Source organism: Eretmochelys imbricata, chromosome 8, assembly GCF_965152235.1.
Source record: "Eretmochelys imbricata isolate rEreImb1 chromosome 8, rEreImb1.hap1, whole genome shotgun sequence".
Lineage (NCBI taxonomy): Eukaryota > Metazoa > Chordata > Testudines > Cheloniidae > Eretmochelys > Eretmochelys imbricata.
Genome location: NC_135579.1, coordinates 75,736,033 through 75,808,121, shown reverse-complemented (window position 1 = coordinate 75,808,121; position 72,089 = coordinate 75,736,033). Strand labels below are relative to the sequence as shown.

Sequence of the window (72,089 nt, the reverse complement as noted above, 5' to 3'; positions counted from 1 at the left end):
AAGCGCTTTACAATAGTTAGTGAACGGTACAAACAATATTTAGAAAGATCATTAAGTGGTCCGCTGAGACCCTCAGCGATTTTCCAGTGGTCTGTGGAAAAATAAGTTCGACTACAAAAACAATCAAGGTACCTCACTTTATTTTCATTTACTTGCTATTACTTATAGGAGGAGGATGAAGAAAAAAAGAATGAAAAAACGGGGGGTGGGGGGATGTTCTTTTTCTTGGCTGCGTCTCAAGGAGGGGCCCCAAAAATGAAGCTGAGCACAGGGCCCCATTAACTCTAAATCCACCACTGGGTACAGCATAAAGTTCACAGTACAAGTTGGCTATCAGTGTTGTAGATGGGGTTTTCTGCATTCATTTGTAATAAAAAAGTAAGGCAATGAGCTAGAGAAACTCAGGAAATAAATGTCAAGCCATAAATGCAGTGTTCAGGTACTTTTATAGCACTTATTTATGCTTCTCCCAATCTGTGCACCTCCTCTGGAAGCTTTGCTCCTCAGTTTGAGCCTTACGATACCATTTTAAAACAAAGAAGAAAAAGAGGCATGACAATAACTGAAATAAAGTTGTGTGACCTGTCATCACAACTGTGGCCATGATATGCAACAGTGGTCATCAGTTCAGGGAGGTGGAGATTGCCCAGAAAAAGAACAGAAACATCACAAGGAAGATAGGAACTATCAGCATAGCTGCATAGGCTGTCAGGAAGCACAATCCAGAAATGATCATGCCAGACAACTCTGCCCTTCCTGAAACTGTGACAGCACATAGGCCAATACCCATGGAGGATCCTGATTCCAAGACTCATATTGGGTCAGAGGTGTTACATACGTCAAAAGTAGAAAAATATACCATTCCCCATACTGGCTCACTACTGTGAAGTTGGGAAGTGATTAGTACATTTGGTTACATGTTCTAAAAAGGTTTATGGGGAAGCCACAATCATCTTTGATAGAGCATTATATTAGCAGTAATTTACAAAGCAGGTTTTTTTTTTGTTTACTTCCTTGGAGGTTGAAGGATTAGCAAACATTGTGGCATCTGACTCTTCCTGACTTACAAAGAGATCATGAGACATGCCCCTGGCAACAAATACAGACACAAAAGCATAGCAGACTATATAGGGGAGACATAGAAATGTAAATATTTTTTCTGCATGTACAGATTTAGAAAGTTGTTCAAAATGAATTTGCAGTGGTTGTTTCTAGGAACAAGGAAATGGCAACACAGCTACAGAAACCAGATGGAAGCATGACATTAATTTAATGCAAATATGTAGCCACCTCCTTTTCCATTAAATAAATAGTCACTGAGATAAACAGCTTGTACAGAATGTCATTGAAATGCAAAGAACTTCAAAGACCCTAGCTAATTTCTTGATGATTGGTTCCTCACTTCTCTGATAATGTAGTGTTGTTTTATAGTTAACTTTCTATGTATGTATGCAGTTTGAAAAGGCATTATAGCTAATAGTTGTATTGCTGTTTTGCCAACAGGCCCAGAGACATCAGGATCCATGGTAGAAGAACTACCAAAGGACCAAGATTAAAAATAAAAGGAGCCTAACAGTGGTAGAGGAACAGAAACATGCCCCCCCAGTGCAGGTTTTTATTGTGGGCCTCTACCCACAGCAGCACCACTTGTAACAGCACCCTCCCACATAGCACTGCAACCCTAATCCTGGCACGGTGCACAGAGGAAGCTGGTGTAGGAGTTGGGCCTGCGGCTGGGATGGCCCTAGTGTCCCATGGAGCTGAGGTCCGGACAGCCCAACCCTTCATCATGATGAAGGTCAGGCAGGCCAAATCTGAGCAGTGCTGTGATGCAGTGCTCCAGGTTGCAAAACCACGTGCTGAAGTTTGTTTGCGTCATGATGAAGGGTCAGGTGAGCCAAACCTGAGGGTGCTGTGACCATGTGTGCCAGGTTGGCATGTCCAGTGCAGGGCACCAGGCTCAGCCCCACAGGCCATAGCAGCTGCTAGAGCCCCTGCTGCAGGGTGAGTCACAAACACAGAAAAAAAGTCATAAGAACATAAGAACGGCCATACTGGGTCAGACCAAAGGCCCATCTTGCCCAGTATCCTGTCTTCTGACAGTGACCAATGCCATGTGCCCCAGAGGGAATGAACAAAACAGGTAATCATCAAGTGGTCCATCCCTTGTTACCAATTCCCAGCTTCTGGCAAACAATGGCTAATAGTCACAGACAAATGGGGAAATCATACAACCTGTAACTATTTTTCATGATGTGACAAATCTGTAGCCTTAATAATGATACATGCTTTCAAGCCACCCAGAGCCCTCTAAGTTGTGTGGGCCCCTGTGCATCTGCACCAGCTTCACTGGCTATTCTTCCACAAATGGAATCTAAAGTTTAGTTCCAAAGTCCATATTTAGGCACCTCTCAGATTTTCAGAAGTGCTGAGAACCCAACACAGTCCTCATGTACCTCATTGTGAACAGTTGAGCATTTAGCATTTTTGAAAATCAGACAGGGGACTAACTATTGCCATAGGAATCCATCTTAGGATCCTATTTTTGCACATCTTGGGCCAGCTGCCAATGAGGATAGAAATTTGAGTTTCACTTTTGATGACATCTTGCATTAATTTAATGATACTGTCATCTTCCCTCACTCTGAAAAAGACATTATAAATGATGGAGAGGGAAAATGAAAGACAGAACATGGTCCATCCTCCATCCCAATATAAAAAGACTTTTATTGTTTGGGGATTGGGGCAAAGCAGAAGCTGGTGACACACCAGAACTACCATCAGCATACTACATTGAATCATTAGTACTTCTGAAACTGGAGAAAACTGGGTATTGCATAAAACTAAAATTGACTGTTAGAGAGAGAAAGTTTAAATTTACTTCCAATTATAGCTTGTCAGAAAACAGAATTTCCATCCCATGGGAAAGTAAGACATTTCAAAATTAGTTTTTTGAAATAGGAAAGTTGAAATTTCTAAATTACTTGCAGAACAGAAGTTTAAAAAATTGTACTGGAAATATCGAAACATAAAATAATATAAGATACATGCAAATGTTAAATATAACATTTAATATTATATCATTAAGTCAAAATAAAATTAAACAAAACAAGAAAGTCTAAATGAAACATTTTTATCTTATCGAAAGGAAACATTTTGACATCAAAACAAAATGAGGATGTCAAAACAATTCATTTCAAGACTTTTTTGTCAAAGATATCATTGAAATCAACACTTTCCCATGAAATGTTTCGAGTATGAAAAACTCCATTTTCCGACAGAAAACTCTTCATCAAAATTTTTTCAACTAGCTTTCCTTCCAGCTCAACAGACTCTTGGAGAGAACAGGGCAGTGAAACAAGACATCTCAAGGGCTGCAATTCCTTTTGTAATTTCAGTTGTGTCTTTGCATTACCTACATTTTTTTTAAGTTTTATTTTTATTAATTGATTTTTTGTCAATATTATTTGTTGCTGCTATAAAAATGAGCAATCGTTTCCATGATGATTTAGGTATATAGATAGTATGTAGCATATATTCGTAGAACCATATATAGCTAAAATTTGCATTAGGTTGTATTTGCACACTATACTGTTAAAATTGTGTCAGGACTCATTATCCATATTTTTGGAAGGCATCACGAGAGCACTGTCCAAGTAAATTTATGAACCTTTATTGAAATTGGAGGGTATTTTTGTTCAAATCAGATCTGTATCAGGTATTCATCACATCCCTAGTTATAGCTATTTTAAACAACAAAAACCAAAACCATACAAAAAAGAACAAATATCAACATAACAAATGAGAACTAGGCTAGCAGAAAATAGGTACTACATAGGAAGAGAGAAAAAATAAAGTAATATATAATATTACATTCAGCCAGATATTTAATTTAATAATCTACCATCTTTTAACAAAAAGGATGAAACCGTCCGTCCGTGTGTGTGTGTGTAAAACACAGAATCCAGGAGCTTTCTGTGATTCTGCAGCCACAATCATTAGAACTTCTGAAACTGGAAAAAACTGGGTATTGTATAAAATAGCTTCAGGGAGCGGCTTCTGAACACTAAAATATAGTCTACAGGCAATTTTCTAAAAGAAATCCCCTTTCTATGGTGCTGTCCTCTTTTTTAATATTTTAAGCCAGATGCCTTAAGTGATATATGTATTACTTTCCTTTCAGTACAAAGTTCTCTCTTTGATGGACTGCTTTTGTTTCAGGGCCCCAACACTGCTGTCTGCTGGGGGCACCATAACCGCTTCACTCTTCCTGCTGGGACTTCAGCAGACCTCAGTCAGGCCTGTTGGAGTTGGGGGTAAGACACAGTTTTCTTTGTATATATTTCTTTGTTCTTTTGTATAGGGGTATGAAACAGTTTTCTTATGAACTGTAATTCTTTGTTCTTTTGTTAGTAGCTCTTTCGAAGTAAAAGTGTGGCACACAAATGGAAAACAGACATTATGTCTTTGTTGCTCTTTGCTGTATCTGTTTAATAATCAGTGAACAGAGGGCCTGATTCTGCTTTCAGTTACACTGGTATAAATCAGGAGTAACTCCACTGAAGTCAATGCAGTTAAACCAATGTAAAATTCATGTAAATGAGAGGTGACTCAAACCCCGTGTTTCTACAGAAGATTTAAGTGGATCATAGTTTCTCCTGTGTGATAGTGGGGAAGAACAGATTGTAACCACCCCGGCCATTATAATGAGTTTTAATGTTTTACAGAATGTACTGTAAGTTAAGGAATATTTATTATTATAGTAGTCTATTTATAAAATGGTCTGTGGGTTATTTTTCATCTTGGTCCTGTGTGCCAAATGCAAGGGAAAAACAGCTAGATGTTTAAATCATATATGCTAACTTCCTCTGGACTTAAAGGTAAAAAGCTTTTCACTTATAATATGCTATGACAGTAACGGGTGTACAGCTTTGCTTATGTGTAGAACCTGCTATACAAGAATGCAGATTTTTAAAAATTATTTAATCACTGTAATGACCAATTTTAAAGAAAATAATGTAGAACCAAAAGTTTAGGAAATACTATAAGAGACAGCTTTCAAGCAAAGTCAAGTTTGCTGCTTACTGATATTACAGGCCTGATTCTCCACCCCATTACGCCTTTTTATATCACTGAAGTCAAAATATGGAAAAATAGAAACATTATGTTGAAAACAAACACATGCATTTTAAAATGAGCAGTTAAGGGAAGGTAGTAAATATGGAAATACAGTCATAGTTCACACAATCTCTTGCACAAATATATTTGTAAAATATCACACTGTCCAAATAACATTGTGCAAAATATCACATTCAATAACAACTTTAACTTGGAGAATAACTTTAACTTGGAGCATGGAATGTATTTAACTGAGCAATGTTGTAGAAGTGGAAATAGGTAAATATGCAGACACAGAAGATTATATATAGAGAGAGAAAAAGAGAGAGAAGATTCAAGGTCAAGGAGGATATAACAGTAACAAATAGTGGAATTACAATTGCCTAGAAATGGTACAACAGAATCTGTATGTATGTGTCAGGTCACGTTGACAGTGATGTTATGTCAAATTGACAAGGTCAGTGAGGTTGCATGGATGTAAATTAAGGCAGAATTTGGTCCATACTATATAATGTATTATATATGTCCTTCCGATTATCAACATAGTTCCATGTCTCTGCTTAGCTTAGATCTATCATATATGCCTCCATTGTCCATAGCCTTGACTTCATCCTTGACCCTGAACTTTCCTTCTCTCCGATATTTCCTGTGATTAGAAATCTACCTATTGGTACCTCAGCTTTGCCCACATATGCCACAGCCTTGATTCCATGCAGCATAAGTAATGTGATATTTTACACATGGACATTTGTTTAAGAGATGTCTGAACTGTGATTGTATTTGTACTTATTTATTTACCTTCCTTCAACTCCACACTTTCATATTTTAAAATGCCTAGAGATTTTCTGACAATGTTCCTTGATACAAATATGCAACAGCAAACTTTAAGTTAACTAATACTTTTGTTTAATCTGCAGTATACATATAAAAAGTGGCCATATCAACGTCATCTTTAAATAGCCCTACTAGCTCTCTATTTATTTCAGGACCCAGTTCTAAAAGGTCTTCCTTGCTTTTAAAAACCTCCATGGATTTTCTCAATCAATCATTCCTTATAGTCCCGGAGTCTGATTTTCCATTGCCCTGCACCTTTTGTAGTCATCTACAACAGTGAAGAATGGGTTTAAAATGCCACCTTATGAGAGTGTGTTTTACACTCTGCACTGGTGTAAATGACTGCACAAGGTTCAAGATAGTGGAGAAGTAGGCCCCTTGGTTGCTCTGGGGCAAAGCAGCCGTCAGGAAGGCATAAGCCCCACACCCCACGAAATATCCTTGAGCCAGTGGCCCAATGAGCATTTTGGAGTGGGCCAATGGGAAGCAGGGGGCATGTCAGCGTTGACAGGGAACGGCTGAAGCATTCTTCTGTCCTGGCGCTCCTGCAGTACTCCATAGAGACCCTTGCATTAGGGTCATAATTTAAGGTAGCCCAGGCAGCTTCCCTGACTTGTTTCAGCAACTCCAGCATTAGGGAGGTGCAAGCTGTCTCCCTTATGTCTTTATCCTGGTGCTGAATCTGGCCCTTTGTCTCTCTCTGCTCCTTTGTCTAGCACCCCCCCACCCACCCAACACAGTTTCACCACTGTCGGGGGGGGGGGGGTCCCAGAGTACATTCACCACTAGGATGCCTCTTTGTGGCTACATCTGGGGATTAGCTCCACTCTAGTCTGACATCCCTTTCCCTGCCCAGTGGTCTCTCTTTCTCTGGGACTTGGGGTGTGTTAGGGGCTTTCCCTTCACCCTCTCCCCTGGTTCTTGTCACCTAGACAGAAAGCAGAAGACCGGAAGTCTGAACTGCAGGCAATGCAATGTTTATTGGGGTTAGTTTCAAGCAAGCATATCCACAGCTCTGACGCCACAGAGCCTGTTTCACAGTGTTCCTATTTCCAGCTCTGATGCCGCAGAGCATTTACCCGTGTCCCCCTTCCCTATTCCCACCTCCTCCTTCTTAGCAGGCCCAAATATACCTGTAGTGCACATCTCTAGTCCCACTCCTTACAACTTATTGTCATGTTTCGTTTTGGAGAGGTTGTGAGTCTGAGGTCTTGGTACCACCTCTTTTGTATCCCATGGGAGGGATAAGGAGTAAGGTTGTGTACTGATCAGGTGCAGGCATTTCTTTGGCTTTTAGTGTTTCTTATGCCTCCCCCCATCCCCATTGCCCCTACCCTCTGGCCAGGTCACTATTGTCCTCTCCTTCCAGGGTACCAAAGGCTCACTGGACAACTGTCTACATGCTACCGCCTGCTCTGTGCCACTTCCCCAGTGCCTGGTAAAGGAACCCAGGTCTGCCCACTACTCTGGGTTCCAGTCCATGGACCTATATCTGGCAACTGTGATCTGCTTTCCCTGAGACTCTGTTTCTCTTTCCCTGGACTCCTTCCTACAGCTTCTGGTTCCCCTCTCTCTCAGCTCAAACTCCTTCTTCCCAGGGAATAACCGCAGACTACTTCCTCTGTAGTTCCTTTTCTATTGCCAACTTCCTGGCTTTATACCAGCCCCTTCTGTCCCTTCTCAGCTGTGCCCCATCATCCATCAACATTTCAATCTGCTCTTTGTGTGGGTGAACACTCCATCACAGGGTAAGAACCTTCTCATATGCTGCTCCTGCCATCTGAAATTCCCTTCCTATACAGTAACTCCTCACTTAAAGTCGTCCCGGTTAAAGTTTTTTCATTGTTACATTGCTGATCAATTAGGGAACATGCTCGTTTAAAGTTGTGCAATGCTCCCTTATAATGTTGTTTGGCAGCCGCCTGCTTTGTCCACTGCTTGCAGGAAGTGCAGCCCGTTGCAGCTAGCTGGTGGGGGCTTGGAACCAGGGTGGACCAGCAGCCCCCCTATCAGCTCCTCACTCCCCTAAGTTCCCTGTGCAGCAGCTGCCCAGCAGGCTACCAATTGCCAGCAGTTCAGCCGTCCTTCCCCCCCACCCCCCACCAAGTGCTGCTCCTGCCTTCTGCCTTGGAGCTGCTCCCCGGAGCCTCCTGCTTGCTGTGCAGGGGAGGGGGGAAGAGGGGGACTAATGTCAGGATGTCCCCCTCCCCCCTACTCCTGCCCCCCGCTTACCCCTTTTCCATATACAGCAGGGAGGAGACACAAGAGGGCTCAGGGGAGAGAGCTGGCCGCAGCTGCTGTCTCAACTTCCTGATCTTTTTAAAGGCAATGTACTTAGAATCTGGTGTCAGTATACTTAAAGGGGCAATGCACATCTCTCTCTCTCTCTCCCACACACAGGGTGTGTGTCTCTGTCTGCCATGCTGTCTCCCCTCCCTCCATTGGTGCTGCCTTGTAGAGTGTGAGGCTACATTAACAACAATGTGTTAACCCTTGAGGGCTCAGCCGAATGCTAGTTCATCATTTAGCAGTAAAGCATTCCCTGGGAAATATCCCACCCTCTAACTTCACCACCTCATCCAAGCTTCACAATCATCATTTCTGTGTACAGCATTAAATTGTTTAAAACTTATACTGTGTATACATATATATATATATATATATATATAGTTTTTTGTCTGGTGAAAAATATTTCTCTGGAACCTAACCCCCCCTTTACATTAATTCTTATGGGGAAACTGGATTCGCTTAACATCATTTCGCTTAAAGTTGCATTGTTCAGGAACATAACTACAACGTTAAGCGAGAAGTTACTGTATCTTCTCATCCCATCTGTTCTCTATCAGCTTTCAAATCTCATGAGAAAATATCTTTTTCTCCCATGCCCGATCCCTCTTACTGTCTCTTACAAAATACAGTAAACACAGAGGGAGAGGGAGGGATGGTTGTAATAGGTCACCATGTAATAAAGGCAGGGGTGAAAGTAAGTCTAGGGACTTACCGGCACGAGGCTGGGCTGGGGCCGGCTCTGGCCCCCGGAAGGGGCGGGTCCTTGGGCGGGGCTGGGGGGGGTCACAGCAAGTGCCTCCTTCCCCTCCCCAGGGTAACAGCAGCAGCTGGGGGCTCTGGCAGTGGTTTAAAGGGCCCTGGGCGGTAGCAGCAGCCAGAGCCCTGGGCCCTTTAAATCGTCCCCGGAGCCCCGCCGCCGCTTTCCCAGGACTCCGGCAGCAGGGCTCCAGGGACGGGGCTCCAGCCGCCACTAGTGCCCCAGGCCCTTTAAATCATCCCCGGAGCCTGCTGGAGCCCTGGGGAAGCGGCGGCGGGGCTCTGGGGACGATTTAAAGGGCCCAGGGCTGGACCGCCGCTACCGCCCAGGGCCCTTTAAATCGCCGCCCCAGCCCCGCCGCCGCTAACCCAGGGCTCCGGCAGCGGGGCTCTGGCAGCAATTTAAAGGGCTGGGGGCTCCAGCCGCTGCTGGGAGCCGCAAGCCCTTTAAATTGCGCCTGGGGACGCCGATCCACCCCGGTACGGTGCACCGGCTCTTGCCGGTACGCTGTACTGGGGCATACCGGCTTACTTTCACCTCTGAATAAAGGTGCCATGGACTAATACTGCCCCTATATGTGTATCAGTTTCACAGCCAAAATAACTAGTAAACATATCAGCATCTCTGGTTAAGAAAATATATCTACTTGCCACTAGATGGCATGCTACCCTCATGAACTAAATACAAATAAAGCCCCAGAGCCAGATTTATTCAGCTCTCAGTTACATTGGTTTAATCCATTTCCAATCAGGCAGAACAATAACAGTCCCATCCCCATATAATTTATGCAGTATATTAATTTTCTTTATAATTGTCTTTTTAAAATGAGATGTCTTGGAAATATATTGGACAGAAACATTTACATTTTCACAGATAATTGCCTGACATTTGTTGCTTTCTTGAACACCTACGGTATTCCTGACCCCAACCTCTATCATGTCAGTTTACTTACCATGTTTATATTTTATCTATATAATTATAAACAGTTGCAGAACAGTTCACACATTTATATCGTTTGAGCCATATGTTCCTGTGGTTTGCATACCACGGAGTGAAGAAAGCATCCGAATTTATACAAATCAAGCCTGTACAAGCCAAACTTTCTACTTGGAATGCTGCCATACCAAATCAGAGCACTAAAATGGTTTCCCACAGAGAATATGAAAGAGATCCACAAACTTCAAAAATGGGGTTGTGGTCTGAGTAAATGTGGGAGGAATCAGGCAAAAGCCAATGTACTACATGCTATCCTGGAAAAAAACCAACAATATAAATTACTACAGAAAATAGATAGCAAGTTCCTGTGGCTCAGAGCAGAAATTGGCATCTCAGTGTGGCATATATAATCTTCTAAGTAGATTTCTATTCATAGAGGGACATTAAGAAATTATGGGGATTGAGGGCTCAATATTCACTTCACATTTATAAATGCCCTTCCCATCTACTCTAGATGCTCCTCATGCACCTGAGTAAGCGGGCAGATGTTCCTGTTTGCCAGTGCAGGTAGCAAGGAGCTAAAGCTAGCAGCATTGGGAAGGCAGCATGGAACCAAGAGATGCAGTGTCTCTACTCATGCTCTCCCCTCCTTGCAAAATCATGGCAGCCCCTTTGCAGGGATACTTTGTGGTTGACCTCTGTGGGTTGGCAAGGCAGGTAATGAGAGAAAAAGGATGGTCTGGGGAGGAACCAACTGTCCACACTAGATAGTTGGGGTCAGCGTTTGCAGCCTGATTTCTGGTCTCTCTGCAACAGACTGAGGTTGGAAACCTAACCCCCTTCAGGGCAGATTGGGAAGGAACAAAACTATGCCAGGCAAACATGGAGCTTCTTGCAATCTTTCTCCCATCCTGTGGGTTTCCCATGGGAGCAGTGATTGAGCTCAGGGAATCTGAAGTTTGGGGCTCTTTTAATGTTTGTTTTAAGCCATAGACACTGCCTATTACTGCAGTTTTTTACTCCTGACGGGATGGTATGCCATGTATAATTAATGATTTATATAGTGCCTTAAATATAACTTGTGCATCCAATTTTTGTAGTAGATTTCTTCAGATTGTGGCCCTTACTCACATTTTGACTATAAAGGGAAGCATGGCCCTAATTTTATTTATAATGTCACACAGGTCTAAAGACAGAACGTGCCTTATCACAGAAGGAAAGAAGTTACAAAGAAATGCCTTTCGCCTAGCATTGCATTCCTTGTGAATTGTCCACCACACCCTCCAAAGCACAGAGACTGCTTCTCCTAGTGCCACTGTGGCCAGGACATAACAGGAAAGAGCCAGGAGCATGCCCCTGCATTAGGGTTGCCAACTTTCTAATTGCACAAAACAGAACACCCTTACCCCACCCCCTACCCTGCCCCTTGTCTGAGACCATGCCCCTGCTCACTCCATCCCCCTCCCTCTCTAGCTCACTCTCCCCTACTCTTACTCACTTTCACCGGTCTGGGGCAGGGAATTGGGGTGCGGGAGGAGGTAAGGGTTCTGGTTAGGGATGTGGGCTCTGGGGTGGGACTGGGAATGAGGGGTTTGGGGTGCAGGAGTGGGCTCTGGGCTGGGGCAGGGGGTTGAAGTGTGAGAGGGGGTGTGGGGTGCGGGCTCCAGGAGTGCGTTTGGGTGCAGGAGGGGGTTCCAGCCTGGGGCAGGGGGTTGGGGTGCAGGAGGGGTTCGAAGTGTGGGCTCCTTGTCGGCTGTGCAACAGGGCTAAGGCAGGCTCCCTGCCTGCCCTGGCTCTGCATGGCTCCCGGACATGGCTGGCATGTCCAACTCCTAGGCGCACGGGTCAGGGGACTATATGCGCTGCCTGCGCTCACAGGCTCCACCCGCACAGCTCCCACTGGCTGTGGTTTCCAGCCAATGGGAGCTGTGGAGCTGGTACTCAGGATGGGGCCAGCGCACCTAGGAGTTGGAAATGCCAGCCACTTCCGGGAGCTGCGCAGAGCAAGAGCAGGCAGGGAGCCTGCCTCAGCCCTATTGCACCGCTGACCAGACTTTTAACGGAGTCGCCAGGGTCCCTTTTCAACCAGGCGTTCCGGTCGAAAACCAGACGCCTGGCAAACCTACCCTGCATCCCTCTGCACCAGCACAAGCCCTGCAGAGCTCCAGGAAGGATTGTGTGTCCTGAGATACAATCATTCCCAGAACTCCCTCAAAGGTGATATGGTTCTACAGTCATAACTAGGACAATCTGGTATGATCTGGCATATAAAAGCTTAAAGTATTGTCCTATACCAATTCAAAATGAGATGCTATCTTTTCTAACCTTAGGTAATAAGGAAATTCCTTTCACTATCGTTTCATATTATCACCAACATATCACAGCAGTGAATCCATTTTTCATTTTAATACCTGCAAAAAAGATGAGGGTAGAGAAACAGAATCAAACAATTCTCCCTCCCAAACACCTCCTAAATGAAAATGCACCACAACTACAAACGGGGGAAAGTTGTCCTCTGAGTGTAATATCAAATGTGCACTCCACTTCATTAATAAACACTTTAGATAGCACTTTTCCAGTGTACATTATCCACTGATTTTCATAAATGCAAAAATGTAAATAAACATGTCCAAGTTTAAGAATTGGCTTAACTGAGATACCATAAAAAAGACCTGATTTCAAAAGTGCCTTTATAATTCCTACTCTCTGGAAAAGACGACAAAGTGCTTCAGCGCATAACTCCATTTTTAGGGCCAATGGATAGCTAGTGCTTCCCTGAGAAAAAGCCCTACTGGTGATAGAAGAGTGAACAACATTTTCAACTTTGGCTGCCTAATTAGGCATGAAAACCCATGCTTAGGTACCCAAATTAGCAGCCTGATTTTCTGTTGTGCTCAGTACCTCTGAATATGAAGCAACTTATTTAGGTTCTACATTTTTATATAGGTCTCTAATTTAGACATCAGAGTTTGCAAATTTTGGCCAGAGTGTTTTAGAGAATGAGCAGGGGTACCCATGAGATTAAATATGAAGAAAATGTGCTCACTTATGATTCTGAGGAACAGAAGTACTTCTTTACCTATAAACCATATCACCAGTGTCTCTTTTACCCAAACAAGGCACCATAATTGTCCTAAGAGTTAAAATTTTAATGCATTTGCCAATAGAAATGTCATACCATAATAAATATTCTATAGAATTTAAGATTGCCAATCTGTAGTATGATGCTGTCAGAAGGCATCCTAAAGGTTACTAAGGTTATGGTTGCTCCATTTTGTGTTTTGATCACAGTTTACAAATAGGCCATATAATAGTTACTTACTCTCAGGGTAATGGTAGCAGCATTCTACTTTCGTCAAAGGATTTCAGCTAATAGTCCTCAGATATAAGTTTTGAGAGTCTTTCCAGAAACAAGTTTGCATCACCAAACTTTATTTGTTTTAAAGTTTATTTAATTAAATTTTAGAAGTGAAAGTTAGACCAGTAAAATAAGGCTGGTTCTCCAGAAAAGAGTGTGGTGAGTAGACCTATTTTAAAATTAGCATTTAAATTCAAAACAAGAAGTTATACAAGAAAACACAAGAGTCATTGTTTTTGAAGGACTTCATAATTCTAAACATCTGATAATGAACTCTGCATTACCGTACACATATGCAGGACTAAATTCTACTCTGACCAGCATTACTGGTTTGTGTTATTTATAGCACATTTGTGTAGCTAACACTTCCCAGAACATACTCTGCAACAGCAATTCTACCAGCCAGTACAGTATTCCTCAAAATGGGTTCAGGGATATCACTATAGAGTGCCTTTTGCTGCTCCTCTAAGCAAATGTAGCATGTTCCCCAGCTAGTACTTGCTGCTAACACCAGCACACAATGTCTACTTCAATGTCTTCAGCAAGGCTACTCATTTATTTAAAAAGAAAAGGAGTACTTGTGGCACCTTAGAGACTAACCAATTTATTTGAGCGTAATGCATGCGATGAAGTGAGCTGTAGCTCACGAAAGCTTATGCTCAGATAAATTGGTTAGTCTCTAAAGTGCCACAAGTACTCCTTTTCTTTTGCGAATACAGACTAACACGGCTGCTACTCTGAAACCTGTCATTTATTTAAAGTTAAGCATGTGCTTCCGTGCTTTGCTGGGTTAGGGCCAGAGTGTTGAGCACCTTGTAGGATCAAGCCTGTATTCATTTAAAAAATCAGAATTTGGTATAAAAACAATCATTTATACAAATCATAATATTTGTATCCTAGACCTGCATTTCTTATTCTATACAGACTGTGAAGTGTGGAGAGGTTAAATACAATTATTTCATCACATACTGTTGTGAATGACGTTTAAATGGTATCTTATTTTTCACGAGCAGTTTGTATAACTTTGTTAATTTTTATAGTCTATTTTCCAAAAGTACCTCTACCAAGGAGAAAGGCATAAAGAAAAGAGTATTTCATCTAGATGATTCACTATTTCCATTACAATCACAGGACATCTAATTATGTACTCCATAAATCTTCATATTTGTTATGAAGCTCAAAACAACAAAAGTCTGATTTATAGTTTCTCTCCCTGGCTACTACCAATTGAGTGGAAAAATACGTATTTATGAAGCTTTATTAATAAATTGTGAATATTTCAAACAATTTCTGCAGTGGAGAAACAGCAGTAGAATATAGTCTTATTTGCATATAAATGAAATGATGCTTTAGTGTCAGAGTGGAGAATTAAATAATATGAATTTTTACAGTGCAATCTTGACAGTATCATAAATGTTAAGGTAATAAGTTGCAGTTTCCTAAAATCTCATTTTAGCTTTTATTACAAAAGTACGACTGAGGAGCCAAATCCTGCTCCCTGCACATGTGCGAGTATTCCCATTGACAATGAAATTACTCAAGTGAATAAGGTTACCAGATTCAGCCCTATGTCAGATATTGAAGCAAGAGCTAGGTGCTATCCACAAATCTACTAGGGGAACAAAAACAGAAAGTTTGGCAATGAGAAACGTGATAGACGTGTTGGGAAAATCTGTAAAACAAATAACAAAGGAAATTGCAATTCTGTGGTTCAAACAGATGTCTCGAGAAGAGATAAAATACAGTTAGGGAAAAACGGAGAAACACTTAGAGAATGTGCACAAGTGGCCAATTTTTGCCTTTAATTACATGAATATAACCCTATTTGGCTCAAGCACAGTACACTCAGTAAACTTTCTAAGAGTGCTGGAAAATGTTGCAGCAATATTTAAAAGAAGTGTTCAAATTACTGAAGATAGATTGGTGCCTGCTGGGAAAGCTTTAATTGTGCCTCCTCCAGAGTCTCTCAACAGTTTCCTCCCTCCCCCACACCAGCTGTGTGACTTCACATCAAGTCTTGTCACAGCTTTAGTCTCGTAGCATTGACATCCATAATCATATCACAAAAGATTGCAAGAGTGGAGTCAGAAATAAACCCTGGTTGGTTTTAGCTGGGGGGAGGGGAGAGTTCTGGTCAGTGGCAGCTGACAAGGGGAATGGTTGATACTGGGTGGGGCATGCTGGCTATAGCCTGGGTGATGGCTGGGAAAGTTGTTGCAGTACTGTCTAGGGATGGTGAGGTGGTGGCAGACGCTAGTTCCGTTACATCTCTCCCCTCACCATTTTGCAATAGTCTCTCTTCCAGGGAAGCTCTATGAGGTGTTGAGCAGCTGGCTGAGCAATGTGAACAGTTCAGCTATGGAATCAGGACAGCTGATTTCTCACCAAGTGGCACTTCCCTGTAACAGAGTGCAGTGCAAGTGAAGTGGAGAGGTGTGAAATGGAAAGTACAGGCAAGGCATGAGAAACTGAACCTGGGTCGGCTGCAGGAGAATTAATAGAATTTAAGGCTGGAATGGGCCATCTGATCATCTAGTCTGTCCTCCTGTATATCACAAGCCATTAAATTTCAACCAGTTACCCCTGCATTAAGCCCAATAACTTGTGTGGGACTAAAGTTTTACTTATACCTGGTTAAAGTATATCTTCCAGAAAGGCATTCACTCTTGATTTGAAGACATCAAGAAAGGGAAACTCCACCAGTTCCTTTGGTACCTTTGTCCAATGATTAATTGCTCTCACGTTTAAAAATTTGTAACTAATTTATCATTTGAATTTGTCTTGTTTCAGCTTTCAGCCATTGTTATGCCTTTCTTTCCTAGATTAAAGAGCTCTTTAGTACCCAGTATCTTCTTCTCATGAAGGTACTTATACACTATAACCCAGTCATCTCTCAATCTTCTTTTTTGATAAACTGAACAGATTGAGTGCTAAAAGTCTCTCACTGTAGGGCATTTTCTCCAGTCCTTTAACCATTTGCCGCTCCCTGTCCAATTTTTCAACATCTTTTTTTAAAATGTGGACACCCGAACTGTACACAGCATTCCAATATTGACCTGACCATTGCTGTATATAGAGGCAAAATCGGTTACTCTGCTGTTTATACATGCAAGGATTGCATTAGCCCTTTTTGCCACAGCATTGCACTGGGCGCTCATTATGCACTATGACCCATAAATCTTTTTTCGAGTCACTGCTGTCCAGCATACGGTCCCCCATTCTATAGGTACAGCATGCATCCTTGTTCCCAGCTGTATAACTTTGCATTTGGCTATATTAAAACACATTTTATTTGAATGGGCCCAGCGTACCAAGTGATCCAAACTATTCCACAAGACTGCCTTACAGCTTCTCCTTGTCTACCTTCAACTCACTCTGCCTGGGTCCTAGTTACTGCTAGGTTTTGGAAATTTTGCTGAGCTAGGATGACTAACCTTCACCATCCACCTGGGGATAGCAACCCCTAGACTGGAAAATGCTGGCCTGCATAGTCATCACCACATCTGGCTATGTGTTATACGAGGGCTGATATAGTATTGCCAGATTTGGTGATTTTATCATGAGTCTTGTGACATTTGGTGTTTTTCTTAAAGATCCCACTCTTACATCTAAGTGATTACTTAAAATCTCAGTTTTCATTTAAATAAAAAAGTAATTTTCTAGCCTTCATGGTTACAGGGAAAAGCATGAAAATGTAATCTAAGTGTAACTTAACGGTGCAAAATCTGAATGCAAATAAAAAGCTCAAAACTTTAATTATTTTGTAAAAGTCTCATGCTTTTTAAGGAAATCTCATGATTTTGGGGGTGGGTCTGACTCATGAGTTTTGAATGCTTTGGGTTGACAATACTGTTGATGAGTGAGGAAACTTGAAGAGATCTCAACATAATCTTAAAGAGGGGCAACACTTACCACAGAACAATATTTCAAAACCAAAAAGGGGAATTAAGGCCAAGTGGTATCTTACTTGTTACATTTGAGTTTCAGGCTGATAAAGACTGAACAATGTTTCTTACTGGACTGGAAGTGCTGTGCATTTTCATAGACATGAAACTTTAATTTTGCACAGACTGCCAGGGCAAGGACAACCTACACAAGAACAATTTTAACTTATGGGCAGGAGTTCTTGGCAATACAGAGGGATGACAGACTCTTGTACCTGTAAGTGTCAGATAAATGTGTCAATTATCTTTCAAGGAAAATCTATTCAGAAGATTTTAGGTTTGAGTAGAGTAAGGAGGCTTCACCAGTTAAACTAGCAGATTATTAGTCCCCAGGCATGGTCCATTGTCAGTGCTGATTCTTTTAGACCTGTCAGCAGCCACAAGACATTGTTAACCCACCTGCAGACTCTGCAGTGGTGGACACAATCACTTTTCAGTAGCTTCATTCTTTCCTCTTGGAGAGATCCCAGAGGTTGTTTTCAGGAATTGCTCACCTGCCTCAAGGGTTCTTTTAAGCAAGGTTCCATATGGTTCCGGCTTGTCACCTTTCATGTTCATCATGTACATGAAGCCACCCTGAATGGTTGCAATTTATTTTTTTCCTAGTCCCCAGCTAAGATAGACAGATAGAATTGAGGGAGCTGGCTGAAGCTCAGTGGTTAAAGTGGATTGAAACAGAAGATGGAGCTCTTACTGTACCAGATAAAGAGAAGGGGAGCTCTGGGGGCCTGTTAGGATATTTCTACACAGCAACTAGACACCCGGGGCTGGCCCATGCCAGTTGACTTGGACTCACGGGGCTTGGGCTAGCAGGGCTGTTTCATTGCTGTGTGTAGCTGTCTGGGCTCGGGCTGGAGCCCAGGATATGTGACCATGAGAGATGTGACGGTCCCAGAGCTCAGGCTGCAGCCTGAGCCCAGAAGTCTACACAGCAATTAAATAGCCCTGCAGTCTGAGCCCCGTGAGCCTGAGACAGCTGGCACAGGCCAGCCATGAGTTTTTCTTTGCTGTGTGGACATACCCTTTCCTATCCCACCCTGCATGGGGACGGAGCTTCCCTCTAGTTTTAGCATAGGAGAGAGAGCTGCGCTTCTCTCTGCTTCCCCTCTCTAACTCCTGGGTTCCATCCAGATAAGTCAGAGGTAAAGCTGGAGTTTGGGCAGGCATTGAGAAGATGGGGTGGGAGTGGTCTAGAGTATCTATATCTATCTAACTATATGGAAGATAAAGAAATAAATGAATACAACTGAGTCACTTATTATAAGTATTGCAAAAGAGGTGAGTTTTCAGGAAGTATTCAAAATGACTAGAGGTGCTGGTTAAGTAGAGGGAGTTCCATACATAGGAGACAGCAAGCAAAAAGGTACCAAAATATTTGCTAGAGAAAGAGATGAAGGGGACATCAAGTCTCACAGTGTTGGGAGAGCAAAAGAAGTTGGTGGTAACACCATAAGAGACAATGTCAGATACATAGAGAGATGGGTCTTGGAGGTGGGTACAAGAAGTTTATATTTGATGTAATGGAGAGATTTTAAGAGGGAGAGTGACAAGGGTGAGATCAGTGAGCAAGGGAGATAGTTTCAGCAGCTGAATTCAGGAGGCACCCAGAGGAGATGATGTGAGTGTCAGGGATGATAGAGTGGAATGTGTTAGAGTAATCAAATTGGAAGATGATCAGTGCATGAAGTAGAGTTTTAGGTGTTTGGACAGAGTGGAATGGTAAGATCTTTAAGATAGGGTGGAAAAAGAAACAGTAACATTTGGATGCAGCCTTAGAGGGGAAGGTAGAGTGAGGGAGGAATTCAAGATGACTCTCAGGTTATGAGAATGAGTGGCAAGGAAAAAGATAACCTTAATGTCAATGACAGAAAAAAATGGAGAGTAGAGAGGATTTATGAGAGAAAATAAGGATCTTAATTTTGGCCATGGTAATTTAAATTGTTGGCAAGCCATCCAGGAAGGGATATCACAGATAAAGGCTGAGAGTCTGGATTGGACAGAAGGAGACAGGTCTGGAGTAGAGTGGTAGATTTGCAAATTATCAGATAGTGACGATAAGGAAGTATTTTTTGACAAATATTACTTTTAAAAAATAAACTATTGTGTGATACTAGACCCCTCAGAAACAAATGTAGGTGGATTCTTTTAATAAGCAACATGATCCTAAATTAAAGCACATAAACATTGGGACAAAACCTAGTTTCACTCAGACCTGTTCAACACCACTAACTTCTATGGGTTACATGGGTTAACAAGAACAGAATCTGGCCTGTGAATTTTCCTCATGTCATTCCTCATTTTATTAATTTGTCCTATAATCTGCTCTTGAATACTTTCATCCTTAGTTCAGACTGCGATTTAATGCTTCTTACTCTACTTTTTACATTGATCTCTGGCTGCTGTAATGGCCCTTTGGGGCTGCTGGCAGCTTGTGCAGGTTAAAGCAGTGGGTCCAAAACTAGGGAGTTCAAAAGTGGTTTAAAGCCACCTTTACATCCTCTCACCCCTCAACCTGCATAGGGACTATCTATGGAGAAAAATACTATTCAACCATAATAAAGATGGTAAAATTTGGCCCTGAGTTAGCATCTTCCTTCTTAATTTCAGTGTAAACTTAATATAATAGCCATGCTACAGGGTTCCCTTCAGAACGCTGAAAGCTTTAATCTTTGCATAAATTTAACAATGGATAAAGTTAACATTCTCAATATGGAATGTTTAATAAACAGAATCTTATATTTCACTTTTGGGGAATAGGAGATTTAGGTACACAACTTCTGGAGAGCTAGTTCTCAGCAAGACCAATGTTTTTGATTCCAAGTATGGGGGGAAAAAGACTATGGTGGAAACATGTATGAATAAAAAACATCTAAGGGACATGTTCTTCTCATTTAGGGCTTGTCTACATGGGGAATTCACAGGGAAGTTAGTTTGAAATAGCTAGGATGTGAATTTAAAGCACAATAGCTATGCCCCATGTGGACACTCTTATTCTGTACAGAGAGGTAGCTGTGTTAGTCTGTATCCAGAAAAACAATGAGGTGTCTGGTGGCACCTTAAAGACTAACAGATTTATTTGGGCATAAGCTTTCATGAGTAAAAAAACCACTTCTTCAGATGCATGGAGTGAAAATTACAGATACAGGCATAAATATATATTGGCACATGAAGAGAAGGGAGTTACCTTAAAAATGGAGAACCAATGTCGAAGGTCATTTCAGTCAGGGTGGATGTGGTCCACTCCCAATAATTGATGAGGAAGTGTCAATACCAAGAGAGGAAAAATTGCTTTTGTAGTGAACCAGCCACTCCCAGTCCCTATTCAAACCCAAACTGATGGCGTTAAGTTTGCAAATGAATTATAGTTCTGCAGTTTCTCTTTGAAGTCTGTTTTTGAAGGTTTTTTTGTTGAAGAATGGCTACTTTAAAATCTGTTATTGAATGTCCAGGGAGATTGAAGTGTTCTCCTACTGGCTTTTGTATGTTACCGTTCCTGATGTCTGATTTGTGTCCATTTATCCTTTTACGCAGAGACTGTCCGGTTTGGCCAATGGACATGGCAGAGGGGCATTGCTGGCACATGATGGCATATATCACATTAGTAGATGTGCAGGTGAATGAGCCTGTGTGGTGTGGCTGTTGTGGCTGGTTCCTATGATGGTGTTGCTAGAGTAGATATGGTGACAGAAAAGGCAACAGGATTTGTTACAGGGATTGGTTCCTGGGTTAGTGTTTCTGTGGTGTGGTGTGTAGTTGCTCATGAGTATTTGCTTCAGGTTGGGGGTCTGCCTGTAAGCGAGGATTGGCCTGTGAGAATGGGGGGATCATTTTTCAGGATAGGTTGTAGATCTTATTCTGCACCAAGAGCCCTTTTATGGTTTACATTAATCCACTTCCAAAGGGTGCGGAATAAAAGTATCCACACAGGGAGTTAGTGCGGAATAGCTATTCAGTAACACTAATCAGCTATTCCACACTGAGCTTCTTCCTTGAGCCCTTACAAGAATGCAATCAGTTGACTTCAGGGGATTACAGAAAGTGTAAATGAATGCAGAAGTTGACCCAAAGAGAACAGTTAAAAAAGTTGAGGAACATTTTCACTTCAGCATGTAGTATTTAGGTAATCAATAATGTCCAGTTTATTTAGTAACCCAATCAGTGGAGAAACAGTTTAACACCATATCGTACGTTGTAACTCCACAGTAAAAACTGTGCTCGGTATTATTGTATCATGCGCTGCTGATAGTAGTTTCTACCAAGAAAGCTGAGGGTACCTCATCTCCTTTCTAAGGTACAACAGCATTCCTATAGGGGCTCTGCTTCTGAAATGATAACCTAAGCCAGGACATACAGTCCCAAGCGAGTCGAGTCACACACATCCTTGCAACAAAGCCCGTTGCCAATTGTGCCCACATATCTATTCAGGGGACACCATCACAGGGCCTAATAACATCAGCCACACTATCAGAGGCTCGTTCACCTGCACATCCACCAATGTGATTTATGCCATCATGTGCCAGCAATGCCCCTCTGCCATGTACATTGGTCAAACTGGACAGTCTCTACGTAAAAGAATAAATGGACACAAATCAGATGTCAAGAATTATAACATTCATAAACCAGTCGGAGAACACTTCAATCTCTCTGGTCACGCAATCACAGACATGAAGGTCGCTATCTTAAAACAAAAAAACTTCAAATCCAGACTCCAGCGAGAAACTGCTGAATTGGAATTCATTTGCAAATTGGATACTATTAATTTAGGCTTAAATAGAGACTGGGAGTGGCTAAGTCATTATGCAAGGTAGCCTATTTCCTCTTGTTTTTTCCTACCGTCCCCCCCCCCCCAGATGTTCTGGTTTAACTTGGATTTAAACTTGGAGAGTGGTCAGTTTGGACGAGCTATTACCAGCAGGAGAGTGACTCTGTGTGTGTATGGGGGTGGGTTTTTGGAGGGGGGTGAGGGAGTGAGAGAACCTGGATTTGTGCAGGAAATGGCCTAACTTCATTATCATGCACATTGTGTAAAGAGTTGTCACTTTGGATGGGCTATCACCAGCAGGAGAGTGAATTTGTGTGGGGGGATGGAGGGTGAGAAAACCTGGATTTGTGCTGGAAATGGCCTAACCTGACGATTACTTTAGATAAGCTATTACCAGCAGGACAGTGGGGTGGGAGGAGGTACTGTTTCATATTTTAAAGTCTGCTGCAGTTTCCACGGTATGCATCTGATGAAGTGAGCTGTAGCTCACGAAAGCTCATGCTCAAATAAATTGGTTAGTCTCTAAGGTGCCACAAGTACTCCTTTTCTTTTTACACAAGCTGTGGTTTCCAGAGCCACTCACAACACCTCCCTCCCCGGCACAACGTGGGGCGCATCTGCCACCCGCTTAATAGCTAGAAGAGAACTCCCAGTCCCCAAAGGTCTGGAGCTCAGAGCTGGCCACACCCCTCCTCCCCTCACCCTGCTCGTTGGCCAATAGAAGCACTGTTTTCTTGGAAGGGTTGCTATTGGTGAATTCTCCTACCGCTTCTAACAAACGCTAGGATTGGCCGCCGTGGGGGTTGTCCGCAAAAGGCGGCATCAGGCAAAAACCCCACTCTTGGCGCCCTGGGACCCGCTGCCGCCGCTGCTCTGCCTGTGAGTGGAAGAGATTCCACCCCCCCCCCCGACACACATCCACTCCGGGGCGGCCCCCACGTACCCCGGTCGGCTTCCCGCGACGGGCTGTCGCTGAATGGCCTGCCCCATCGCCGGGGCTGAGCGCGGTTTGGGGCCGGGGGACGCCTCCTCCCTCAGGGCAGCTTTCCCGCCCAGCGCCCGGCGCGGCCTGCCCCGACTGGCCCGGGCTGGCTCGCCGGCCCGTGGCGGGAGGGGGAGCGTCTGTTCGGGGCTGCCCGTGCGTTTCTAGCCCCTGTCGGCCGGTGTCGGGAGGCGGGCCGGCCTGCTGTGTGGCTCCTGGGCTTTGGCCCTAAGGGGCCCACCCAGGCGCTGGAGACGGGCGCTCTCAGTCCGTTCTTGGCCCGTGGGGCTAGCCCTGAGCTCGGTTTTAAAGTACTGACCTGCTTGGCTCCCGCCTCCCCGTGCCAAGGGCCCGGCCCTGCTCGTTGAGGAGCTGGAGCTCCGACCCTTGGGCAGTTCCCGTGCCCACCTCTGCACGGGAGTTTGGGGGGGACCGCCGGAAGGAGGGAGGGCAGCGTGCGGACTGTCACCTGCTTTGCGCAGGGCGTCGGGGATGGAGGCTGAATTTCGGGGGAGCCATCGCTGCTGTAATTTGCAATCCGCGCCTCCTGCATACACACAGCACAGACTCTCTGCCCTGCCTTGTTCTCTCAAGAGTCTCTTCGCTCTTTCTTGGGCCCAAACTCACTAATTTCAGAGTGGTGGTAGCTGTGTTAGTCTGTATCAGCAGACAGAGCTAGGAGTACGTGTGGCACCTTAGAGACTAACAGATTTATTTGGGCATAAATGAATTTGTTAGTCTCTAAGGTGCCACAAAAACTCACAAATGTGTAACTTGTACCCTTCTTCCACATAACCATGAACTTGGGTTCTCCTCTGCTTTGGCCCCATGACCTACAGTAAGAAGCATTTTGATGGTCATTTTCTTTGGGCAATATCTGTTTAGTAGCAGAAGCCTTTTGAATACCAGTTTTGGCAAACTAACCTTACTTGATTATGTTTAGAACAACAAAGAAATATTAAGAAATGTCAGTCTAAACAGCCTCTTCCCCTTTTATTAATATATTCAACAAATCTTAGAAAACATGACAATATGTTTTATTTCTTCAGAAAAAAGAACACTAAATTATCTGTATATCCGTTGGACAGCATTTCTGCTCACTCGTCTGAGAAATAGTTTGCACATCATGTACAAACTAAATGACAAAGTTTAAAGTAGCTTATGCTCAGTTTTTAATATTTATGCATTCAGGCTGCAGTTTAAATGCAGTGGAAAGCATGTATTTGACCAGGAGTCTTGCTACAAGAGAGCTACCTTGTAACGTTAACCTTCTTTGACAACTTTCAGATGTTTTTCTTCTGTCTAGAAGTACAGACACACTGTTCCTCAAATGCTGAGTATGAAGATATGATTTCTATGCTTTGTACTGTAAGAGAAGGCTTATTTGCTTAGCAGTAGAAAATGTGGAATTATATCAACTTAAAGCATTAGCAGAATTGTGCAAAAACTCCCAGAATTGTACCTGCAGATCTTGTTTGTGATATGCCAAGCACTAAAAAGATGATATCCTATTTATTGTAGTTTGGTGTAGGGCAAAGCAGTATCAAGGGAATTTTGTGGCATGTCAGTGCTGGTGTTTGCAGTGATTATTCCTCAGCTCTGTGTCAGAGATGAGTTGACCCTTCCAAAGTGGTTACTGATTCTCTAAGGATTCTCTCTGTTCCCACATATTTTCTTAGAATGTGATCATGTAATTAAAGAACTATATCATAATACATATGCACAACAGCACACAATTAAGGTAGCACCCACGATCTTAATTTAGGTATTTCCTAACTTTTGAGTGCTTGATTTGCAACCTCTGTAATGTTCTTTAAATGTAAATATGTGTAATTTCCTAGGGTGTTAAATAAGGAAATTACCTCTAGAGCTAATGTAGTAACTGATAGGCGTGGTGGTAGGTTGCCCTCTATATAGAGCAGTGCTAGACGAGGATGGAAAAAACTTTGCCATTTCATTTCACAGATATTTGTTGACGGCAAAGGAATGATGGCACTCAGGAATCCTGGATTCCATTCCAGGCTCTGGAGGGCAGTGTACTCTAGTGAGCACTGGGCCCAGACTCTTCTGCACATTTCCTCCAAACATGATCCCTTCTGCCCCATCTCCTTCAGCCTCTGCCTGTCCCAGACTTGTCTGTGCCCCATCCATAACTCCTCATATCAGTCCCATTCTCCTTACTTAGTTATAGTCTCCAATCCTCAGACTTCTCATTCCAGTCTCCTTACCCAAAAAAGTTGCAGTCTCATCCCCCACCCCACCAACTCTTTCTCCTTGTGTGTCTCTTTCCAGTCCCGTCCCCCCCAACAGCTCCTTGTCCCCAATTTTCTTGCCCCACCAGTTTCAGTTCCTCCTACTCCTGACACCTCATCTGATCTGCCCCCTCCCCTCTAATGTTCCCCAGCCCTACTGGCTCTCGGTCCCAAGACTCATCCAGTCTCAGCTTCTCCCCCGACTTTGTTGCATCCCCCCACACCTTGTCCCAGTTCTTCTGTCTCCTCATCATATCTGTCACCCCTCCTCCTGTCCTACATGTTCCCAGTCCCCTTAAACCTGCCCCAACTTCCCCTCCTCCCCTGCTCTGTCCCAATCTACTCCCCACACCCCGGTCTAGCTGTTATTTCATTTGCATTCAAATCATGTATCTTCCTCATCCAGTGGGGAGGGATGTCATCCAGAGCTGAGGGTGGGGATCCTCTTCCTTCTCTCAGTTCAAGTGCTCCAAGGCATGGCCTGCAGCAGCCAAGAGCTGCAATTGCAGAGAAAGTCATGCTCAGCACTGGGCTGGAACTTGTCTGGTGCAGATGAATGCTTCAGGGAAGTTAGGTGCTAAAATCTAAGATGTCTTTACTGACCATGTGCAACTGTAATTTTTTAAAAATGCTTATACCATGGCCAAATTTGGGCAGACTTTCACTGAGACCGCAAAAGGCACATCCCTGATACAAAGGCCACTCCCTGCCAGATTTCAAGTCCTGCTCTAAAGCATGGGGACACTAGAAATTTTTAAAGAAAAAAAAATCACCAAAAATTTTTAACATTGAGAAAATAATGTATTTTTTCCCCTAGCGTTGCTCTTAGAGATGGCTGAACTGCATTGGCTGGTATTTTCCAGAAAACTTCAGTCTTAGGCAAACACCTGGCATGGAAAATTTCAGCCTAAACAGCTAAAATTTGGCAAAGATATAAACAACTGAAAACAGGGTCTTGTAACAGGAAGCATCTGGCAACTTTAATAATAAGTGGGTCTGGTAGCACTGTTTGGAATATTAGTAACAATGTTTGTTTTCCTGTATCCAAGAGTCTGTGTTTGTCTTGTTTTGCTTCAGCAAGTAGGCCTACCAATTTCTCAGGGTCTGTCTATGATGCCCACGATGCAGCACTGTGATGTGGGCAGTGTAGTCACTCTATCTCCCGGGGAGAGCTCTCCCAACAATAAAAAATAACTACCCCAAATGGGGGGCAACAGCTTTATCGGCTCCTGGCAATAAAGCTCTATACTGGTGCTTTTCAGTGCTAAAACTTTTGTCACTCAAGGGTGTGTTTTTTCCACACCCCTGAACGACTAAAGTTTTAGTGCTGAAAGTGGCAGTATAGACACCGCCTCAGTTGTGTATCCTAATATGCCACAGAGTTTCACAGTCTCCCCAAAATCTAGAAGGAGGTATATTAAAACAGTTTGTTTCATTTTTGGGGATGGAGAATTTTGATTTTTATATCACTCATTTTCTTTTGTATTTTTGCTGTTACATTCTGTAACAGGATTTTTGTTGATGAATGTGTTACTTGCTCCCCCTCTGTTTGCCAGAAGCTGGGAACGAGCAACAGGGAATGGATAACTTGTTGATTACCTGTTCTGTTCATTCCCTCTGGGGCACCTGACATTGGTCACTGTCAGAAGATAGGATACTGGGCTAGATGGACCTTTGGTCTGACCCATTATGGCTGTTCTTACTGTAGATCCTGGAGTACATATGGATTATGGTGTGTTAGTGTTTTTCTTCCCTCTAAGGAAGGATTTGGGAGAAGGGTAATGCTATCTGTTAGTGAAGAAACACTCTGGGGATGGAAGGGAATGATTTGCGTATTAATGTTCAGCTTCCCCTGTGGCTACTGATGAGGATTTGATTTGTGTTAGTCTCCCACTCTGAGGATGTGTAAGGGATTTCACTATCAGTGGGTTGTAAGGGACTTCCTAAACTTAATGTCCTCTCCCTAAATCTTGTTAGGTGGGGAGGGAGAATGGGAGCAAGCAGGCCTAAGGCATTCTCTCTGATCATATTAGTAATTGTCCTCATAGACCTTGTATTTTACTTTGATAGTTTTGTGATGGAAGCATCCTTGAACACTTATCGAGATGAACAACCTCCTCTGCAGGCTGAAAATTTCTATAGGAAACATGAAAAGAACAGCAAGTTGTCAGGTATGTATTTTAGGCTGTTGATTGAAATTTTTTTGCTGCCATGTTTCTCTTCCCCTTCACTTTAGAGACTACTACTGTATATATGTATTGTTGGATAAGATCCTGTTACACAAAGAATACATGTAACAAGATTCGAGAGGAAAAGCTTTAACAAAAAAGTTCAGTGTTCAGGGGCTTTGAATTGACATTTCCAGGCTTGTTTCTGCCCATTATGTAGCTGCAGTATTCCAATAGGATCGGTGAATTGTAAAAGAATAGTACTATGAAATTTATTACTCTTATGATATAATCTAAAATTATGTCCTGAGCTAGCTACTTTACTTGGTGAATATAAAGTATGTCAAGTATCAGACGTGTAGCAGTGTTTGTTTTTGTGGATATAGACTGAGTCTGGTGGCACGTTCAGGCATTTATTTGAGCATCCCACAAAAGCTTATGCTCAAATAAATATTTATGAAGACTTCCATATTGATAGCCCTTGAGATCAAAGTAATCTTGCCAAAGACCAGAGCCACAGTGCTACTTCTCTATTGTGCCTCAGGATGGGTCTCAGCGTTGTCCTTCAGAGGTGAGAAAATAGCTTTAACCCTCCAAGTTATTTCCTATAAATTGGCCGCCTACCTCTAATGATGATGACCTCGGGTCACTATTGTCTTGGGCAGGATTTGAACACATGAACTAGAAGTAATAGACATTGTCAATCCCCTGCACAGTCATGTAGTTTGCATCCCTTTGCAATGGTGGGGAAGTTCCATCCCACCCCCAGGAGAGGACAGGGGGTGTTTGCACCCATTGGGGCAGCCATAATTTGTTGCCAAGGCTCTGCAGGATCCCCAACAGCAGAGACTGTTGAATTAGTGCATTCTCTGAGCATTCTGCCCACATTGCCTCCTTGACTAATGCCACCCACTTTGGGATCTGTGCCATCTAGCTGCAGGTCCTCTGGTGAAGTGAACTGTGTCTGGACAGACTTCTGCCAGTGGAAGCTGGTACAGACTCTGGATGAAATCAAGCCAGTTGAGTGGATTCTCTGTCTAGCATTTGTTTAGAAGGACACTGGCACCAAATGAAGGGCTGCATTGGGACCATTAGGCGGGTAGCACAAAGTAAACCAAAGCTGGAGACTGCAGTGAGGGTACAGGGCTACTGATTTTAGAGACTTTAAAGATATGTTGTCACCTGAGACAAACTTATTTTATTTAAGGCATGGCCCTCCAGTCTGTGCTGTCTAAGAATGCTTTGACAGAGTTGAGGCTTTTTCTCTAAGCTATGGACTTTTCTGAAGCAATCCTGTGACCAAAGAGGCTTCCTATAAGAAATTACCCCCAATACTTCTTTTAGTAAAGATCTGAAAGATAGAAGATTTTTTACCAGCCCAGCAAGATGCAGGACTCAATTTTTTTTAGACTTGCTTCAGCTGGAGCAAGATGAGCAACCTTGTACTAAAAGCTGTTTTATTTCAATAGAACTTACCCTATCAGTTACAGAGACAACTGAGGGGGGATATGATAGGTCTATAAAATCATGAATGGTGTGGAGGAAGTGAATGAGTGTTATTTAGCCCTTCATATAAACAGAAGAACCAGGTGTTACCCAATGTAATTAATGGGCAGCAGGTTTAAAACAAACGTTAGGAAGTACTTCCTCATACAATGCACAGTCACCTTTGGATCTCGTGGCCAGGGCTGTTGTGAAAGCCAAAAGGTATAACAGAGTTCAAAGAAGACTTAAGTGCATGGAAGATAGGTTCATCAATGGCTATTAGCTAGAGATGGTCAGGTATGCAACCCTGTGCTCTGGGTTTCTCTAAACCTCCGACTGCCGGAAGCTGGGACTGGATGATGTATCACTCGCTACTTGTCCTGCTGTGTCCATTCCCGCTGAAGCATCTGGTACTAGCCCCTGTCGGAAGACAGGCTACTGGGCTAGAAGGACCATTGGTCTGACCCAGGATGGCCATTCATACGTTCTTATGTTTTCAGAAGTCAGAAATATCTGACTCCTCCTCCTGTGCTCACTTGCGAAGCTCAACCTTATTGTTACTGGCCTTCTGATAAATAAAATCTGTATAGAACCTTCTTCAGAACACAGTAATGTAACTGTCATTGGGTGATGTAAGAATGTTCTTTATGTACTCTGCAGTCTTTACCGTTCTGTCTTGAATGGCATTTATAGGGTCTCATCTCTTATCTTTGGCAGATTAGATACAAAAAAAACACAATAGTGTTTAAAAACCCTGATTTTTGTATTTAAATACAGGTTTATTTTAAATTAGAGTTGAAATCGACAACCTATGCTAGTCCTTAAGTTGCTTATTTATCAATCATTTAAATTAAGTACAAAAAATATTAAGCAGTGCATATTTGCTGCCAAGTTTTAAAGAAGGTCAAAGCACTGAACTGCTGGAAGTCACTGGCTAAGCACCTGGAACCAGAGGTTGTGGAAGTGCTAAACCCGCTTTTGACAGCAGTAGCCTCCTCTGCAGGTGCAGAAAGAATATTTTCTTCATTTCAATTTATTCAAAGAGTTCAGGTCAATGATAATTTATTCAATACTTCCTTTGTTTAATAAAGCAATTAGTTTTAAATGCAAAAACATATGTTGATACTTTGTCTCTAGCACATTTAGTTTTTATAATAACAAAGTGCTGTTCTGTGCATTTAATCAAATTTGACAATTTTCTTTCAAATATGGCATGACACAAATCAAGTAAAATAAAACAAATGCATCACACACTGTTTTCTTATGTAATAAAAATTTAAAAATTAAGAATCTGAATAGATGTATGTTAAGCTATATAATTGCTTAAATAAATGTGGTTTAACTTCCTGGTAGCAAAAATGAGCAGCAAAGTTAGGAGATGGGTATGTTTAGTTGCAAATCAACATGTTTTAATAGTTACCAACCAATGAGAATCAACTTTTTTTAGGAAAATAACTGAAAAGTACAAATGCAGAATGATTAAAATAATCATTTTAAATCCAGGTTCTGTGATTGCTGATTAGAATCAGTGATTTAAAGCAAACATCCTTTAAAATGGACAGTATCACATGAAAGTCTCTTCTATATTTCTCATTGTATTCACCTGGGAAACTGTACAAATATGGACATTATTTTGAAGACTGTTCCACTCATATGGTGTTGAGAATTGTTCATTTGTCATTGCTGGCCAAAGTGATCTGATTGGCATTTGATATTTTTTCTTAATCCTCCAAACACCATCTTAAACATTTGTTTTGTGTTAAAGTGAGGTGGTGGGGTGAGGTGGGAGGGAAGTATTGAGGTAAATGGTTATAGCTTTTCATCATTTGTAACCAAAAACAGTCATTGGGCAAATGGTGGATTTCCATTTTAACTAAAAGCTAGGAAAGCCCACATACATTGAGAAAACATCCACATGTATTTGCTTTCTATTAAGCATCTGAAAATATTTGTGTGTTGTCAGCACTTTTTAAAATCAAACTTCTAAAGACTTCCCAAGATTAACACAATTAAGCTTTCATTTTGTGAAAATGACAAAAATATTATTTTATTACTGTACAAATAAAGCAAAAAATACTTAGTGAGAAAACAAATGTGTTGTAATTCTTACATTTAATATACTGTATAACCACTTAATAAAAGGTTTTGCTTGTTACTGTCACTTTCCACCACAGGTGCAGATATGTGCTATTAATATTTGAAGCGTTGACTTATGTCGTTGATGTAGCAGAGTGTAAATTTCTGAATTCTTCATTTTGTTAGTCAAAGCAAAAACTTTGACATGAACATTAAGATCTTGCCGGGGGTTATTCCTCATCAGTTCTAAAATAATATACCTAGCTTACAGAGTCCCCAGTTTGCCATGCCTCATAGGATTCAGGAGTGGCCAGGATGCTGAGCTACTTTGCTTAACTCAGCATCTTGTGCTATTAGGCGCTCTCTACTCTGAGTACTCCTGGGGGGATTCTGCACCAAAAAACTTAAAATTCTGTGCACAATATTTTAAAATTCTGTATATTTTATTTGTCAAAAGAACACAATATAATCACTCTCGTTTCAATTATTTCAATAGTTTATTTAAACTACAATACAATGGATGGAGAATGGGAGTGGAGAGCACTGGAGGAAATCCCTAAAGCCCCATGCCTAATAGTAATGTTGCTAGGTTTGACCCTTTATTTCTAGTTATTAGTCAACAAATACATGCAGCCATATGTTCAGTTACATCATAGGCAACTGAAGAGCAAGCGAGGGCTGGGGAATCAAGTTCACAATTTATATTGGCTACTGACCATCTCCAGAAAAGTTAGTAGCAAACAGTTTATGGAGCACACTTGTATAGGAAATTTTTTCAGTCCAAAAATTTAGACCAGTTTTAACCACAAAAGCACCATAAGCATTTATAAGGCCATACTGTCCTTTACACCCCTCTGGCAATGTGAAGGAGCCTTAAAACTTTTACACCTGCCTGAGGAGACAGAGCCTGCCTCATGCCTACCTCCTCAGAAACACCCTGAAACTCTGCCCCTCCACACCAAGTGTGCTGCAATAGTGAGTGAGGGATAGAGGGTGTCTTTCACTTGCATGACTGCCCAGCTCCCCCCTACTGCTGGTGATTTACATCTCTATCGGCTGCTCTGGGCACCTGAGCCAACTTTCCTGTGCTGCCAGGAAGGGGCGCATAACCGCTCTTGCAGCTTCCCTTTGCTTTCCCGTCAGAAGTAATTTTTCTGTGGGGAAGCAAAGAAATCGGTGGTAGACATGAATTCTGTGCATGCGCAGTGACAGAATTTCCCCAGGAGTATACTCTACACTTAGTCACTGAAACACTTCAAAACAAGTATTATAGGGTGAAAATGATAGTCTTTTTCTTCTAAAAAAGATCTGCTGCACTTTTGCCTGCCCAGTACCAACCAATGGCAGTGACTTAAATGTTAGGAGTTCGGGGGTTTTTTTTTTAAAGTTTTTTTTAAAAAACTAACATGAATTTTATTTTTGCAGTGTGGATACAAGCTTGGAAAGGCTGGATGGGTAACCACTGTTAATGAGGATATTTTAAAAGAGGGGAAAGACTTGGCAGTGGGAGAAAGATGAGGAAGAATGATGAGGTGAAATACATAGTGTGGGCGCAGTAGCCTTCAGCAGTTTAATATGTATAGTTTTTTGTAATTAACTTTCAACTAAAAATTATTTTAAAACTCTAATGGGGACTTCTGACATCTGTTTTCAGGTTCTTGAAAGCAGGGAAAGGATTCAAGAGTCACATTTCAGTCTTCTGTTGATGTTGCAGCAGTGAAATTTGTTCACTTGGGCTAATGTGTGGGTTTGGGAATACATATACATACAGAGTACATGCCTATTGTAATCTTTCTGGTATTATGACTTTATAACTTGATTTTCATTGTTCATGATATTTGTTACATCAGTGCTTACTATGCTTCTTTGTATAATATATAATCCTAGTTTAAACGTTTTGCTATTATATGTGTTAATTTGGGAATGATTTTCCCTCTCCCTTTTTAGAATGTATAATACATATGAGTTTAGCTCCTACGAAATACTACATTATTTATTATTATTATGTGAAAACAATACAAACCATTCTTGAAAACATCTATTGCAGGAACATTTTACCCTTGCTGCAGTAATTAGCCACAAACTCCATAAAAGTATAGGCCAATGACTTTGGTTCTTATGACTTTGAAATATCAGGCTAGGTGTCTAAATATGGACTTAAGAGTCAAACACTAGTGTTACATAAGTTGATAAAGGGTGACACTATTTGAGCCCAACCATTGTAAAATATTTCAACTTTAAATGCAACTTGCCTTGTGTATATTTTCATATGCTCTGTGTTCTAAGGCTTTATAGTATTTTGGCAGTAGCATAATGGTTTATTGTTGCATTACAGTAGTTAGAACATCTAATAAAACAGCATAAATTAGAATTTCTCTAAATTTCAAAAGAAGTGTGTTTTAGAAGGCATTCATGAGTCCTCTAATAAATACTTTTCTAAAGTAACACAGGCCCATCCTTTGAGTGAAATTCCTTAGTTTTCCAATAAGAATGCAGTATCCTTTCTATGCCATCTAGTGATTGTAGTATAAAATGCAACAATTTAAATATAATCAGCAAGGGTTTTTTGAATATTTTTAACAGACCTCCAATGATAACACAAGTTTGTCTTCCTAATACTTTCCTTTTTAAACCCTTTTGTCTTTTATTCTTTGAAGTTTACCTCTTACATATCCATTTCTCAGCAGCCAGTGTAGATATGTCTTCTATGAAATGGTGACATTACTAACTCCATGTGTATGTTAGTCTCTGAACAATAATCAGAGATCCGATTCATTTTTAGGGTTTGCCACGCCATGCTGAGTGGCAACAATTTATGAGTTTTAAAACAAAACATTCTAGCAGCATATAAATTATAGAGCGTGATAGATGGGGCAATACTGTTTGCATTCAGTTAGCAGTTATGTCAGGAGTGGCAGAGTTTAATGCCCCTCTCAATTGGGTTTTCCCATGAAGGTGGATCAGAGACACCAAATTTAATCAATAGAGGTCTGGACCAAAAATAAATAAATAAAGCAAAAGGTGGATATTCATGTATCATGAGTCTCAAGCCAAAAAAGTTAAACTCTTTGCAGATTACCTCTTAAACCAAGAGTGGGCAAACTTTTTGGCCAGAGGGCCACATCAGGGTGTGAAACTGTATGGAGGGCTGGGTAGGGAAGGCTGTGCCCCCCAAACAGCCTGGCCCCTGCCCCCTATTTGCCCCCTTCCACTTTCCACCCCCTGACTGACCCCCTCAGAACCTCTGACCCATCCAACCCCACCCCTTGTCCCCTGACTGCTCCGGGACCCAACCCCCATCCAACCTCCCCTGCTCCCTGTCCCGACCCCTATCCACACCCTTACAGGTTCCCTGGGACTCCCACCCCCTATCCAACCCCCCCCTGCTCCCTGTCCCCAGACTGCCCTCCCCCAATCCACACCCCTGCCCCCTGACAGGCCCCCTGGGACTCCCACACCCTATCCAACCCACCATTTTCCCTGACCTCTGACTGCCCCAGAACCTCCACCCCATGCAACTGCCCCCGTCCCCTGACTGCCCCCCGGAACTCCCGCTGCCGCCCCCTTACCATGCTGCTCAGAGCAGCAGGAGCTCGCAGCCCCGCTGCCCGGACGGAGCCAGCTGCACTGCCTGCAGGGCGGTGTAGCTGTGGGGAAGGGGGACAGCGCGGGAGGGGCTGGGGGCTAGCCTCCCCGGCCAGGAGCTCGAGAGGTGGGCAGGACGGTCCCATGGGCCGGATGTGGCCCGCGGGCCATAGTTTGCCCACCTCTGTCTTAAACTGTACATTCTTTGACCATTTACAGTACAATATTTTTATGTGAGTGCCTCAGGTGCCTTGCACCATGCTAATTGGAATAGTCTTTACTACTCTTTTGCAATCTTGGGCACTAAACCTGCAAGCGTGCTCACATTTAACTTTACGCACATGAGTATTATCCAAATCTACCTGCGTATGTCTTTGTAGGACGAGAGCCTTGGTTTGTTTTATACTACTTTTTATGTAATTTTGCCCTCGTTTATATGAATTAAAGTCTAATATATGTCCTGAAATTTAACTAATAAACTAAGACCAAGCAAAATATTTTCTGTTTTCCTTTATTTCCTCAACAGGAGTAAAAAAAGATATTGAAAAACTTTATGAAGCAGTGCCACAGCTTGTAAAGGTGTTCAAAATTAAGGAAAAAATTGGAGAAGGTAAATGTGTATTTATTTGCTTGAATTTTCATGTACCTGAGAAATACACATTTTAAGAGTATAAAACTATATAATGAAGTCCAATATTGGCAAATTCTAGTATGAGAGCCATTTTATGGATTGCTTTTTAGTATTGTTAGAAATAAATGGGCGTTCTAATATTTAGTTGCAAGTACAAATGCTGGTAGATAAGTTTTTCCAAAGAGATTTTCCTGCCAGATTCTTGAAACCTGTTACCCAGTGGTTCTCAAACTTTTGTATTGGTGACCCCTTTCACATTTTTATATATTTAAACACCATGATAAATGCTGGAGGCAAAGCACAGGGTTTGGGGTGGAGGCTGACAGCTTGTGACCAGCCATGTAATAACCTCCCAACCCCCTGAGTGGTCCCAACCCCCAGTTTGAGAATCCCTGCTCTTACCAAAGTAGACTGGTCTAAATCAAAACAAGATGTTTAAATCACATACACTTTAAACTGCCATAGGTTGCTGCAGCTCTTGGAGTAGATCTAGCCAAGCATGTCTACGCAAGATTTAATCCACCTATATTTGTCTGTAAAGTGTACATTCCAAATGTACAATTATACTCTGGTGAGACATTTCACTACCAGCAAAGTAGTCTCTGCTTTTCCAATATTAAACCCTGTGGGTGGGGCTAAGAGAGGAGAATAGATGATTATGGCCAAGATATTTTTAATATATGGGCTCAAACTAGGCACACAGTAAAATTTTCAAAATTTGACAATGGGACATAGGCTGCAATTCTGTGATCATGCATATGCTTAACTTTACTATGAGTAATCCCATTGAAATCAATGGGATTGCTCAGGGCAATAAAATTAAGCATATGTATAAATATTTGCAGAATGGGAGCCTACACATTTTTTGAAAATTTTACCCACACGATCTTTGAAAGTTTTTCACTATTGATATTTTGACTTCTCTTCAAAAGTCTAGAAAGTAGAGGTTTAATTTTTTTAAACAGCTATTTGATTGTAATACTTGTGATAGCTTGCTAAATGTTTAAAAACTTAGTAGCTTTACAGACTAAATTTAAAAGAAAGCTACATATTTAGTTCGGAACAGCAATCTGAAAATTCAAGAGCATGGAATGCTTCTTGTCATGAACAAACAATAACATGTCATTAAATAAGGTTCTCATTTACAACTAGTGTTTCTAACCCTCTTGATCGAAATGAATATGTTGCTAAAAAGTGACATTTGTGACACTGGCAATACCGAAAGCTTACGTGTAAAGATGTGTTTCTACTTGCACTAACTTAGGGTGTGGGGTCATATCCTCCCTTCAGTTTCTCTCCCCAACAAGGCAAAGGTCTTGCTACTTATTAATAGTTATTGATATTATTCCTTTATCTCAAGTGGAGGGTTCTGTGTTTTTGTTGCTGATAGTATTGAGGTTGATTCTTGCTGGCAACTGTGATCTGTATATGCAACCATAGACTTGTTATGCTTGCATACTGGTCAAACATTTGTGGTTGTAATTACTTTAAATTATACTTTATGGTCTATTAATAAGAAATGTTACTTATTTTGTACTTCCCAATTTCTGGACACTAATGGCTAATTTTCTTAAAAATTTGTTTATTGATAACCCTGAAGTACTTAAGTGGCTTTCTGTACTAAAACCACTTTTTAAAGGTTTTCCTCATGCTTTAGCCTTGACTTGAAAACCTATTGTTTTGTGTCACAAACTTAACTTGACTCAAATAGATTCTCTTTCACCACAAGTGCAGCAGTCAGACCAGTAACATGAAATACTTTAACGCAGCTAATCCAAAGAAGTTAAACATAGGCTTCATACTTTCTTACAGGTACTTTTAGTTCAGTTTATTTGGCTACAGCCCAGCAACAAGCAGGATGTGAGGAAAAAATGGCTTTGAAACACCTAATTCCAACTAGTCATCCTCTACGAATTGCTGCTGAACTTCAGTGCCTTACAATAGCAGGGTAGGTTAAACAGGACACTTTTTTAAGCAAAAGGAATTAAAGATGTCATAACTGAATTTAAATGTCATTTAAAACTAAGTTGTATGTCTAGTTACTTTTTAGTTTTGGTACTACTTGCATTTTGCTGGAGTTTTGACCACAAGAAAATAAAAAATAAAAATCAGTAACTCTTTATATCAAGGGCATACCATAAATGGATCATGTTCGCTATAATGCTCATGTTGCTTTATTTGAAGCTAACTTTGTATTTGCTAGTAAAAAGTTCTAGGAGTTACACAGTATACATATGCTATCAAACATGGTTTAGGTAGGAAATAGCTGTGATAGAATCCTCTCTAGTACATCTGAAAGTACTGGCCAATGGCACTGAATTCTCTTCACTGGTTTAGGAATGGAGGTGCTTTGATGATATTTGCTGCTTCCAAGGCGGATGGTTGGAATAGCTCTTTCCTGAGATTAAGCCAGTTGCTCTCAAAGGGCTCAATCCTGGATCATGCAAATCCATGGGAGCAGACTCAAGCCCTAAAAGTGGGCCATGACACACCAATGGTCTGGAGAGCCCTTCATTGCAAATTGAAGAATGAAACACTTTGAGAAAAGTAATGAGGGGATTGTGTTCAGAGTACATGCTGATAGGTTGCTGGCAGTGTGGAATTTGTGTATTAATAGAAAAAGCATTGCTGAAGTTTTCTGTGGGAGCCAGGTGAAATAACCTATTTTCTGTTTGTTGTTTCAAGATAGTACTTTGTTTTTCCTTTAGGGGGCAGGATAACGTTATGGGAGTTAGATATTGCTTTAGAAAAAATGATCATGTAGTTATCGTTATGCCATATCTGGAACATGAATCCTTTCTGGTGAGTCCCACCCTTCTTTTTATATAAGCAGTAAAATACTTAATTATAAAGAGTTGCAAAATTACAACATTCAAATAATCTTTCAGGACATTTTGAACTCTCTCTCTTTTGAAGAAGTACGAGAATACATGTTTAATCTGTTTAAAGCATTGAGGCGCATTCATCACTTTGGTATTGTTCACCGTGATGTCAAGCCCAGTAACTTCCTGTACAACAGGCAGCTGAAAGAGTAAGTCTACACATGACTTTTATGATGATCTCATTTAGGAACGTGTGCCTTAACAGAACATAGTAAATTAAGTTTCTGGGTTTTTCCTTCCAGCTATACAATATGTGCTTAAGCAGTAGAACTAAATATATATATAAAAAAATTCTTATTTAGAGTTTAGGGACTTGGTCAGGGTGGGAAAGAAGAAATAATATAGTAAGCATGAAAAAATTTTGGATCACAAAATGGCAAATACTTTTAAAAAAATTAATTTAAACTCAATGAGTAAAACTAGTAAAATTGTTGCATGTTCAATAAGATTAAACTGAATAAAATCACTGTTTACTTTAACATAGTTAATACTGACCTTTAGTTGTGTACTGCATAGGTTTTCAAAGAATGCATGTGTTAACCTGTTTGTGTCTTGCAGCACACCTCAAGTGTGCATAGCAAGAAAGTTGATGTTTTCTTTTTGTCTTCCACTATGTAGCTTTTCTACAGATTAGCTATTCCTAAAACTAGGTCAGGTTGTATTAATTATCTTTTGTCTGCAAGTAACTAAATTAAAGGTAGCTAGTGTGATACTGTCCACCTTTTGCAAGGAGTTACTAGTTGCCTTCCTGTCAGTGAGTAGCTATATCCTCATGGCTTGGTAAATATTTCACTACAGTCCATACAAGAATAAGGTAAAACTTTATAGGGAAAACTGTCTTCCACAGAATTTGTAGACGTGTAGATTGGTACAAGTAATTTTCTTAACTCTCAGAACATGAATTTCTACCATATTGCTTGTTTACTCTGCTAGAATCATTTTAGAAAAGCATTCTATTGTTTCTGAAGAGTGTTTTAGGAGATCTGATGAGTCAACTGTTGCATGCATGAAACAAAATAGTGACTCAGAATGACTTTCCCATGGCAAGTAATAAGCATTTATGTATGTATGTGCCACCAGCTTTTGTGGAACCAAAAAGTCTTCAATTAAAAAAAAGTTGTAGTTCTCAATGTAATGGGGTCAGCACCCACCTCTCACAAGCACCTGCTTTGGTTGGGGGTGTCCACAGTCTTTAAACCAGTCTACCCCTGGTATGGGGCCATATCTCTAGGGCCTCCTCCCCGGAGACAGTCTTCCTGCAACTGCCCCAGGCTCAGTCCCTGCAGCCAGCCAAAAGCGCCTTCACTGCTCCCCTGGTCCCAGCTAGCAGACTCTCTTTGGCTCAGTCCTAGCAGCCAGCCAGGAGCCTCTCGCTCCCCCAGTTCCTGCCCCTATGTAGCTGTCCGTTGTGCTGCAGTTCCCTCAGTCAGCCAGGCTTGCAGTCCTTTCTTCTCCAGCTCTAAGCAGCAACTGCCCTGTCTCTGTAGATCCTTTCAATAGTGCCCTCCTGGGCCTTGATTGATTGCTTCCCCCCTGCAGCCACTCCAGACTGCTTGGAAGACCTCTCCACTGCTCCTTTCCTGGGATAAGTGTGGCAGGACCCTGAGGCCTCCAGCAGGGGGCCTCTGCACATAGTCCACCCCATCACACTCATCATTGCCAAGAAAAAAAAAAACTTTCCGATGTGAATCAAGTGTAAACTCATGCAGTCGTATCTTCTGAAGTCTGCAGCCAGCTCCAATGGTGCTGCTGAGAGGTTGCCAGACTTCAGCATTGTGAAAACTAATACGTCTTGTCTGTTTTCACTGTTACTATTGGGATCCCTTTGGACAGCAGTGAAATTGATAAGAATCAAGTAAGATTCACTCAGCTGTTGTCTGAGGTAGTTCTGTACAATAGTGGAGGCAGGCACTGGAGTTATTGACTAGGGAAATGGATTCTAAAGGTGAGACTGATGGGTGGGGTTGTAAACCCCTCTGGTAGCAGCCAGAAAGCTGAAGGATCAAATAGCAAAGACTCCACACAGATCTTCTGAAGGCTGGGGAAAGGTTAATGTAGCAAAGACCCACCCAGTCTTAGAGAATGAGATGTGGGGAATGGAGAGACTGTTCAGTCTCCTTTCCAGCATCCAGTGTGGGATAGATGATGGCTTTAAATGTATCAGATATGTACTAGCTAGAAGCTGGTATGGAAAATGAGTCCCCAAGCAGCACCCTGGTAGAAATTCCAGCACCATCCCATTTTTTAGGAGCTTGGTACAGGCACAAAGTAGGGATTGACTTCTTGTTTGGACATAGCTCCAGACTTAGGAAAGATAGTGGACATTACTGGCTAAGGGCACTTAGGTTTAGTCCTCTGGCTATTAAATAGCAAGTAACATTTTCAAGCCCAGAGCATGTGTGTGTGTGAGTGTGTATGAAATTTCAGTGGGAAAAATGACAAAATATAGGGAGAAGGTAAAGGTAAGATAAGGGATGGGGGGGGGAATTTGACACTGAAAACAACTCAGGGAAACAATACAAGTGAAAGTATCTATAACAATATAGTAAGCAAGGCTTATTGATTAGTATTCAGTGTTTATTCACTGGTGTTTATCAAACTGTATTGGATAATTTTTTTATATTTGACCAGCCCTAAGAATGAGATACATTTTTAAAACATTTATTAGATAGAAAATTGATTATTACGGTTACAGCATATAACTGTTCTTTAAATTGCAGTGGATATGGTGGAACAACCATTTCACCTGGCTGATATGTTTAAATCATCTAGGTAAGAGGGGTCAGCTAAATTTTCAAACCCTGTGTGTTGAATGCCAATGTATACCTTAGCTTCTGTTCTAAGGAACTGTTTTTTGGTTTGTTTTGTTTTTTAAGTACAGTATAATTTTCTTAAATTGTCTTTTTAAATTTGTGTCTTTTAGGTATGCCCTAGTAGATTTTGGTTTGGCACAAGGAACCCCTGATACGAAAATAGAACTACTCAGAGTTGTCCAATCTGAAAGCCAACAGGAAAGTTGCTCACAAAATAAGCCTCACCTAACCTTGGGAAACAGGGTTTCTGTCAATGGTACAGCATCTAGACAGATAGCTCAACAGTCAGCCTCAAAAACATCTGATAAATGGTGCTGCTCACAAATGCAGAACAAACAAGGAAAAGGAAAGGTTCTGAGTCTTTTTCACTAATATTGCTGCAGGAGTTTATTTAATGTATTACTTCATCCAACAGGGGGAGATGTAATACTAAAACAATTTGTCAGTGTCCAATTCCAAATCTTACTGTGTGTGCACTTATGCAACATGTCGGAAAAGTTTTGTTAGAGTTAAACTGTTTGTGAAAATGGAACTAGTTTCTGAATAACTACGTTGGCCTGGAACATTACTTCACATTCAATGTCTACTATATCTAAAAATGAAAATAGTGGATTCTTATGTAATGTTGCATGCTGTGTAAAATGCAGTAATGTTTGGTGAGCCCCTGAATCTCCTTTTGTAAAAAGGAGTTAACATTTTAGCAATTCATATCATGGCTTCCCTCCCCACAGAAAGTTTCTCATCTCCATTTTAATTACACATCAAAATACAACTGCTGTACATGTATATTTCAGGGTGTATTGGCATATTTCTGGAGCGCGATTTTTTTTTTGTAAGCATGTTTATGGGTTTGTCTAGACTGTTTTCTTCATACACAGTAAGCTGGTGCCTGAAAGTGACTTGTATGCAGCTGTTTTTGCCTTATGTCGCATCACACTTTTAAATACTGTCAGATTACAGCTGACAGTGTTACAGATTGAATTCTTATTGTCCTTTTTTGCTATTGTAGGAGGGGTCTGTGCACCATTCTGTCCAGCGCTCTGTCTTTGGAGAGAGAAATTTTAATATCCATAGCTCCACATACCAGGAGAGCCCTACAATAAAAGTAAGCAATACTGCTCACCAGGAACACAATCAATTATACATTTAAATAGTTGAACTTATTTGTGTTTCAGTACTAGATATCCCTAACTGCTATTTGTGATTTGTTGTGGCACAAAAAGTTATTGAACAGAATTGGCATTTTAGCAAAGTCTTACATTTACTAAAGACTTAAGTGATTTTTTTCCAAGCTGTTTGAGTGACAGTTACTGTTATGGTCTAGTTGTTGCCCCACCTGATTTTGTTTATATAGTAATTAATCTTTTTCTATCTGTGTAGTTTAGAAATTATTCCAAAAACTTGCTTTTGTATTCTGCAGTTGATAAGGCTACAGAGAAAACAGACTACGTTTGTAATAAACATTTTTACTACACTGTTTATAATCTGGGCATGACGTCTAGTGAAAAACTAGACATTAGCAAGAAAAACCCTAACTATGAACTAAAGCAGAGGGTTTGGCTAACAGTGATATTTTAACTGGGCAGTTTAGGCTTTGAAATAATGTTGCCAAATACTAGCATCTAATTCCACGTCTTAGTGTTTTTCGATTCCCATTTTTACAGCAAGTCTCTTTATTAAAGAGAAAAAGACAAAACCCTAGCCAATAACTAAATTACATTATACTGGTAAACACAATGTTACTGTAATTTCAAAGTACGTATGAATATATTGTGGATATGAATTAGTAGTAGTCACTGAAAAATGTCTAATTTTCCAGGAAAACCACCACTATACAAATCTTAAATCCCTTGGTACTTTTATTAGCCATTGAGATATCAGTAAATAGGACTGGTGGTCTCCTCTTTTAAAACTGGTAACATGTTTTTGTTAGTTCTTTCAAACACTTTAATGGAAGGGGAAGAGTGAAGCAAAATGGAAGTAGCGTTTAAATGTTTGAAATATTTAGAAAAGAGGTGGGCAAACTACGGCCTGGGGGGCCACATCTGGCCCGCGGGACCATCCTGCCTGGCCCCAGAGCTCCTGGCCTAGGAGGCTCACCCCCGGCCCCTCCCCCACTGTTCCCTCTCCCATGCAGCTACACTACCACATGGGCGGTGAGGCTGCGAGCTCCTGCCACTCTGATAGGGGGGTGGCAGGGGGTTGGGTAGGGGGTCCCAGGGGGCAGTCAGCAGACAGGGAACAGGGGGCAGAGGTTCTGGGGCCATCAGGGGGTGTGGAACAGGGGCGTGGGGGTGGTTTGGATAGGGGTGGGGGTTCTGAGTGGGACAGTCAGGGGGCAGGAAGTGGGAGGGGACAAATAGGGGGCGAGAGCCAGGCTGTTTAGGGGGGCACAGACTTTCCTACCCAGCCTGCCATACAGTTTCACACCCCAATGTGGCCCTCAGGCCAAAAAGTTTACCCACCCCTGATTTAGAACGTATAACATCTGTATTACAGCTCATAAAGCAATCAAAGGTGATGGATGTTGCATCTAGAAAATTAGCAACAAAGAAGAAGATTATTTCTACAAAAGCAGTGAACAATGGTGTAGCCAAGAAAGCCACCAACAGTTGCCCAGCTATCTTGACCTGTGACTGTTATGCAACAGATAGAGTTTGCAGTGTTTGCCTTTCAAGGTAATTTGCTTTGATGATTTTGTAAAATCAACTTCAGTAAATCTAAGCTTCTAACATTGCTTGACATCACAGGACAGTTGATTTAGTAAGTGAAAGATAGCATTAGACCTATGCAAGTTATAAGCATTAGAACACAATGTGTATTCTAACCTGACAAAGGTCATGGATTTCATATAGTACTAACTAACTTTCTCATTGCAGATAAATGCAATTATTTGTAGTTAAAATAGTTTGACATTGAAAGAGTTTTCTCCATTGGATGTTAGTGTGTAAAGACAGTTTCTTTAAGGTGTGGGGGGCTTTTTAATTTCAGTAAGGTAAAATAGCTTAACAATTCTCTTCATTAAAATCCTGAAATGGGTTTGTGACAGGCCTTATTTACACCTAGATGGGTTTCCCGATAGATATAGATATCTACACACCCACACACAGAGATATATACATCTAGATACGTATATAGTAGTGGTTCCCAAACTTTAAACAACCTATGAACCCCTTTCACTAAAATGTCAAGTCTTGTGAACCCCCTCCTAAAAATGAATATTTCCAGGGATTCTCTCCTTTACCAGAGTATAAATTATAAAAGCATTGATCTTGGAAATATAAAATTTGTTTTTATGACATGCTTATCACACACTATTATTAATTATTGATCATTAATCATTGCAGTATTACTACAGTATGAAAACAGCAACACTCTTCCAAGATCTCACTTTCATAGCTTGTATCATTATGAATTAGCCTGTTGTAAGACAAGGCTCCTATGTTTCATCAAGGAGTATCAGACATGAAACAGCATGAAGGAATTTAAGAAGCCAACTCAAAGAGTTCCTCCTACACAAGCATTCAGATCTTAAGCAGTCCAGGCAAACAACGCACATTACAACAAATCTTAAACTTGTTCTTCATAATTTTTAAAACTATACTAGCTGCCTATTTAATTTTCAAAACAGCAAAAAACATCCACCTCCCTTTCCATTTCTTACAAGAAGTCTTGAAGTTTATCACACTGAGGAGATTTAGATATGCTTGCTTTGATCTGCTTAGCTTTTGGAAGTCCAGGAGCTCTGGGCTGCTGGCCCCATGCTATTGCTAGGGACAGCTCTGTCCATCATCAGGGAATTTTTTCCTGAGAATCTCCTGTAACATTTTTGCAAACCCCCAGGGGTTCATGAACCCCAGTTTGGGAACCACTGATATACAGAGAGCGCTCTCTCTATCTCTACACACACACACCCCTACAGCAGTTACCCTTCCCAATGGAGAAACAGTTTGTAAGGAAAGCGTAGATCACTATAGCAGGGAAGGAATGCTTATAAATGGATGACATCAAGAAGGCTGAAGTGTTTGATGCCTATTTTGCTCCAGTCTTTGCTAAAAAGGGTTAACAAAGAGGACACAGGAAATTATGGGCCAGTCAGCCTAACTTGGATACCTGGAAAGATACTGGAAGAAATTATTAAACAATCAATTTATAGACACCTAGAGGATAACAGGGTTATTAGGAATAGCCGAGATGGATTTGTCAAGAACAAATCCTGTCAAGCCAAACTAATTTCCTTCTTTGAGTGGGTTACTGGCTGGGGGGGGGGGCAGGGGCAGGGGCAGGGAATGTGATACCTCAATTTTCATAAGGCTTTTGATCCCACATGGCATTCTCACAAGCAAGCTAGGGAAATGTGGTCTAGATGAAATAACTGCACAACTGGTTATCAGAATAGTTATCAATGGATTGGTGTTATACTGGGAGGGTGTATTTAGTGGGGTCAGTCCTGGGTCTGGTACTAGTCAATATTTTCATTGATGACTTGGATAATGGAATGGAGAGTCCACTTATAAAATTTGTGGATGACACCAAATTTAGAGGTATTGCAAGCACTTGGGAGGACAGGATTAGATGCAAAACAACCTTGATAAACTGGAGAATTAGTCTGAAATCAACAAGATGACATTCAATAGAGGCAAGTGCAGAGTACTTCACTTAGGAAGGAGAAATCAAATGCACAACTACAAAATAGGGAATAATTGGCTAGGTGGTACTGCTGCTGAAAAGGATCTGGGGGTTTTAGTAGATCAAAAATTGCAGATGAGCCAACAATGTGATACAGTTGTGAAAAAGGCTAATATTCTGGGATGTTTTAAAGAGTGTTTGAGAGTCATGGGAGGTAATTGTCCACTCTACTTTATACCTCAGCTGGAGAACTGTGTCCAATTCTGGACACATTTTAAGAAAGATGTGGATGAATTGGAGAGAGTCCAGAGGAGAGGAACAAAAATAAGATTTAGAAAATCTGACCTATGAGGAAAGGTTAAAAGGTCTTGAGGAAAAAAAATGAATTGGGGATCTGATAAGTCTTCAAATATGGTAAGGTCTGTTATAAAGAGGCCTGTGACAAGTTGTTCTTCATGTCCATCAGTGTAGGACAAGAAGGAAGTAATGGGCTTAATCTGAAGCAAGGGAGATTTAGTTTAGATATTAGGAAACCCTTTCTAACTCTTAAAGGTAGTAAAGCTCCAGAATAGGCTTCCAAGGGAGGTTGTGTAATCCCCATAATTGGAGGTTTTTAACAACACGTTGGACAAACACCTATCAGGGATAGTCTGAGTTTACTTGATCCTGCCTCGGTGCTTGATGACTTCTTGAGGGCCCATCCAGTTCTACAATTCTATAATTATACCAGCAAGAGAGTTTCGGCAGTATAAATTAAACCGGTTCCCCAAACGCAATAAGCTAAACCAGGAAGATTTTTTTTCTTGCAAGAACTGCATCTGCACTAAGCTATTCCAGCAAAGCCTATGTCTGTTAGCACTATGACTTTTCACATCCCTAACAGACATAGCTATGCCAGCAAAACTTAAGTGTAGGCCAGACCATATGGTTTGACTCTTCCAGGGACATTTATTTAAAAAGGAACTGAAATGCTGTTAAAAAAAACCCAAAAACCTTAAAGTATAGAATTATTTAACTTCTTTGTTTATGAAAACTTTACATCTTAAAACCAAAGATTTGAAAAATTTAGGCACTACTTAGCTAAGCAGTCAAGACTTGAATTCAGGGTTCCATATTTCTCTTGCAAGAATCTGTCATGTCTTCCATTTATTGTAGATATTTCTAGGCACCTACAAGAACTGAGTAGTCTTCAAATGCTGTGCAAGGGAAATATAGAACCATGAACTCAGATCTTGGCAAGTAAATAAGAGGACACTTTTTTGTTAAACAAATTTAACTTGTATCTGGAAACTTACACTATGTGAATGGTTTCAAAAATAGCAATACCACATCTGAAATTGTCACTTCATTTGAAATTTCAATAAGTTCTAGTATTTATAAGGCATTTTGGTGCCCTTTAACATACTGTTTTCTGCACATTTGGTTGTTCATCGCTAAAAGGAAAACTGTAAATTTGTCTTGAAGCTTAAGATCAGGAGGGAAGTTAGGTTTTACCTTTTTTTCCCTCTAGACATGTGTAAGTAAGTTGTAAGGACATTTATCATGTACACGCCTTAATAGTCAGACTGGCCAAACAATTTGGCATTGCAGTTCAAATCCATCCCATATGTGGAGTTAACTTCCATTCAGATGAGCCATTCCTCCATCAGGGATGTGGGTTATTTCAACAATTCTTTGCATTAATGAGAAAGTTCTGTTTACTGGGTGTGGTTTCCAAAATACTATATGATCCCTTACTTGCTGGTCTAAATGATTGTCAAAATACAGTCACATCAATCTTGTTAGTCAGATGTGCCATTTTTACTGAGTATGGAGCATGGGGGGTTGAAGTTACTAATTCAGAAAACAAACCTAACCCCTGCAGGCCAGACAGATAGTGACACTCAAAGTTTAAGATGAACTAACTAAATGTTTATATGTGCTTTAACTTCACACCCCTGTGCGGATGCTTTCATTCAAAAGTAAAGTGGCTTTAAGCCATGTGCTTTAACTAAAAGCGTGAAGTTAATTCATCTTAGCTTTTCTGAGTGTCCCCGTGTAAGCCAGCCCTTACTAGAAATCATGCTGCAGCTGAATGGAACTGAAAACATCATGATGGAAGCATGCAATTTATTTGTGTACTATTCTCTCACCCTAAATATTGTGTGTATTCAACACAATATTGCCAGTTTAAAATGTTAATACTGGAACATACCACAATGTTGACATGTCTCATGAAAGCATATGTTAGAAATGGTTTTAAAAGTCTATTGTAACTAGAAACATTATGAATTATGTTTCCTATTACACTTTAAATGCGCTTTTCTTTTTTATTACAAGACGTCAGCAAGTTGCACCTAGGGCAGGTACACCAGGATTCAGAGCACCAGAGGTGTTAACTAAGTGCCCTACTCAGACTACAGGTAGTATTCATCAGACTGAAATTAGTGACTCTTCTATACTTGGGTCTTCCCCATTTGTGCATATTACTTTCTCTGATTCTATTAACTCCTTTTCTGTTTACATGTGGAATTCATTTTATTGGCCTTTCTAACATTGTTCAAGCATTTCGTTTTTTGTTGTTGTTGTTTTTTTATTAAAGTGTTCATTACTCAGGCTGAAGAACAAGTTAGGAATGTTTTTAAAATGTTTGAAACTTGAATAGATCTTAATTCATTTAAGGCAGAGAGCCATATGTGGCAGTTCAGTAGAGTTTGTGTTTTTAAAAAGACAGAACTTTCAGCTTTTTCCAACTTTTTGGCTTTGTATCAGTTTAAATGTTCTGAAGTGCCCCTCCCCCCTTTATACTTCAGATGCTTTTAAAGAGAGATTCAATCAAACAATGTGCTTTCAGAGCAAGTATAATTAACACAGTATGTCTGCAAACATTCTTAAAAGACCATAGGAAAAGCTGATATTGACTACTTGATCTGTGCAGGCATCCAGAAATCAATGGATGTGAGATGAACAGACTTAATAATATATATATATATATATATATATATATTTGAGTAATCAAGATGGCTTCTGAACAGGTTCCTCCAATCCCCCAAACTCTTACTCCTGGATAGAAAAGTCAGGGTTCAGACTCCATAAAGTTTTCCTTTTTTCTTATTGAGATGTATACTTGTACTAGGTTGCTGGCACACACCCCTTTTCGAGTTAAAAAAAATCTGAAGATAAAGACGGCTATAGTCTAATAGTTTAAAGGGAAAACGATGGTTAGTCTGTCAGCCACATAGCTGATGTAAATACTGTGGAAAGGAATGTGTTTATGTGAAAAGTGAGACTAATAAAAAGCAGTCAGTGGAGTAGTTGAAAGTTATGATACATAAGAAAAGAAAAAATGCAAACACTCAAATCATGGATTAAATCATTGAGAGAAATGAATTTTAAGGTTGAAGCATGGGACTGGGAGATATGCAGCCTAATCCTAGTTCTCCCAGACTTATTTTTGTGGCCTAAGTCACTTAGGGCAGGATCCACAAAGATATGACATGTTGCAGCGCTCAATGTTGCAACACCTAACCCCTGTGTGCCCTGCTGCCTAGTGGAATCCTCAGCCATATGTTAGTAAACAAGATGAGGAGAGTTTGGCAGTTAAGGGAAGCATCATCAGAAGCTAGCAAACTGAGTAAGGAGCCACCTAAGCTAACCCAGAATAAAAAGCAGAGGTCAGGGGTGGGTCTTAGGCCCAGATCTTCAGTGGTATTTAGGCACCTAACTCCCATTGATCTGGGCCTTAAGTGCCTGACTGAGAGGCCCAGAGGTAGGCACCTCCCTCCACCTGGTATTCTCACCAATGAACCTTCTCCTGGAGTTAGGTGCCTAAGCCAGGTGAGCTACTTAGGTATCCAATGCCCTATCAGCTGAAACCCAGGCGATTCATGCACCCCCAACCCCCCCCAAAAAATAATAATAAAACATCTTCTGAAATATCAAATGGCCTGGAAGTTAAGACACTCATTTGGGTTGTGGGTTCAAGTTCCTGCTTCAAGTCAGGCAGTGCAGGGATTTGAACCAACGTCCCAGGGGAGTGCCCTAAGCAAACAGACGCATGCCAACCTAACCTATTGGAACAGTTCCACTTTGTATTAAATAATTAAATATTCATTGAGACAGGGACTTGAACCTGGATCTCCTCCATCCAATGTGAATGCCCTAGCCATTTGGATATAGTCAGTATTGCTCTCTGAATATTTATACATACAAAGAGCAGAGTTTCAACAGGTGAGATCCCCACACCTGTATACCCAATTGTCTAGTGGTTAGGGCACTCACCTGGGATGAGGGAAAGCTGGGTTCAAGTTCCTGCTTAAAGTCAGGTCCTTCTCATCCCAGGTGAGTGTTTTAAGCAAACAGACATGCATGTGCCAACCTGCAGGGGAATGCCTGCTTTGAGAATGCTGTTTCATGGCTTCGTTTGAGTTAGGGCTTGGATTAGTTTGTTCATTCAGTGGTGGCATCAGCACTTAACTCTGCAAATGCTGACCTGTGGAAATGTAGTCATCTACAGGATTAGGCAACAACGGAGTGGCAGTTTTGCGAATGTTAGAGGCACCTAAATCATGGACATAGATGCCTAAAGAGGCAGTTAGGCACTTAAATACCTTTGTAGATCTAACCTTTAATATCTATGGCTCTGCTTCCCCATCCATAAAGTGAGGGTAATATTTAACTACCCCAAAAAGGCCTGATGCTAACTTCATCAATGATTATAACTTTGAGATCCTCTGTTAGATCCTGCAGAAGTGCAAAGTACCACTTTGCATCTGTATGCCCATAATTCCATCTGTTTAGCTATTTCTTCATTAAAGAGTTTAACTACTAGTTTGATAATTTCAGGTAATTTAGCACTTTACATATTCAGATCACCCTTGAGGCTGTGTTTGTAAGTGAAATAATTAAATTCACATCTATATAATTCATTCTACAAACCACAAACTTTTTTTGGAAAAAAGTTAAAAGCTGTTATTTTTCCTCTCGAAAGCACACAGAACTGTTCAACCCCTCTTTTCTTTTCCCCACCATCCCTCAAATAAATGACAGATAATTATTTTCATAACTCTAATGCTGAAAGTTTCCATCATGTTTGGGCAACTTTCCCCAATGCACTATTTGTACTCTTCATAAAACTGTGAAAATGATTAACAACTCTCAACTACTACATTTAAGATGGTTACTTTGTCAGGTGATTTCAGGTTAGAGGTAAAGTCTTCAGTATGATAAATCCATTTGGAATGGCTAAATAATAATCAACTGTTACAGAAAATTACTTACTTCAGATATTTAATTATTTGGAATTAGTGCTGGCTGTATATTTTAAACCTTCCTTTTCCCTAGGCAAATTTTTAGATAATCTCTAGAGCATGTATTATTATTAAAACACTTAAAGTTAATGGCCATTGGCAAGCATTGTAATCCACCAGCCTAATTTCCCCCCCCCCCAAAAAAAAAGCTTAGTACTGGCTAGAGCTATATCTGCATATTGTGATTGCATGCTTAAAACTAGCATCAGATTAATCCTTGATCCTGCAAACACTGAAGTAAATTCTAACTAGACTTAGAGTGGTTCCATAAAAGTCATAGAAGACTATTCATATGGGTAAAGGTATGCATTTGCTTAAGTGCTTACAGGATTGGGGACTAAGGACTTGTCTTCACTACTGTTAGGGTTAATCAACCTAAATTACGCTATTCAGCTACATGAATAATGTAGTTGGATCACTGTAGCTTAGGTTGACTTACCCCGGTGTCTTTACTGTGCTGTGTTGACAGACACTCTCCGGTCACCTTCCCTTACTTTTCTCAGAGAGGTGGATCAGAGTTGACCAGAGAGCACTCTGCGGTCGATTTAGCGGGTCTCCACTAGACCCACTAAATCAACCACTGCTGCATTGATTGCAGCAATAGTAAAGACCAGCCCTAAAACTGTACTTAACTTCACCTTTAACCATGTAGATTACATGTCAACAAAATCAATAGGTAATTCATTACATTATTTCTTTTGAAACTTTGCTGGTCACGTGGGTTTTTTTAGACTCCAGATGATAAAGTTGTGGGTTCTTTTTTTACTAAAAGCTTGCTTTCGCTTGCAGCAATTGACATGTGGTCTGCAGGAATCATATTCCTTTCTTTGCTCAGTGGACGGTATCCATTTTACAAAGCAAGTGATGATTTAACTGCTTTGGCACAAATCATGACTATTCGTGGATCCAGAGAAACTATTCAGGCTGCTAAAACATTTGGTATGCAAGTTTTTAATTACGGAAAAAAAAATCTTTCTATTGTTTATAATTTGCATTTATATAGTGCTGTTCATCCTAAAGAATTCTCAAACTGCTTACAAACTATATATTGCTCTTTACTGAAATGCGGCAATTTCGGGAATGGCATACAGCAACTACGTAATGACTCCTATAGGAATTTGGTTAGAACATTTGAGCTAACATCCTTATTCCTGCAGAAAGTGCCCTGGAGTTTTAAATCAATGTGGCTGAAAATATGGATATTGTAACTATGAGCTTGTTTAAAAGAAAAAGCCATTAGAAATAGTTGGGATTAAAAAAATTCCAGTGGAAACAGGGTTTTTTTTTATACAAGTAAACATTTCCGTTCATTGTTTACAACTCAAGCATTGCATCATTTAATATCTGAAAGTGAAACTGACAACATTGTCATTCTCCAAACTGGGAGATGCAAATTATGGAAAATAAAGAAAGGTGAATTGGGTTTTTAATGTTTCTTTATTTCTACTAATTGAAGGTAGTGGTTTTAAAATAGACAAATTGGTTAAAATATCTTAAAGTTGGTGTGTCTGACCAGAAGTAGTTAGAACTTTACTTTTAACTATTTGATGCGTGGTGGGATCAAACAAACAGAAAAAGCTTTTCAAAGCCACACAATGGGTCAGTTTCTGAGCCGCACCTTTCAGGAAGTGCATGATGTGATGTGTTGCTACTGGTGGCTTTGCCATCTGTCCTGCCTCAGTTTAAGTAAGAGCACCACCTACAACTCCAGAATGCCACTCTGATTTCTTTTTTTTAAATGGGGCCAGTAGCTGTGTAGCCTGCTGTAAAATGGCAACACAAAAACCTCATGACTACCAAGTCTATAAGTACTAAACATAGGAAAATTGCAAAAGCTAACAAAAAGTAAAGTAAAATGTTTAATGTTCCTAGTTTCTCTCAAGTTATATGAAAAGGTAGTTATGTCACTTCACAAATAACTTATCCAAAAACAAGTATGAGAGTTCTTTATAGTTCTTTTCTTCAAATGTAGTTAGCATAGTAGGTTATCCAAAATACAGAGTATGCAGTACGTTATGGAAACACTGCCAGTGATTCTGTGACTGACCTGGGTTTTGCAATTAAAGCAGGGATTTACCCACTTTATGTATGAGGAATACTGCATATACTCCCCAAAATTACAGCGCTTACTCTTGAATACAGAGTGAATTGAGAATTTTCCACTAAATTGGCTTAATTACTTTGTTACAATTAATTAAGAAGTCCCCCCCCCCCCAGATCTTAATACTGGAATAATGGATAGTTAAAAAACTCACTGAAATCTTCTGTATAAGCTACATTTCATGACTTTTTGTAGTATTAAAGGTAACTTTCCCATTTTACTTCTTAAGCTGGGGATAATAATGTATTAAAGAATTTCATGTAGAACTGCCCTCTTTCAAAATGGTGACCAGCTCTCATTGTTCTCAGTGGGGCCATGGCCACAGAATGCTGGACTCAGCTTGCTGGAAACCATGGGAGATGATCATTTTTTTTAAAAGGGGATTTTTGAAAGAAGGCACCTGAATGAAGGACAGCTATGGCCTTTGAGATGTCTCAAACCCTGAAATTTGCAATTGTATATGTGTACTAAAACAGTGCTTAGTAAACACAGTATTTTCCTCATAGGCAAATCAGTATTGTGTACTAAAGAAGTCCCAGCACAGGATTTAAGAACACTCTGTGAAAGACTGAGAGGAACAAATAGCAGCTGTGCTAAATCAACAAGTGATATGCACACCAACTCTTTATATGAGCCTGCTTTGGCAATTGAGACGGACAAAAAAGTAGAGTTTGCTTCCCAGCCACTTGGGGAAAAAATCCAGCATCTGAAGAACAACTGTCATGAAGGTGACAATGGCTTGGAAATTAAGATAACAGAAAAGGCAACTGATTTGAAAGGATGGGACAGAGTTCCTGATGAAGCTTATGATCTACTTGATAAGCTACTAGATCTAAACCCAGCTACAAGAATAACTGCAAAAGAGGCTTTGCTGCATCATTTTTTTAAAGATATCAGACAGTGAGAAGACACCTGATTCCATTATTTCCTTGATCTTTGCTTCACATGAAAATATTACACAGTATTAGTTTGAGTTTATTTATCTTCATGGCATGTAGTGATCTGCTTTTCTTGTACTGTGTGGAACTGGTTTCTGAAAAAATTACTAGAAATATGTTTCTGGTGGAGGAAGGTTGGCATCATGGATTGGAAGTAGAATATGGAGCATTTCACCTTTTTAAAAATCACAATTTCAAGTCCATTTCTTGTTACTAGTGATGGAAACATCTTCTGATGGCTGTTCAGTGGCCTATGTGAAGTGAATTTATGGTTGTAGTCCAACTGTAGAATTCAAAGTGTTTGCATTACCAAAACCCTTCCTTGCTAACACTTAGATACCAAATATTGAACAAACATGACAGGTGACATATTTTCATCTCCCTACTTTATTGCTGAAGCTCATTGGTGAGGTGTGGGAAATTGCTGTCTGTGCTGTACCTGTTCTAGGAGGAAAAGAAGGACTTAGTCTAAGACTGTCAATAATAAGTTTCATGAGCACTAAGTTGACCTATTTGTTTTTAAATCTTCTAATAAAATTTAAAGCTAATCTTTCCTATAAAATATAATACACAAATGTTTGTTATGTGACTTTTGGTTAACATATGACATTTAGTATTCTGTGCACATGCATACATCCCTTTCTTTTCTCCTTGTGATCCACTTACTTTCCAGCTTGTTGTCCTTTTTGTATTGGACAGCCCAGGTACATTGCCACTGGCCACAGATAGTCTATCCAAGTCATCCCCGGAGAATATTTAAAAAAAAAGTAAACTGCTAATCTAGGTGTCAGGTATTGTTTTGACTGTGTAACCTCCGTAAGGGCAAGTGTTCCAAGATATATACCTTCCCCACCCTGCTTGGGCAGTGGGGATTAGCATAATTGCTCTTATTGTGCACAACCTGTACTTTCTCAACTAAAGTAACATGGGTAACTGTCAATGCACACCTCACTGATTAGCTCATGTGGCATGTATGCATATCAGTATAAGTGTTTTGGAAACTTGCATTTTTCACAAATTATCCATTAAATAAAAGTTTTGCTTTTATAACTTGGGAAGATTGTTTAGTGGTAATAGTTTAAAACTGCCAAAATATTGGTAAGGAAAGGACATCCTGAGGGATGTCTCTGTGCAGAAAATTATAAAAGAAACATCAGCATTTTAATGTTTTCCTGCGTAAATCCCTCAGTGATGGAAAACAGTTCAACGGGCTTCATCATATAGGGCTGCTATATTCAGGGGTTTGTTAGTGTTTAAGTCTTGAGCAAGTTTTTCAGAGTGAAAAGGAGTGACTACTTTGCCTGTAAAGTGCTCCAGGCTGAAAATTGCCCTAAAGTATCTCAGCCTAAAAGCAAGTCTAACTTCAAATTGGCTAAACCACAATTTTACTTATTTCTTTGTAAATGTTACCTTGTTTTAAAGTTGGACTGATTTTAGATATATTAACTCAGTGTTTAATTTGATAAGTGAGATAGGCAGTAGATGTTTTATAACTCATCTCCTTTCTCAATATTACTCCGTATACAGAACAGTAGTTGAAAGATTTTTTTTTAAATGCAGTTATAAATGAATCAAGGTGGAGGCAAAAATGAATCCATAACGCTGCATTTGTGGAATGATTAAACACGGACGCCAGGTTTAGAGGAGTGAATCACTAATGCCATTTACTAGGTGTGCACTTGCATAACTATCAAGGAGGTAAATGGGGAAATATTTATGGTATGCTTCTCTTACTTTCCATTGATCATTGGGGATCCAGGCTTTGCTAAGTTGATCAAAGGCTGGGGTGAAAGTGGACAGTTTTGTGAGAGAAGACTGAACAAGTTATGTTCAATTCCTGTATACTAGCAGATAGAGCTGTCGGCATCAAGAGTTGTCAACAATGGGTCTGTCATCTGGTACTGAGAAGGGTTTAGCCTGTTATGGGGGCAGGGAGAGAACAAAATTTTCCGGACCTTTAAGACATAAATCTTAACCATGCTTTGTGGAATTGTATTGAAAAGTTTTGTCCCATTTATGGTAAAAGGAACTTAATAGAGTAGGGGTGACCCTACTGTTGACAACCATTATTAAAGGGGTTTTCCAGCTCCCACTGCCTCAAAGGCAGTTTAAGGACCTGATTTCTTACTGATCCAAGCCATATTTCTAGCCTTGCTTTAGTACTAGTAATAGCAGCACTGTTGTACCATCTTGGGCTGCAGTCATGGAGCAGGGCTGTACTGCTATTCACTGTACAAACACCTACTACTATTGAAAAAATCATAGTGAGGAAATATCCTCTGGTCTCCTCTCTGAACACATCCAGGCTTATGGAAAGGTTTTGTGGAGAAGAGGAAAAGGTTTCCATTACATAGTATAAATCTAAATACCCTCCACCTGACATGTCTACAGCTTATCTTCTCTGTGGCTACAAAGTTATGTAAGTTGAGCAAGAACTATTTCCCAAAGTGATGCAACTTTAGCACTCTGCATTGCATTTTGGCTATATCACAGTTGTGGATATACAGGGTTTTCCTCATGAACACATAAGTTTGTTATAAATTAAGGGTCTGGCTCTGCAAAACCTTATAACTAGGCACAGTTCTGACTATCATGAGCTGGCCCACTGAAGATGCAGTAATACCAGGCATAATACTAAGTGCTTGCAGGATTGGGGCCTAAGCAACAACTGTCCTGTGATTTCTGAAGAAATGTGGGGGTTGTATTTAAAATGGTTAGAGTGAAACCATAAAATTAATAGATGTCACAGATCTCGCAATATTTTCATTATGCAAAGTGAAGTTGGTCTATTTTCAGCAGTTTGAAAAAAAAAAAAAAAAACTATTCATGCTTTCTACTGAAAGTTTAGTACAATGTCTTTCCATATAAATTTCTTGAAATACTAATGGAATTGCCACCATAAAAGGTTATGAGTAATGCTCTTTGAAAAGGTTACTGCTCTAGCATTTTTATGAAACTTTCCCATATAAGGTGGTGATTATGATAGTGTAAATGCCCTAACGAGGGCTGAAGATGAAAAGCAATTATTTCAACATAGTCAAACTTATAAAGATCTTGAATTGAATAAGAATTACTAAATGATGGTAATCTCACACCATTTCTGGCATCAGCTGTTAGAGAAAAATGTCTGCAGATGTCAGAATATTGATTGCAGAAAATCTTGAAACCCACAAAACCCTGGAGCCCAGGCTTTAGTAATTTCTGCTGTTTATGTAATTTCAGTACAGCGCATCACTGAGAAGTTATTTATCTAAAGGAACTGTGGCCAAATTTGGCAGGCAGTGCTGTCTGCCAGTGTGTATTGTTTCCTCCTACATTCACATGTGCTATCTGTGGTCTTTCTAGAATACAAGCTGACACCAAGCAAAAATATGTCAACTGCTTAGGTTTTTGGGGTTTTTTTGGTTACTTTCTGTTTATTAGTAATAGTATGGCGCACCTTTCCGTACTGGGTGGTGGAAATACTATCCATTGTATTGGTTGAATAACCAAAATGGGGAGTAATTTATTAATAAATTATTAATGTGTTATGTCAAATTGTTAGGTTTTGAGAAAAGTTCCACAAGAGACCGCGCTAAGTTCATTGTTCAATATATTCACTAACAAACTAGACAAGGAGTTGCAATTTGTTACTCTAGGTTAGCCAGTGATTTGAAACTTGGAGGATAAAGTGAAAAAAATATACGTATAAAAGATTTATAGCACTTTTAAGTTCTAGCTAAGACCTATCAAAGTACCTTGTAAAGGGAAGGAAAAAAAGAATTGACGAAATTCAGTAAGGATAAATGCAAGGTTGTTCATGTAGTGAAGAAAAAACTTAAGGCTTAGGTAGAGGATAGGGAGATTTGGAGAAATGATTTGCCACCAGTATTTTAATGACTGCCATGCATCTTTCTCTCCTACCCCCAAGCGTAGTCCCTATTAACCCCCACCCTTGCACCATAGATGAACTCCCAAGATTCCTCTTCAGCACATCACTGATTTGGGTGATCGATAACTGAACCAGAGGCTGCAAAGGAATATTGTTGCAATAAAAGCCATTCTATACTGAGCTCTCTCAATAGAAGTACTAAAAGAGCAAGAGGGTAATTGCTGCTGCAGCATATGTTGCGAGGCCATAGCTGGAATACTGACTTTTAGACACCATACTATGAATAGGATTATTAATAAATTGCACAGAAACCAAAGGAGGTCAGCAAAAATGATTGACTTGGGAAGCATGACATATGCCCAGAGACTAGAAGAAATGAATATACAGAACCCTGAGAAAAGAAGGTTGTGGGCAGATATAACGATCTGAAAATACTCATATGGATGTAACAGGAAAGGAGTGGATTATTCTCAGTACTGTACAAGCATAGAGCAGGAATTAATCTATACTAGACTTCAGCCTCCTCCCCATCACAACTCATGCTGTTTTTTCCCCCTCATTGTAATGGCAGTTAATAGGGCAGAACTACCAAGAGAAGTTGCAGAATTGCCACCTCTAGAGAGATTCAAAGCAATATTAGAAAAGTCAGAGAGAAATATCATTTTGCCATATCATTACAGTACCAGTGCAACTGGAGTAGATGTTCTCTGTGCTCCCCTGCTTTCTCATCAGTGCAGTTCGGTTGTGCAGGGGAGGGGGAGGTATGACTTGAAGATGTGGGTGCCCACAATGTGCAGATGCAAGTAGGATCAAGATGATATGTCTTACATAGATCTAATTTTCTAACATGCACCTCAGCAGAGGCAGCTAGATCTGTGATGTATAGGGCCCTACCAAATTCACGGCCATGAAAAACACGTCACGGACCGTGAAATCTGGTCTTTTGTGTGCTTTTAACAGATTTCACGGGGAGACCAACATTTCTCAAATTGGGGGTCCTGACCCAAAAGGGAGTTGGGGGGGTCACAAGGTTATTTTACAGGCATTGTGGTATTGCCACCCTTACTTCTGCATTGCCTTTAGAGCTGGGTGGCCGGAGAGCAGTGGCTAATGGCTGGGCACCAAGGTCTGAAGGCAACGCCCCGCCAGCACAGTGCAGAAGTAAGGGTGACATGGAATGGTATTGCCACCCTTACCTTCTGCGCTGCTGTCTGTAGAGATGGGCCCTCAACAGGCAGCATTGCAGAAGTAAGGCTGGCAATACCATTCCATGCCATCCTTCTGCACTGCTGTTCGTGGCAGCTCTGCCTTCACAGTTGGACTCCTGAGTGGGCAGCTGCTGGCCAGGAGCCCAGCAGTGCGGAAATAAGGGTAGCAGCACCACAACACCCCCTACAATAACCTTACAACCTCCCCCAACTTCTTTTTGGGTCAGGACTCCTATAATTACATAATCATGAAATTTCAGATTTTTAAATTTCTATGACTGTGAAATTGACCAAAAGGGACCATGAAATTTGTTAGGACCCTAGTGATGTAGCATGGTAGGGTGGATTCCTTTCCATTTTCCCTCTGTATACCTCTCCAACACCCAAACCAGCTCCTTGGCAGGATTTCAGCTTTAATATAGAGCAATCATTTATTTCCTTCAGCAGCCCTTCTAATATATGTAAAATGTAATTAGGAACTATTGCATCTGTTATTCTATTGAACTGAAATGTTTGTATCCTGTTCTGTCTTTCATGAAGTTTTGTACTCTAGAGAATTTTTGCTTGGCATTCATATTTCCTATGATTTTTTGTCTTAATTATTTTCATTTGTATCTTTCTGGCCATTATGTTCTAGCACTCGGTAGAAGTACTACTGAAAGTATTATGTAAATACATCCGTGCCTCTTACATGCCAAAAAGTGCTGTAGAGACAAATCACATTCTAAAGTGGGGGACACCAAAAAAAGTTTACATTAAAGGGATGCCAACTTAAATATCACTGGTTTCCTAATGTACTGTTGATATAAGTAACCCTAAGATAAGAGGAATCTATTTGTTCAGAATTTACTATTGCATTTGACAGCACTTTGGTAATTTTTTTGTATTTCCCCTGGTGAGTCCCCTTTTGCAGCTGGTGACGTTCCTGGAAGACGCTGTTTTAATGGAATGGAGATTGGGGGGGGAGAACGGGATAACTGTTTTTATGGTTTCCAGTACTTCAGTTATTGAAGCAGACAATAATGATCAATCCATGGAATGATAGTAAGACTACAATTCTGAGACATTACTCAATGTTCTCTACGCTATATAGTCTCTGTGTGTGTGTGTGTGAGAGAGAGAGAAGCTTAGAAGATAGGCTTTTCTACTAATGTAACTATAGGATGTTCTGATTTCAAATTCACTTTGTATTTTTCCCCAGAAAGTAGTACATGTACTGGATCAGTGGCTCATACTCATTTGTACTACTGCATTCCTGCTTGGCCAGTTCAAAGGGTAGTAAATGTTTAAATTGGCAGCCTGAACAGTGAGTGAAAGAAAAAAAAAAAATCTGTCTTTTGGATCATATGCTTACTAAAGCTGGCATGTATAATTTTGTTATTCCTAAAGCCTCTAGTGTCATGGAGGTGACACAGGTCTAATAAATTTGTGTTTTTGCATCAGGTTGATTGTAATGTAGCCTTTCTGAAAACCTTCTCCAAACTATGTTGCAAGTTTCCTATGGTGAATTAGTTTGGAGGGATTTTTCAGGGCAGCCTGAACATAGTTCAGTGTGTTGTGACTGTCCATATATAGTGACTCTTGCAACCAGTAGATTCACGTACTTGTATTACTGTGAACCTGATGGACAGAAGCTTGCGTTAGGTCATGCACACCAATTCATAAAGCTATGAAACAGGCTTTAAAAGAAATTACATGAGGGTACCTAGTAAGTAAAGTAAACTAAATTTGAGAAATATGCATGGAACTGCATTATCTATTCTGAATATGTTCGCTTTCCAAAATTGTAAACTCCTTGGAGTAGAAACCAAGTCATTTTATTTGCTCTGAAGAACAAGCACATTTTGAGGTTCTGTATACATAAGTCAAAGCATGTGGTGGATTTGACAAGTATGTACCCTTTATGGGCAGCTTATCTTGGCGTATTACTTGCTGTTTATCAAACCTCTTTTTAATTTGTTATGGCTTGCAAAGTGTCCAAAATAGTAGCCATGGGCAGAGTACGGGACATCTTGGATTAACCAGGACTTTTAAATGGAACCATTGTGTTTGATTTTTACAGACTCTCCCTCTCCATGACCCAAGTCTTTTTTTATTTTCATATCCTTTGATTCTCCAGGAAAGTTATTCCTATACAATACCACTGTACCCAGTAATGAATACTAGAAAAAAAATTCCATGATAACTTTTTCTCCTTACACCATAATGCATCCTTCCTGTAATCTTGCATCTGCTGAAGTCCTTCATGCCTTATTTCCTTGGCCATTTCGATTTCTCATTTTATGCCTTTCTTGCATAATGCTAAACTGAGAATTTCAGAACGCTAGAAGCCAGCCTCTCTTGTTTAGACTAGTCAACAGCCCTTCTTTGGATTCCCATCCATCTCTAAAGTCAGTTCAGAATTGCTCTCCTGAGTTTCAAAACTCTTCAAGGATTCATTTCGTCCTACCTCTCTGATATCACTTCCACCTACTGTGTTCCTCCAGTCTTGGCCTCCTATCTGACATTCCAAAAATGGGGGTTGTCTTGGTAACTAAATTCCTGGTTTGACACCTAAGTACATATCTCATAAGTGGTTACACACTGCTGCTAGGATCTTAATTTTATCAACCACTGCCACCAATTCTTATCTTGCAGTGTTTTTAGGATATGTCAGTTTAAGTGTCCTTAGCTTCATCCTTTTTCATATTCTCTACTTTGAACTAGAGAGTATACTAGTCTGTTCACGCTTCTAGTCATTCTGACATATTTTTTTTAAATGGTAAAGGAGGTAAAGATTTAATGGTTTACTGGTATTTGTCAGTAAATTAAATAAGTTTTCCATCTTCACTGATCTCCTGTTCATTAAGTATTTAAGACATGTCTGCTGTACCTTAACCTCTTACATCAGCTTCCTTTCATTTTCTACCTTTTCCTTTTAGTACTTTAATAACTGACATTTACAGGATTGCTTATAATGGACAATGAATTACAGCTGCCTGTACGCTGCTCATGACTCGAAAACAAAAGAATCATCCCCTACTAGAATCCTCCACTTGTGCAACTTGGCATACAGTTTCCAGCCCTGGCCAGCATACCGTCAGCATTGCAGCTTGAGACGCACCCATTACACTTGCTTCAAGTAAAGAAAACTCTTATATCCTGGTTGGGGTAGCCAGAATTCTGAGCATCTGTATTACCCCCTCTAAGTAAGAGTTTTGCTGCTGCTGCTGCTGCTAAGCCGTGTGTCAGCTCCCTGACACATCAGCTTGTTTGCCTTGCCAAAAAACTCTTCAGGACTCAGTCTAAATAGTGCCTTGCAGTAATGAATCAGTGAACCCTAATGCCAATGTGTCTCTGCAGTGATCAGGCCCTCTCAGTGGGCACACACAGAGGTTAAGTTTGCTGCCTCCAAAGAGTAGACACCAGTTGGTGTGGATAGCTGAGGACTCTCCCTCCCATTTACCACATAGCACAGGGATGGTTTCGTAATAAAACAAGAATAAGTCTATTAAGAGATTTAAGTGATATTAGCAAAAATAAGACAGGTAGCTGCAAATAAAACAAACCATGTTTTCTGGTGACAAAAACTTCATTTTAGAAAGTTACAAGCTTTGCCTAAGCAGTTCTTTCTTTCTTCAAGTTATCAGCATCCCTAGGCCCCGAGAATAGGGGATCCAACTTTCACAGGGCTTGTCTTCACTACCAGGGTAAGTAGACCTAAGTCACATTACTTCAGCTACATGAATAACGTAGCTGGAGTCGACCTAAGCTACGTTGACTTACCCTGGTGTCTTCACTGCATTGTGTCAACAAGAGACACTCTTCCATCAACTTACCTTAATCTTCTCAGGGAGTCGGAGTAACGGGGTCAACCGGAGAGCGCTCTGCCTAAATCGACCCCTGCTCAGGAGTGAAAATAAGGCGATACGGGCCACTATGGCGTACTGGTAAAAAGTGGCCACTGGTACCAGCCCCATCTCCTTACTTTGTGCTTCCCCGTCGGCAGGGCCGCCAACGGGGGAGCGCAAATGGGGCAGCGACATTAAAGCACTGCCGTGGCACTGGCAGCACTTTAAAGTAAAGCCGTAGGGGCTGGTACCGGCAGCCACTTTTTACCGGTACACCGTACCAGTCCCTACCACCTTATTAAATCCCTTTAAATCGCTGCTGGAGCCCCAGGGGACGCAGGCCAGGCAGCCTGGAAGAGCTGGCTGGGGGACGCCGACCCGCCCCTTCTGAGGGGGCCAGAGCCGGCCCCCATACTGGTAAGTTTTCAATTTTACTCTCACCTCTGCCCTTGCTGCAATTGATTACAGCAGCATCAATCTCCCCGTAGTGAAGACCAGCCCACTGACTCAGGGAGTTCTGTTCCCTATGCCCTCTAAGTGATTATTACGAAATGATTTTTGCTTACATTTCCCAGAACTCATTTTGTCCCCAGAGTCAGGATGACCTGCTGTTCTTCCCTTCCTCTTGACTTCCCATCCCCCTGCTGCTTCATAGTAAATGGGGCTTCCATTGTTTGATTCCATAATGTCTAATTTACATTGGAGATAGGTAGATAGCAACCTTTTCTCCTGTCTGGGGGAGAACCTGTTTCTCCTTGTTTGGAGAGACTTTAAAGCATAATATCCATAATTCCTCACATATTGTTAACATATACATTTCACAGTAATCAGTCACCAGCATGTCACCAGCTTTCCTAAAAGCCATTACTCATTACACTTTTGTAGTTCAAAACTATTGCATACAAGCAGTTGATTCAATTGCTTATTCCTTAGAGTTCAGACCCCTGTTCTCCCCGAGTGCAGGCCCTGTTCACCACAGAATTTTCACGTTTAAATTTTTAAGTGCTATCCTCCCTCTAGCACCCCTCCCCCCCCTTTTTAAAGTGTGCTGGAATAGTGCCAGTGACTTCTTAGAGTGCATATATTCACTTCCCCACAGTCCATCCCATAAAGGAAGTGGCTCAAACTGTCTGCAAGTTTTGATGTTTTAGTTCTTGCTAAAATCAGCACTTTGATTAATTTAACACAATGATTTTTGTATGTAATATTTTAAATCTCCCACTAAACAGCAAAAGGGGAGAGAAATTGTTGGTAAATTATTTTGGGTGCGGCTGAACCTACAGTGGACTGAGATTGCTTTCTCTAGCTCACTGTGAGATCCCATGTACAACAGGCCTAGTTTAGAATTTTTATGTGAAATACTCCAATGAAATTTCATTAACTGTGAAATGTATATGGATTGCACTACAACTGGTAAATAACATTGAGTTACTGTCCAGCAGTACTAGATATTAAATGTTTTATGGGACATACATAAACATGCCACTTCATCTGTCTTCTGGAATGTATGCAATTAATGGTTTTGCTGCCCTACCTCCTTTAAGTTACCGCATACTAATTCTTCGAGACTGTTTTCTTGTTTCCTTTGCTGTAACAGTTAAAGTCATATACTGGAATAGTAAAACCCACTCGTCACATTGGAGTGGCTATTGGCCATCATCACTGAAAAAAACTGAATACCATCATCTTCGAATATTGATTCAATCCCCTCCCCTATTCATAGTGGAAGTCTAATGGAATAATTTGGTACAACAAATGTCTAATGTTAAAGGTATTGAAGTCTCAAGTGGAGAAATACAATTCTGTGTTCCAGCCAAGCACATGTTTGAGTTAATCTTAACATGGTTCTAGTCTATATCTGTTACAGTTTGAAGTTTGGAAGAGAGTTCCTGCCTATGATTTTAATAGAAAGCATAGAAGACGCTTTTGGAAAAAGTGAGACTACACTAATAAAAGGTCAAAATAAATATTCAGGTGGTTTCAATTGTGCTATCTGAAATTCAGTAAAGAAAATGAAAGACAGATGCTCACTTTTCAAATGACATATGAAAAAAGCTCAGGCCATTGGTAGTCAAAAATGACTTCATGGCACATAACACCCTTCTCTCCCCCCTCCAGCGCTGTGAGCCTCTCTGCCCTGGTTTAATAGGCATTAGTTATCTAGGCTTCCCAATTTTAGAAGCTTTCTATGAGAGGCATAATTGCTCAACAGAAAAAAAGCTGGGTTGATAGGGAAAAGAAAATGAATGCACTACCTTAAAGTAGGGACCTACTAAAAAGCATTCTAGAATTTGGACTTCCTGTGCCAGGTTTGCACTGGCCAAGGATAGTGGGGCTGCTCACTGTTAACTAAATCCATTTTTATAAAAAGTTTAGCTTTGTGATGGGGCATGACTCACCACCTCAGTGCCTCCTGCTGGTTGTGCTGGGAATTAGCTCCTGGTTACCAGTGCACCTTCTTCTAGTGGTGTCTCACCGCCACCACTTTTGCTCCACCTCTAAGATCCGCAGCACTCCCCAGACTGTCGTGTCCTCTTCTGAGCATGGCCCTCCAGCTGTGCCCCACTCCACTTTCTCCACACTTCCAGGGGAACCAGCTGTCTCAAGTCCATCCACTTGCCACTGTGGCCTTCAGTCTAGCCTCTCACCTCAAGGGGTAAACTGTAGTCCAAATACTGGCCACCCCTTTTGGGGCAAGTGGGCAGGGGGTCCAGGTCCACTCAGTACTCCAGGACCCGACCCAGGGACCGTATGGCCACATGCTGCTGCTCCTCCAACTCCCACCACCTATTTCCCTGGGCCGCTTCCCCATAGCCCTAGCACCTTCCCAGCCCTTTGTATCAAGGGCCTCAGTCTAGCAGTCCTCAGTTCCCTATTGCTCTCCTGACCCTGCCCAGCAGTGCTCTGTCTAAGGTACTCCTCTCAGGCAGCCAATCCTTCTCCCTTGCACTCCAGGGAGAGACTGACTGTGTGCTGTTGAGCAGCCCTTCTTATATGGCCCTCCCTTGCCCTGATTGGCTGCTCCAACAAACCTTCTCCTGATTGGCTCTCTACAAGCCCTCCTCCCATGGGTTGGGTTTGGTGCAGCCTCCCTGAGGGCTGCTTTAACCCTCCATCTATCTGTGTGGGGCAGTTGCCCCACCGCAAGCTTGTATGGCTATTTTCTTAGAGCCATGTGGTAGCTAGCCAGGGAATAGCCCACAGGAGGGGAATGAGTATGGGAAAGTTAGTGAATAGTTTGATTTCAATGTGTTCCCTTCCAGATGCGGGGTAGGAGTTGCAGAGGGACCTTGCGAAAAAATGGTTACTAACCTTTTTGTAACTTGTTTTTCTAGATGTTTTGCACATGTCCATTCCAATGTAGGTGTGTGCGCACGCCAAGCACAGTCGCCAGAATTTTTTCGCCCAATGGTATCTATCAGGTCTTGTTTGTGATGTGGGCCAAGAATGCCTGACAAGTCAGGTGGATTGCTCTAAGTTCTCTGATATCGATATGGAGCAAAAACTCCTTGAGACCCCAGACTCTGAGTTTTGAGGTACAAACAAACCCAGAGTGTTGTGATCAGATATACCTGAAGGGAGCTTATCAAAGTCGAGATTGCATATAAGCGGTCCTCCGGAAGCAGGGTCTTTGCCTGCACGCAGTAGAGAACTGCCCTGAACTCTATTGTTTGTATGGGGATAAGAGTAGACTTCTGGCCATTTATTAATAGACCCAAAGCCTGGAATGTCAATTAGATGAGATTGATGTCGACACCACTTGCCATCTGAACCGACCCTTGATCAGCCAGTTGTCGAGATACGGGAAAATGAGAACTCTCTTTCTTCTGAGGAAGGCCACTACTACTGCCATACACTTGGCGAAGACCCACAGGGTGACCGATAGACCAAATGGCAGAATTGCAAATTGGTAATCGGCTGGTTCACCACAAATCTTAGGAACCTTCTGTGGCACTCAGGCACCTCGAAAATTGATATGTAGAAGTATGCATTTTTCAAGTTGAGGGCAGCATACCCATCCCCTGGATCCAGTGAAGGAATGATGATGACCAAGGAGACCATGCAAAACTTTATCTTCTTGAGATAGGTTTCAGAGTAGCAGCCGTGTTAGTCTGTATCCGCAAAAAGAAAAGGAGTACTTGTGGCACCTTAGAGACTAACCAATTTATTTGAGCATAAGCTTTCATGAGCTACAGCTCACTTCATCGGATGCATTCAGTGGAAAATACAGTGGGGAGGTTTATATACACAGAGAATATGAAACAATGGGTGTTACCATACACACTGTAATGAGGGTGATCAGGTAAGGTGAGCTATTACCAGCAGGAGAGTGGGCGGGAGGGGGAACATTTTGTAGTGATAATCTAGGTGGGCCATTTCCAGCAGTTGACAAGAACGTCTGAGGAACAGCAGGGGGGAAGGGGGGAATGAGGGGGAGGGAGGGGTAATAAATGTGGGAAAATAGTTTTACTTTGTGTAATGACCCATCCACTCCCAGTCTTTATTCCAGCCTAAGTTAATTGTATCCAGTTTGCAAATTAATTCCAATTCCGCAGTCTCTCGTTGGAATCTGTTTTTGAAGTTTTTTTGTTGAAGAATTGCCACATTGGTAGATGTGCAGGTGAACGAGCCTCTGATAGTGTGGCTGATGTGATTAGGCCCTATGATGGTGTCCCCTGAATAGATATGTGGACACAGTTGGCAACGGGCTTTGTTGCAAGGATAGGTTCCTGGGTTAGTGGTTCTGCTGTGTGGTATATGGTTGCTGGTGAGTATTTGCTTCAGGTTGGAGGGCTGTCTGTAAGCAAGGACTGGCCTGTCTCCCAAGATCTGTGAGAGTGATGGCCTAATCACATCAGCCACACTATCAGAGGCTCGTTCACCTGCACATCTACCAATGTGGCAATTCTTCAACAAAAAAACTTCAAAAACAGATTCCAACGAGAGACTGCGGAATTGGAATTAATTTGCAAACTGGATACAATTAACTTAGGCTCGAATAAAGACTGGGAGTGGATGGGTCATTACACAAAGTAAAACTATGTCCCCACATTTATTACCCCTCCCTACCTCCCCTCCCCCCGCTGTTCCTCAGACGTTCTTGTCAACTGCTGGAAATGGCCCACCTTGATTATCACTACAAAAGATTTCCCCCCCCCCAACTCTCCTGCTTGTAATAGCTCACCTTACCTGATCACTCTTGTTACATTGTTTCATGTTCTCTGTGTATATAAATCTCCCCACTGTATTTTCCACTGAATGCATCCGACGAAGTGAGCTGTAGCTTATGAAAGCTTATGCTCAAATAAATTGGTTAGTCTCTAAGGTGCCACAAGTACTCCTTTTCTTTTTGCAGATACAGACTAATACAGCTGCTACTCTGAAACCTATCTCAAGAAGATAAAGTTTTGCATGGTCTCCTTGGTCATCATCATTCCTTCACACGATGCAGGGGTAACTGAATCCTGAAATGAAGGGCTTGAAAAGTTGTCCTCAAGTGTCTCATCAAAACGAGTGTTTTGAGGTGCCTGAGTGACAAGGAGCAGACTGAGATAGCCCCAAGGAGGACTACTGTGGAGGGCATCTATGCCCGATTCCTTTATTCTTTCTCCTCCACTGGTTGTGTCTGGGTGGCTGAGTGTAGTCACACCCCATATGCCGGGGCCTGTAATGCCTTCTGGATGCTGCAGGTGTATAAAGGCCCTGGGATTTCAGGGTTGCCTTAGAATCCTTAAGGCCGTGCAACTTTGGGAATGGGCAACGGTGGATGGATCACTTGATGATTACCTGTTCTAGTCATTCCCTCTGGGGAATGCACCTGGCATTGGCCACTGTTGGAAGATACTGGCCAAATGGACCAAATGGTCTGACCCAGTATGGCTGTTCTTAACTTGGCATCTGTTTGCTCCAAAAAGATTGAGTACCCCTCAAATGGGAGGTCCTGAACAGTCTGCTGCACTGGTTGTAGCAACACCGAGGATTGTAACCACAAGCTCCTGTGCATTGTGACAGGTGTGGCAATTGATCTGACCACAAAATTGGCTGCATACAAGGCTGCCTGTAGAGAAGCCTGGGCCACTGTCTTTCCTTCTTCAACAAGCGAAGGAGGTCTCTTGTCTAACATCTTGAGGAAGCATGTCCTTAAATGTTTGCATCGTCTTCCACATGTTAAAATTATGGTGACCTAGCAAAGCTTACTGGTTTGCTATGCAGCGCTGCAATCCACCTGTCGAGTAGGCTTTCCTGCCAAACAAGTCCTGCTTTTTGGGATCCTTCATCTTGGGTGCAGGTCCTGCTTGACCCTGACAGTCCTTATCATTGGCAGCTGTCACCACTAGAGACCCTGGGGGAGGGTGAGAGAATACAAATTTGCATCCCTTAGCAGGCATGAAATACTTCCAGTCAGTCCATTTGGCTGTAGGTCAGAGGGAGGCGAAGATCTGCCAGAGTGTCTTACCCGGCTCCATAATCACTTCATTAAGGGGTAGAGCACTCTTGAGGGACCTGCCACTGATAAGAAGTCCAGTAGGCTAGAAGTTGTCTGTTTGACCACCTCAACCTGGATGCCCAAGTTGGAGGCCACCCACTTCAACAAGTCACGGCGACCCTTGTGCTCGTCCTGGAGTGGGGATATGCCAGTAGCCACCAGCGTATCATCTGGTGAAGAGGAGGAGAAGGTGGGTAAGACTGGTAGATCCTCTGTCCTTTCCTTTGTCTCAGCTGAGACCTGCGGAACACACTCCTGAGATTCATTATTCAGCACCTGAGTCCGGATCTGGTGTCTCACAGCATGGTACCGGAGGCTCCTTACTCTCTGAGGCTACAGCGTCTGAATACCTCAAGATGGTGTCCTGGCCCGGGCAAAACCCCCACAGGTTCCAAGAAGGCCACTGCATAGGCCCACCCCCATGGGCCAAGCGTTCAGGACATCATAGCACTCGATGTCCTGGCAGAGTATGGAGGGCGCAGGGAGTAGCTCGGGCAGTCCTGGTGGTGGGAAGAATAGGACTGCACTTCAGACCCGATGAGGAAGACCAGCTGTGACGAGGAGACGATGGTGGTGCCAATCCTCTCTGTGCCGGTAAGCGGTGCTGCAGGAACGCCTGAGGCGAGACTATCAGAGGGAGTTTACCCCTGGAGAGTGGTCATGGTGCCATTCAGAAGCCAGGGGAGGGCTTTTTGCCATTCATTGGTGCCAGGGGTACAGAGTCCTATATCTCAGGGTACTCTGGTACTGGCAGCATGAGCAATTCCCTATGGCATATGCCTCTAGGGTGGATGATACTGAGAATTGTATGCTGCCTCCTGGAGGATGGTGCCTTCCTTGCTGGAGTGTGTGGAGCCGGTGTGGGTCCCAGTGCTGATTGGCAGACAGGGGGTGGGGGGAGCTGCTGCGGTGCTGGGGAGGGAGAGCGGCCCAACGCAAGTCTTATACTGTCCCAATCCTCCTGTCTGCTCCCTTTCGTCACTGGGAAGCAACTTTTGTCTTGGTAGTTACGGTGCCTCTTCTCAGACACTGGTGAGGAGGACCAGGTCTCTACTGGCAGGAGGCATGCTCCAAGCTGAAGCCGAGGTGCTTGGTACTGAGACCGATCACAGCTCTGAAGTTGGTCTCAGGACTGCCTCCAACAAGAGGACCTTCAGTCTTGTTATCCGGGTTTTCTGGGTGCAGGGCTTGAACTCCCTGCAGATCTGACAATGATCCTTCCTGTGAGTTTCCCCTAAACATTTGAGGCAACTCGAGTACATGTTGCTCAATGGCATGGACTTGCCACAGGAAAAGCTCTCCCTTTCTGTTCCCACTAATCTCGGTTCCCATTTTGTAAGGCTGACAAAAATAGACAAACTAATATACAATATGTAATCATTAAAGGAAAATATAAAAGATCCAATTTGTTTATTTTTTTTCTAATGAAGTGTACTACAGGAGAATAAGATTTTTGCTGTCAATAGAAAACAATTAACTGAGGGATGGATACTTCAGAGATCACGAAGAGCTCAGATTCCCATTAAATAAAATGGAACAATAAGCTGATCAGAAAAATACTCTCCTCTAGGTTGTGCTCATGTCCAAGAAAGGATTAGGTTCATAAAAAGTTTTAGTTTGATCACATGTAATCTAACAGAATAAAGCTGAGTGCCATTATATCAAGTGAAATATTAGGAGATTTTAAGTACTTAACTTTTGTCTATAAACATGAGTTCTCTACATTTACAAATAAATTTTGTTTTTGTTGTGATAAACTTTTCTTAGATACAGCATTTATCTAACCATCCCCTTCTGAAAGTGAGCCTAATGCAATAATATGTTAGATAAATCAGACCTTGAGAGATCCGTGCCTTGAGCAAGTATTCCCAATCTTTGCTAGAATCCAAAGAGCTATAGTAATTCCCAAAAGGAAGATCAATGCTACAACATAGCCAAGTTTTTTGAAGAATCAAAGTTCCCAAAAGGCTGTTTCCCTTCAGCACCTTCTACTAGGCTAAGTTCTCTCAGGGTGCAGTAGTTAGCTATGTTTCAAGGACTCTGATTTTTTTATGAAATAAGACACTTCTCATAAAGCAGCAGAAACCACCCAGTCTCAGACTGAATCATATTAATATCAGATAATGTTTTCATTTCACCTTTAATTGCAACAATTTTTCCATCCAGTTTATCTGAACGAGGGATCAACAGGATGGACTTTAGGTTCTAATTTTACCTCAAGGACTTTAATAACCTAGCGCAGTGTTTTCTGGAGTGTCTCAATGGCTTCACGTGGTGATACTTCACTCAGACTTTCAAGATCCATCTCACTTCAGGCACGCCTCTTCCTTTTGGAGTCAACCAACCAAAGTCAACAGAAAATATGTATTTTCCCAGCTCTTTTTTGGAAAATATTTTGGTGCACTCACTGCTCTAACAAACTCCAGCCCCTACACCAAAGAGTTTATGTGGTATACATATAACTAATCCCATTCTTGCTGGCAAAAAAATAACCTGAAAGAGAAACTCAAGCTTCAACCTCAAGAAATACTGCAGGAATTAAACAAATGCTACTTTTATGCTATTTTACAGCAAAACATGACCACTTAACTCTTCTCATTCAACCAGTAGATTGGTGGGTCTTATCTTAATGCTCACTATTCCTAATATTTTTAATTCTTACTTATATAATAAGTCTTTGCACTTATCTTTCTTCTGAAGATTTCAAACCATTTTAAGACATTAAAGAAACTAACTCAACTGGAGATAGGTAAATATTATCCCATCCTACTGAGCTGAGAACTGAGGCAAAGAGAGATCAAAGCCTAAGTTTTCAAGGGTCCTCTAACTTTGGATGCCTGCAAAGAGCCTGACTTTCAGAGCTTC

At 41.3% G+C, this 72,089-nt stretch overlaps 1 protein-coding gene across 2 annotated transcripts; it reads left to right on the top strand.

The window, feature by feature from the left end:
• The first annotated feature begins 22,749 nt into the window (after positions 1-22,749).
• CDC7 (cell division cycle 7) lies at positions 22,750-54,936 on the top strand. 2 transcript variants are annotated; one of them, XM_077825100.1, is made up of 12 exons: positions 22,750-22,877; positions 27,303-27,403; positions 35,073-35,156; positions 36,990-37,125; positions 37,886-37,979; positions 38,066-38,208; positions 40,983-41,072; positions 41,884-41,977; positions 43,372-43,550; positions 47,821-47,903; positions 51,579-51,728; positions 53,397-54,936. In XM_077825100.1, the coding sequence occupies exons 2-12, from the start codon at positions 27,310-27,312 to the stop codon at positions 53,792-53,794; spliced, it is 1,545 nt and encodes a 514-aa protein (XP_077681226.1). In that variant the 5' UTR covers positions 22,750-22,877; positions 27,303-27,309; the 3' UTR covers positions 53,795-54,936. The 2 variants fall into 2 exon arrangements, with proteins under 2 accessions (XP_077681226.1, XP_077681227.1); XM_077825101.1 differs by lacking the exons at positions 22,750-22,877; positions 27,303-27,403 and adding an exon at positions 32,455-32,493 and having other exon boundaries at positions 53,397-54,934.
• Positions 54,937-72,089: the final 17,153 nt, after the last annotated feature.

What these genes read in the sequence shown, in the direction of transcription:
- CDC7 (XM_077825100.1), top strand. Translation starts at nt 27,310, where the DNA reads ATGGAAGCATCCTTGAACACTTATCGAGATGAACAACCTCCTCTGCAG. An exon ending in AAAGAACAGCAAGTTGTCAG is followed by an intron (nt 27,404 to 35,072) that starts GTATGTATTTTA and finishes TTTCCTCAACAG; the next exon opens with GAGTAAAAAAAGATATTGAA. An exon ending in CAGTGCCTTACAATAGCAGG is followed by an intron (nt 37,126 to 37,885) that starts GTAGGTTAAACA and finishes TTTTTCCTTTAG; the next exon opens with GGGGCAGGATAACGTTATGG.